General features: G+C 37.9%; 1 protein-coding gene across 1 annotated transcript; it reads right to left on the bottom strand.

Annotated features, from left to right (window-relative positions):
- Positions 1 to 23,931: 23,931 nt before the first annotated feature.
- On the bottom strand, positions 23,932 to 40,783 carry LOC114710246 (interferon-induced very large GTPase 1-like). The gene is made up of 2 exons (XM_028894345.2): positions 40,657 to 40,783; positions 23,932 to 31,676 (listed from the first exon to the last, which is right to left on the bottom strand). Exon 2 carries the CDS (start codon positions 31,672 to 31,674, stop codon positions 24,370 to 24,372), a length of 7,305 nt encoding a protein of 2,434 aa, XP_028750178.1. The 5' UTR covers positions 31,675 to 31,676; positions 40,657 to 40,783; the 3' UTR covers positions 23,932 to 24,369.
- Between the last annotated feature and the right edge of the window lie 31,306 nt (positions 40,784 to 72,089).

Genomic DNA, 72,089 nt, shown 5'->3' with positions numbered 1-72,089 from the left:
TATAAATACCGAAACAATACCAGATTCATGGACCAAAATCACAAAGCAAGAAGTACTTGCTGACTTGAAAAATAATATTTGCCACAAATAGAATACTAATACTGCCTCACAAATTTGACATTAACCAAGGGAACCCAATATCAATTAAGGTTTCATCTTCATACTTCTATCTTATAAGTGAAATAAGAAAAAAGTAAACCAGTTACTATTTCAAGATTTGAAGATTTTCTGGTAAAATGATTTCATTTCTCTCTGACTTGATATCTCCTGCTTTATACATAATGTACTAAATATGTTAGTGTTTTATTTTTTATTGTTGTTGTGTGGCTTATTTCATTTTATTTTGATGTTTTTGGATTTTGGTGGGGGTTTGTTTCTGTGAGAGAGAGAGAGAGAGAGAGAGAGAGAGAGAGGAGAGAGAGAGAGAGAGAAATATAACAAAATGGTATGGATAGGGAGATGGGAAGGACCTAGGAGGAGTAAGTGGGAAAAAGATGATCACACTATAAGGTATAAAAATGTTTTTCAAAAAAATTAAGACTATAAAAAATTAAAAACCTGATGTTGTATGTAGGTCTAAGAAATAATTATTCCTAGAATTATATTATGGTGCTCATGTGAAAAGGGGCTATGATATTTCACAATGATTGTCAATTTGACATATTCTAGAATATTTGACATATACTAGGAGACAAGCCTCCAAGTAAAATCATTAAAGTTGTTTTTAGATTAGATTAGACTATGCCATGAGAAATGACAGCAATTAGATTAATGGAGGTGGGAAGACCTCTAACAGGTAAGTCCCATTTCCGAGACTGCATAAAATGGATAAAGTTACTTAAGCACAGAGCATTCACAGCTCTCTGTTTGTTGATGAGCAATGTGGTAAAAACATCTGGCTCGAGTTTCTGACTCTGTAAATTCCCCAACTCTGAATTTGAACTGAGCTGGAACTCCACTTAGGTTGAATTTGTCAGGTATTTTGGCCCAGTAATTTGTAATGTTCTATAATCATATTGGGTACTTTTCTGTTCTTGAGATAAAATACCATAATAAAAAGCTATTTGCAAATGAAAAAGATTCTTTTGTCTGAGGTTTCAGAAGTATAAGAGTCTGTCACCGTGAGGAAGCGCAGCAACATGAAGTAGGAGCAAGAGGCTGAGAGATCACATCTCAACTGTACCCAGAAAACAGAGAGAACAAACTGTAATTCAACAGGCCTACAAACTCTCAGGCCTGACTCCAATGTTATACTTCCTACAGCAAAGCTACATAGGTTGAAAAGAAATGAGATATGTCCAAGAACATTCATATCTCCCCAAATTGTTTTTCTACCTGGGGACCAAATGTTCAAATATCTAAGCCTATGGGTCATTTCTCATTCAAATCACAATCTACTCCTGACTCTCAAACTCATGACCATATCATAGTCCCAAACCCATTTAGTCCAACACCAAAAATTCCCATAGTCTCAACACTGATCAAAAGTCTAAAATCAATTCTGAGACATAAGATTAACTCTGCTTCACTGAGACCACTTGAACAATAATAAAAAAATGTAAAAATTTAAGAAAAGAACGATATCTTCCCCCAAATAGTAGAGAATATACCTTCCCATTTTGAAATGGAAGGATGGAGATATAGTGAGGAAAGAGTAAAGCAAAGTAAAACATAAATCCATCAGGGAAAATGCCAAATTGTAGCTCTATGTCTGGTGTATGAGTGTCTAGTCTCCATGGACTTGAATGGCTTCAGCTCTCCATCTTTGCTCCCTACAACATAGAATTATCACTGATGCTTTTTCCACTGTCTGTATTCAGCTCCCCTTGGCAAATATCTCATGGCTCAGACAACACCAACATCTTGAGAACCTGTGGTGGATCTATTTTTATCTTTGTGAGGAAGCTTTACTATTCCTATAGTGACTGCAGCAGTTTGTACTCCAACCCACAAGTGAAGAAGTACTCCCTTTTCCTCAAATACTCACCAGCATTTCTTGTGACTGGTATTTTTGACATTAGACTTTCTGAATGTCTTTAAAGTAAATCCAACATGGTTCTACTTTGCATTTCCCTGATGGTTAAGGATATTGAGCATTTTAGACAATGTATTTATGGTCATTTGAATTTCTTCTTCCAGGGACCCATTCTGTAATGGGGTTGATTTTCTGATCTTTAGTTTCTTGGTACTTTCTATATTATTTTAGACAATAACCTTCTGTCAGATATAAAGCTGGTAAAGATCTTTTTCCCATTTGTCCTCTTTACCATCATGATGGTGTTCTTTGTATACAGAAGCTTTTTAATCTCATGTGGTCCCATTTGTCAATTTTGGTCTTAATGTCTGTGATATAAGAATCTTTGTTCAGAAAAACCTCTCTTGTGTGTGTGAATTGAAGTGTATTTTCTACTTTCTCCTCTGTTGAATTTAGAATATCTGGTTGTGTTGGTGAAATATTGTCCAGTTGGCACAAACTAGGGTCTTATGGGAGGAGGGAATTGTCACTATCAGATTACCCTGTGGATGTGTGACTATGGGTCATTTTCTTGAGTAATGATTGATATAGAAGGGTCCACCCCACTACTCTAAGTGCCTCTCCTGGACTAGTGATCCTAGGTTGTATAAGAAAACAAGCTGAGGAAGCCCAGATGAACAGTCTAGTAAGCAGTACTCTTCCATGGTTCTGCTTCAGTCCTTACCTCTAGGTTACTGCTTAATTTGCTAAGTAATGGCCTGTCCAGGCCTTTCTGACTTTTAGAAAATTACACATTGAGCATTTGTGTGTAATTCTGATAGGCCTGCCTTTACATGTTACTTAGCCTTTTTCTTTTTCAGCTTTTAATATTCTGTCTTTGTTCTGTATGTGTAGTGGGTAGCCATTCCAGCTTTATCTGGAAGTTCCAACTCCCATTGAGGCTTTGGTATCTGTCATGCCTACAAGGCAGAGCCGAGAGAGGACCCTGAAGAACCAAGATCTGAATGCGCTGGCTCTCTTTGTTCCTGAACCCTGGACGCTAGAGGCAGACCAAGCAGAGTTCTCCAGAGAACACCGCTGGACTGTGCTACAACTTTCCCAGACCCTGTTACCTATTCCTTTACTTGTAAGTTACCCCACAAAATAAACCTCCCTTTTAACTACGTGGAGTGGCCTTAATAATTTTACCAATATGTATGCTTAGTGGTTTGATTATTATGTATTGAGGGTTCAGTCTATTTGGTGTTCTGCAAGCTTCTTGTACCTTGATGTCCTTTTATAGGTTGGGAAATTTTTTCTAAGATTTTGTTGACTATATTTTCGGGCACTTGAACTGAGATTCTTCTTCTATTCTTGTTATTCTTAGGTTTGGTCTTTTCAAAGTGTCCCAGATTTCAAGGATGTTTTATGTTAGAAATTTTTTATATTTAACATTTTCTTTTATCAATGAGTCTATTTTCTCTATCACATCTTCAATGTCTGAGGTTCTCTTTTCTGTGTCCTTTATTTTATTATGGTGCTTGCTTCTGTAGTTCCTGTTCTCTTATCCAGATTTTTCAGTTCCAGAATTTCCTCAGTTTGTGTTTTCTTTATTGTTTCAATTTCCATTTTCAAGTCTTGAACCATTTCCTTCACCTGTTTGTTTTCTTTTGGTTTACTTGGCATTCTTTAAGGGATTTATTGATTTCCTCCATTTTTTCTTTTGTTTGTCTTTTCCTCAATTTCTTTAAGGAATTTTTTCATTTCCTCTTTAAGGTTCTCCATCATATTCATAAAGATATTTTTAAGGCCATTTTCTTTTACTTCAGCTACATTAGAATATTCAGGAAAGGGGTGTAGTCTGGGATTGTTGGGCAGACTTCAAGGAGTGTTAGAGGGTGGTGTTCTACCTTGGTCCCTAGGACCATCCTGGTCTCCGGTTGAGCTACCAGAGCTGTGGGCTGGGGTATGGAGCCCAGGGGTCAAAGTGCTGTCGGGGAATGTCAGGCAGACTTTGAGGATTGTTAGCAGATGGTGTATGGTATCTTACTGGGGCCCTTAGATCCAGTATGGTCTCCAATAAAGCCCAAGTCTTACTGAAACATCATGTTCAGAAGGCAGAAGGACAAACAAGCAAAAGGGAATTGAAATCATTCTTCTGTATTAGCATTAACCCTATCAATTGAAATATGGATTGACTAGCATGCTGGTTAGTTAATTGTTAACTTGACACAACTTAGAATTCTATGAGAAGGGTCTTTATGAGAAACTTTCTAAATCATGCTGGCCAGTAGGCATGTCTATATGTCATTACCTTGCTTTTTAACTTATGTACACTTAATGCACTGTAGGTAATACCGTAAGTTGAGCTTGCCCCTGAACCATATATGATTGAAGAAAGCTAGCAAAGCGATATTTATGCAGTATAGGTGCATTTGTTTCTCTGTGCTCTTAATTTGGTATGACTAGCTCTCACAAGCTCCTGCCTCTGTGAATTCTCTACACTGATAGAATTTTTAGCTAAGTAAACTCTTGTTTCTTTAAATTATTTTTGTCAGTGTACTCTGTCACAGCAACATAACTGAAACTAGAAGAGCTATGGTGTAAAAAACAATCAAGGGGAAGAAAATAAAGAAAAAGCATGAAGGGTATTGGGGTAAATAAATAATATCCTACAAAGCTAGCAATTTCTAGGTATGGGATCAATAATCACAAAACTGGATTTTGATTAAAATTTTTTAACCTTCAGACATCATATCTAACCTTCTAACCCTATCTTGATATGACAAATAAATGAAATGTTTCTTGTCAAAATATCCCAATAATAATAATATGCATATGAAATATGTAGCTTCTTTTAATAGCCTCTAGAATTGATATCCAAAAAAAGAAAATACCTACACAGTTTAACTCTCTATTGAGAATCAGATACTCAATTCCTAACCTGTCTCATCATTCTTATTTTTGTACATAATAATGAAAATAAGACTTGCTTTTTTGGTACTCCTTATTTGTCTCATCTCTCAGTTCTTGCTCTGATAGTGGTAAGTGCCAAGAATCACTGGGTAGATATCTCTTTATAAGTCTTCTCCTACATGACATGTCCCAAGCTACCATCACTAGCAATACATGTTGGTGTGAAGCAGCTTTCCAAAGAATCCCACATTAATAATATTCATTATAATGGCAAATGGCAAATGAATTCCAACATGAGTACTGGAAAGAGAAAACCCATAAACAATATCAGATGCAGTATCAATTATAGCAACCCAAAAATTCATATGGGGCAAAATCTAAAGAATATCTGGTAATAGTGAAGAGAAACAAGAATAAAGAAAAATTCAAGAGATCATTTCAAAATTTGCATTTAGTGGAAAGCAGGTGTGGTGGTTTGAATAGGTAAGGCCCTCATAGACTCATGTGTGCTTGGCCCATAGGGAGTGGCACTATTAGGAGATGTGGCCTTGTTGGAGTAGGTGTGACTTTGCTGAAAGAAGTACATTAATGTAGGGGTGGGTTTTGAAGTCTCATATGTTCAACTTACACTTAGTATTGTACATAATCTCCTTCTCCTGCCTGCAGATCAAGATGTAGAACTCTCAGCTCCTTCTCCAGCATCAGGTCTACCTACATGCCACCATACTCTTCACCATGATGATAATGGACTAAATCTCTGAAACTATAAGCTATCCCACCTAAGGTTTTTCCTTTATAAAGATGCTTTGGTAATGGTGTCTTTTCACAGTGATAAATCCCTAAGAAAGCAGGTAATAATAGCAATCATTAGCCAAGTATGACACCAAGATGCAATATCACAGGAATTACAGGACAAAGAAAAACATGAAAATGTATGTAATTGAATAATATAATCTCATCTTGTAGCTATAAGGTTTCTCAGGTTCTACCTGCCCCCCCATGGTCCAGACAAATCTCTCTCACCCGTGGTCATAGCAACTTGAACGCAAGTAAGCACACAGAGGCATTTATTTACAAACTGTATGACCTATGGCAGACCTCTTGCTAGCTAGCTCTTATATCTTAAATTAAACCATTTCTATTAATCTATGTTTTGCCACATGTTCCATGGCTTACTGGTCTGTTGGCATGTAGTTCCATGGGCAGCAGGCTGCCATCTCCCTCTCCTCTTCTTTCTTTTTCTCCATATATCTGCTTAGATTTCCAGCCTACCTGTAAGCTGCATTGTCATAGACCAATGAAGCTTTATTTATCAACTAATTGGAACAACACATATTCACAGCATACAGAAATGCATCCCACAGCATTTCCCCTTTTCTATTTAATCAAAAAGGAAGATTTTAATTTTAACATAGTAAAATTACATATAATGTAATAGCTATTAAGTAAGAACTACAGTTACAATATCTAGTCTATTTGTATTTGGTAAAATTAAAGAAAATATTTTACCATCTGTCATCTATTTGTGAGTCTAAAGTTTCATGTCTAATTTATCTTTTATCATAACCAAGGAAAATTATAATTATAACTATCTAGTGTTTAACTACATCAAAGACCCCAGGAGGATATAATATTACCTAAGTAAACTGGTGCTTTGTAAGTAACTTCCAAAAATCTAGAATGACAGAGACAGCTGGCTACCTAGACAGTCACCCAAAGTTCCTTTGCAATATTGGGGCATCCATCTTCAGACTATAGACCTAGAGTTTCTCAGTTGCTTCTCCCTGTGTCCTACAGAATATATGACAGTCTTCTCTGTGAAGCAGAATGTGAAGGACCATCTTGCCTTGTTTTGACAAAATTTAGTGGTCATTTTTTCATGGGTCCTGCATGTTCAGTTGATATAACATTTTGTCAGCAGTCCAAGCAAGAACAATTTCTTGCCCAAATGGCTAAATTTGCCACAAAAAAAAAACTCCATTTGGAGTTTCTTTGATGTCCATCATCTTCTCTGAAGTAGATTGGTGCTGCCAGGAGCAGACTAATGTAAAATATGTAAGATTAATAGTTGTTATTTAATTAATGTAGATTTAATAATCTATCCTTTTATCATTTCTATATCATACATTTCTATATAATATCCCCATTTGTTCTTTTTGAAAGGGATTGACCATGACCAATAACAATTTGTAACCAACTCCCTAAACAAAGACAGACAACCATTATTCATTTTGGGGGAATGTGGACATAGTGTTCTAGACAATTTCCTGCTAATTAGAGGTGCTGTTAATCTTATTGGGACCCTGATAAAATTTAAGATTATGCACTAATACAAGCACAGATTGTGCATTGTGCATAAGTCAGCCAAAGATAATTTCTTGTTATGTATTTGAGCAGGTAAAATATACATTACATGTCTTCTTGCAGTTCTTTTAGGTTTATGTTTTTATGTTTGTTGTAAGGAATTTAGGGGGGTCTTCCTCAATCAAATTTGATCATCTTTAATTTTGAATGAATGCGTAGGCTCTAATTTTTTGTAGAAACAAAAACATTACCCCTCTCCCAAAGTAGCATACCTTTTGACTTCAGTTTTGGAGTCAAGATACTTTTAAAATATATAGATTGGTTTAATCCAGCAACTTTTATAATCAAATGTTTCATAGCAGTCAAAAATTTAAATACAACACAATAATATACATAATTTAGACTTTCTGTGCATTTTCCATCCTCACATGGCTCATTTTCTTTGTATTCTTCACTCCCCTTTCTAAGGACTTTATTTAATTATTTCAAAACTATATATTTTTTTTATGACTGTCCATAACTTCTCTTTACTCTCCCAAGTCTATGTATATTTTTACACATATTGTAAACCATTTAGAACTTTTTTCCATCTGAATCTGTCTATTGTATATCTGTAATTATTTTTTGACCAGGAGAGATTTTTAAACTGCTAAGCTGTGTAGCAAGGACAAAAGCAGCAGCCTTGGCCACTGCTGGCTCTGCCCCTCTTGGCTTTTTAATATGCCAAAGGTATGTTTCCGTTAGCTCTGGGACCCATGCTCACCATCAACACTAGGAAACAGTGGGTCTATGCCTCCATCAAGGAGAGTGTGGTATTTTATCAGAGCAATGGAGACATAACTAAGATAACTAATATAGAAGCTGGTACCAGAGGTGGGAAATTGCTAGGACTGGACTGACCTTGCTGTATTTTGAAGGAATGTGGAAGGATTTGGGACTTTGAACTATGAGGCGGTTGACCACTGTAATTGGAGCTTAACAGGCTATCATACCAGGAGCTTGAAAGATAATACTACTGAGTGCAATGAGGACTATGGAGGCAAAACTCAAGAAATTTCACAAGGAAACAATATTAGCAATTGCGCTAGAGACAATTCTTGTGATATGGTGGCCACTTTCTTACCTTGTACTAAGGCTCTCCCTAAGGCCAAAGTGAAAAGTATTGGAGTAATTCCATTGGCAGAAGAAAAGTTCAAGAAGGCCTAATACTGACTTTATCATGTGGTTATTAGTAATCACTATTATGCAGGCAGGTCTACAATGAAAGAGTAAGAGGGGCAAAAGGAAATATGAAATATACAACTTGAAGTAAAAAAGGAGCATCAGGAAACAATTTTGAAGCATAGGTTTCTGCTGACAGAGATGAGAAATTAATGTATTGCCTGATACAAAATGGAATAAAAGTAGTGGTGACCTCAGGGCAAGACACCACCCACCTAAGCTTCCATCTTCGGGAAGGAATGGGCCTCAGAACATTTTCTGTTGATAAACAGCAGTAGCACATCAAGGGTTCTACAAATGTGGTTGAAGGGTGCAATAGTTCACACCAAGTTGGTAGTCAAACCTGGTGATATTGTCCTCATTGGCTGAGGCTCTAGGATTGATCATTCATGATAAAGGAGTAAATGGATTGTAGTGTAATTCTGTGTGGTACAGGAGAGCTACTGAGGCCAGGGTTGTAGCAGGGGAGGATGATCATGGAGGCCCTGAGAGGTCGTCGTGTAGAACTGTGAAAGTAAGGACTAGACTGTGCATGAGAACTGAAGATTTTGGCAAGAACCATAAGATATTTGCCAAATAGAGCTGTGATAGGGAGTGGAAGCATCCCAAAGGAGAGAAGTATGTTATAGTCAGCAAAACTTGACAGGGAGCTGGCTAAGCCCTTTGACAGCAGATATGAAGCTGTGGGATTTGGAAGTGGACTGATGGATTTAGTTCTTACCTTCCTCCAGTATTTTCTTGCTATGTCCCCATTTCTTTCCTTTGGAATGATAATGTTTACCCTGCACCACTGAATGTTAGAATCTTATAATTTGCTTTTTGATTTTATAAGGAGTTACAATTCATAATTTGTCTTTAGTCTAAGAAGAGACTTTGGAATTTGAGCTTTTAGACAATGTTGAAAATGAAGCACTGTGAGGAATATTGAAGTTGGACAAAATGCACTTTTATTATGATACAGGAATGGGTTTATGCATGTCTGGGAGTGGAATGTGGTGGTTTGAATGAGAATGAACTCCATAGACTCACATATTTGAGTGCTTGGTCCCCACTCAATGGTAGAACACCTTAGGAAAGATTAGGAGGTATAGCCTTGTTGGAGGAGGTGTATCATTGAGATGGGCTTTGAGGATTTGAAATACTCCAGCAGTTGCTAGTACCCCCTCTATAGTATGGTTGTGTCTCAAGATGTGAGATTTCAGTTATTGCTCCAGTGTCATGGATACCTGACTATTACCATGCTCCCTGCCATTATGGTCATAGACTCTAATCCTCAGACATCATGAAATCCAAATTTAAAGCATCTTTTATAAATTGTCTTGGTCATGATATTTTATCACATATATAGAAAAGATTCTAAATAATATCCCAGGGCAAGATGAAAAGTTAAAAGTGAGTGACAAGCATGAATAAAGTATAAATGTATTTAAAGGATAGGAGACCAAATCAGTATTATATATGTTGAGATGTATTTAGGGAGATAGGAATGGAAACAGTCAACATAGGTTTCATAGAAATATATACATAAAAGGTAATCAGCAGATGGAATCACTCTCATTTATAAAATAAAAAATAAGCTGTCACCTAGTTATGTATTAAACTTTCACTCATTAATTTACTGTTTTTATTGTTGAATAATTGAAGGGGAAGATGCCAAAAAAATCAGTCTATTGCATTGAAACTCATAACAATAGACAGAAAGACAATCTATATTTAGTAAACAAAAATACGACAAAGATGGCAAAGAAACATACAAATTAGACAATGAGATAAGGAAATGAGAAATCTTGGAGATTTGCCTCTTTAGAACACTTACACATTGGATCATGTGCAGAAATTTCTTACACTTTAGACACAGACTAAAAAAGTATTTGGTCTTCACAGAGCCATGACAACAGCAGAGTGCACCACTAATGAGCCTCAGCCTAGAAAGAGGCAAGATCTCCAGGAGACACTGACAGAAGTGGGGTTGTCTGTTGACTACTGGCTGCCTAAGCTTCAGGAAGACCTGGGTGTGACCTGTGCTCAGGCTTTACAATACTTAGAAGAAAAAGAGCTCCAGAAGCAGAAGTCCCAGACACAACACACATGGAAGAAAAAGACTCTGGAGAAACTGCTTGAGCTCTCACGGACAAATAGTGTTGCAGAGTTCTAGGAGATTCTAGGGGAGATGATAAAAAACAAAACAAAACAAAACAACAACAACAAGAAAAACAAAACAAAACAGGCAAAACTGAGGGCCTTGCAGTCAGAAAGGAAGAATAGACAGGAAGAGGCAGTGAGAAGGAAAGAAGCAGAGTTGAGGCAAGCAATGGAGATCCCTGAAGAGTGCTGGTCAGGGCCTGAGGTGCTCCTGAAATATGTCACTGAAACAATGGAGAGACATCTCAAGAACATGGAGCAGGAACTTCCCTACATTGGAAACCTCCCTGATAGAGACCTGGTGAGATGGGCAACTGGAAGACTGGCCCTGCAGGGAATTTATAAGACAAGCAAGCAAAAGGGCCTGGTAGCGAGGAGAGAAAAGCTACTCAGGGTCCCCAAAGAATTCTTCCTCTTTGGACCTGAGCAAGGAAAAAGGATGGAAGCAAAAGAATTCACATCTTCTCTAGCAAAATCCCTGTTCACCAAAAGTGCAGAGAAACTGGGATTTGGAGCAATGATATCAGCCAAGAAGATATGATGGTAATTTAGTTTAGAAGGCAGTAGAGATCCAACCAAACATTCAAAAACTATGGTCACACAACAGTCATATTCAGAGCATTCTTATTTCTGTTCTGCCAAGGACAGCTATGTGCCCCTAACCTCCTTCCACTTTTGATCTGCTCAGCTCTAGCTCCCCATCATTGCTCTCAAAGTACTGAAAATCTCTAATCTTAAACACAGAGATGGACCAAAAAAAAATCCCTCATTCTGAGGAACAGGACAGAAAACTTCTTGAACAGATTTGGCTCTAGTGTTAATCAAGGCCCTCTGTACCTTGGGGAGTCTACTACTATAAGGCTATTTCAGAGGGTTTAAAAAGTGACCAGCTGGATTGTGGTAACAAACCAGACAGGAGAAGCCTTAGATAATTGCATATGTGGGACCTACAGTGGCTTTAGAGTTGAATTTGGGGTGAGAATGACAACATCAGACTCACATTTAGTAAGATTCTGCAAAAATGCAACTAATCAACAGCTCCAAACCAAAGCCCAATTTTCTGTGGCCAAGAAAGGTGCACCACCAGAAGCAAATAGAATTTTCAGTGGATAACTGGCTTTCTCACCAGCAACAAAACCTGGTCTGTCATTGACCGAAAATGTCCACTGGTACCCATTTGGGACATCATCCTATCAAATCACAGAAGCAATTTTCACCACTCCTTTCTGGTGGCAAATTGTCTGTCAGACACCTATTCTGCTCTGATGGCCTCACTGCCCACATCCAGGCTGAAGAGGAGTTGTTGAATTCTGAAAAGGAAGAAGAATTTTTTTCTAGGAGATGTGGAATCCTGTGTGATCTCTAACTCTGAAGAGAAGTTTCAGAAGCTGATGGGATTGATGCAAACATTGACTCAGAAAACAAAAAGTTATGGCTTTTTTTTTTAAATTGGCCTAATAATTGCCTCACAGATTGGCAGCTGCACAATTTTTTTCATAAACATTGTTAACTCTTGCAAAACCCACCAATTTAAAAACTTTTTTTTTTTTTTTTTTTTTTTTTTTTTTTTTTTTTTTTTTTTGTTTTTTCGAACAGGTTTCTCTGTGTGCTTTGCGCCTTTTTCCTGAGCTCACTTGTAGCCAGCTGCCTCGAACTCACAAATCCGCCTGCCTCTGCCTCCCAAGTGCTGGGATTAAAGCCGTGCGCCACCACGCCCGGCTAATTTAAAAACTTTTTATTAAAACTCGGTTTTGAAGCCTTTTAGAACCTCATGTCTATAAAGTCAAAAACTTTCTTCAGGTGATGTCCATCATGCAGTGGATCTATCAGACAGAGTCAGAGAAACAGTGAGTTAAAATCACTGAATTTTCTAAATTCCTTAAAAAATTAAAAGAAATTAATACATCTATCATAGAAACAAATGCCAAAGTCCCCACAAACAATGGAAGAAGCTCAAACAACATCCACATGTGACATCAGCACAGCTCTCATATTTTTCTTGTGTTACCTCAGAGAAGCAGAGGAGCCAGACAAGCAGCTGCTATTATTCTCCATTCCAGCTAGTGCAGGATATCAGCCAGAAAGCAATGTTTTTCATCTTCTCCTGGGATTGCCTGAGTTAAATTTCCTCCTGGATGAAATATAAACCATACAACACAGATATCAGGAACTCAAAACTATTTGCACTGAGAGGACACAGGCATTCTTGGTGCTCAAAGCTCTGAAAACCATGATTTGAATCACAGCGACTTTTCCTGGAGAGAAAACACAATACTTGGCATTAACAAGTCAGAATATGGAACAATCATTGTCTATAAAACTTGCACATGTCCTCACAAAATTTGGCATAGCTCATGAATGGGAGACTCTAGAGCATAAGTTGAGATTACTCATTGATAGGAACTATAAAGATCTTTTCTTTGCAGATGGATGAAGTGAAAAACAATTGCAAAGTCTCTGCCCTGAAAAGAAAGAAACTTATCCAGCAAAATAATAAAAACAACAAAAAGGAAATGATAGAAAAAGACCTTTCCTAGACTTACTTCAGTACCTAGGTCTAGAACATCACTACCCAAAAATGATGAACAGAGTTGACTTCCATGTAATCTATAAGACTTCTGTATACAATACACAGCCAAGATCTGAGCAGGAACTTCCATTCTATTTCCTACAAAAGCTACTGATGCTAGATTGTGGGTTGAACTACCCAGGATTCAATAATGCTGAAAATGCAGAAACCCAAGATTCTGTAGGTCCCTCCAACCAAGAAAATGGTACTCTTGACCTATATGAAGAATTGATTGACTACAAAGATGAACCTACTGATTCTTCAGCCACTGAGTCAGGCCCCACACTCACCCAATGGACATTCTGATGGGCATCTTTCACTGTTCAGATGATCTTGCCATACAACATATTTTATCCAAACTTTCCATTGGCAATTTGAACTCTCCTGTGGAGAACTAAATCCCAATACTTCTCAGATTGGATTTTCTCTCTGGTATCTCAGACAAATTAGGAAACGTTGTCAAGAGGCAAATGACTCAACACAGCTCAAGAGTATAGTCACAAGAATCATCAGATGTGCTGTTTTTCTATCACCATGTGTCCTTCATTAGAGTCAGAAACTGCCTCTCTGATTCTAAATCTCAGATCATGACCTCTTTCCTCAGTATACATAAACATGTTGTGTTTTTTCATTGGGACTACAGGAGAAGCAGCAAATACTGTCTCCTGATGGAGGGAGTTTTGGACATCTACTGGTTTTGTCCTGGGAGCCAAGGTGAGGTCATAGTTGACAAGTGAGTGGCCTTTACCAATTTTCATGGGAATGCCATGGGACATATAGAACAACTCGGCTTCCTGCAGGATGTCTCTTCTCTCATTGTGATCTTCATGTCAGCTTCTGATGACAACAAAGAAAACAAAAAAAAAAATGTGTCTGTGACTTATAACAAGCATAAAGACCTTTGACCTGCTTACTTGATGACAAAGAAAAAACCACAGCTAGTAATACTGGTAAGAAGGATAGGAAATGGCATTAAAAAAAAAAAGAAATCAGGTGGAATTAACAGAAGAACTCATGACTAACACCAAACACTTACTAGAACTCTATATCACTATTCTCAGTTTAGAGGACTTTTCACAGATGGCTTGAAAACAAGGGTTTCTGGTTGATGAAGACCAGACAGAATTGAAGGAAGCCAAAGAAAAGGGGTAGGCTATAACAGAGCTCCTAAAACAATAGAAACTATCTGAGATAAAAGAAAACTTGCTGTTCATTCAGGGACAACTATGGTATCCTTAGTGTAAGAGAGACAAAGAACTCTACCATCTGTAAGCAAAAGAGCATTGGAGCATTGAACAACACAAGAGTGAGATTGAGACAGAAAAACAAAAAATACAATGGCAGTAGTTTAAAAAGGCTTTGACTCTCAATTATTTAATGTGATATAGCCTACAAATTATCAAAGAAGACTTAGAAATTCCTTAACCTCTATTTCTTACACTGGTTGAGTGTGGTTTTGGAAAATCTAGCTAAAAGGCATTTGGAGAATTCAGATGATAAGCAACAATATTTGTGGTCAGTGGTACAGATGGAAAAGCATTAGTCACAAAAGATAAACTCCCTGATGCTCTGGTAGAAGCAGATAGGAGTCATGTTCATAGGGACTCTTCACTGCCCTTTTGGAATTGGCCAGATCTTTGAAATCCTGGAAGGTACTTCCTCTACTAAAGATAGCCTTTGGCTCTGCCTCCCTCAAATTACTGCAGATATGATGATGACTGCTGTTCCCACTGAGCTGATGAGTGGGGATTCTTCATGTGTGCCTCTAAAGTCTGTGGCAGCTATTTTTGACAAGATCTCAGAGAAACTTGGAGAAAAGACTGTTCTCTTTATCTTTGCCATGCAGAGCTTAGGAAAGTTCACCCTGCTGAATGTGCTAATTGGGCTGTAGTTCAAAGTCAGTATTGCCAGGTGTACCAAGTGGGCCTACATAGAAGTAGATAAGACATTCATAGAAGAACTTGGCTTTTACTCCCTGTGGGTTGTAGGTACAGAAGGACTTTAAGCTATAGAATTCCACAACAAATTCCAGAATTGGGACAATGAGTTCGCAACATTCATCATTGGCCTTGGAAACATGACTCTGATCAATATTTTAGGGGAAAATTTAGCAAAGATAATGGATATCCTACAAGTTGTTGTCCAGGCCTTTCTGAAAATCAAACAAGTGAAGTTTTCCCCCAGTTCTCTGTTCATCAGAATGCAGGAGAAGTTAACAACAAAAGATCAAGGTATACAAGGATGAAAAATAGTTTCTGAGTTGGAAGAGTGATCAAACATAACCCACTTCAGTGATGTAATTAAATTTGGTGTCAATCATCATCTCTACTACTTTGTTCACCTCTGGGATAGTATTCCCTCAATGGCCTCTCCCAATTAGCATTATAGACACAATGCCCAGGAACTGAAGAATGGGAATCTGAGACTTCCCAGAAGGAATCCAGGGGAAGGATCATGAAGATCTCTAGATGTAAAGTTTCAAGTTCAGGACTCAAGGAATGCCCTAGTCAATGAGAATTTCATTTTCAATTTCAGGAACACTAAGGAAGTCTTAGCCCTGAGCAACTTGGAACTCATGTATAACCACTGGCCCTGTGAGCTGAGAAATCATGTTCTGGAATTATAGAACTAACTGCACAATAAGATTTAAAATAGGAAAATTCTGACACTCACAACCAATGTACTAGAGGGTCCACATAACAAGAAATATGAAACCATCAAGCAATAATTTGACAAATAAATGAAGAAAACCCAGATAATAAAACATTGGTTCAATGGAAAGAAATTTCAAACATAAGCTACTAATCTCTAAAGACATACTTATTTCAGACACAAGAAGGAAAGGCAATTCAGTTATCAAACCTTAAAAAAAAAGCCAAGAAGGACTAATAACCAAAATTCACAATATGAAAATGAGCTGTTTCAGGGGGATGGGGAGGAGGGGGGAAGAACAAGGGAATCCGTGGCTGATATGTAAAATTAAATTTAATAAATAAATCTAAAAAATGAAAAAAAAAGATAATGAGCTGTTAGAGAGGTGCCAAGAGTTGGCTGTATGCAGGAAGGGTAAATAATTAAGTGATGAATAGTTGCATGAGAAATTTGATCAACTTTGGACAAATTAGATCTACAATGTGTTTTCAACTGTCCCTAATGTCACAGACCCTAACATTGATTTGGAACTGAAAATATCCTTCTGGAGTATTTCGAGAAAGAAGAAAAGTGTGGAAAGACTAAAAAGGAACTCTGGAGACAGCTGATTGGCTTGATCTGTTTGGGAGGCATCTAGGCAGTAGTACCAGGTCCTGGGCTCATTGCATGAGTTAGCTGTTTGAAACCTGGGACTTATGCAGGGACGCTTGACTCAATCTGGGAGGAGGGGACTGGACCTGCCTAGACTGAGTCTATCAGGTCGATCTCAGTCCTTGGAGGAGGCCTTGCTCTGGAGGAGGTGGGAATGGAGGGTGGGCTGGGGGAAGGGGAGGGGGGCAGGAAGGGGGAGAACAAGGGAATCTGTGGCTGTTATGTAGAACTGAATAGTATTGTAAAATAAAATAAAATAATAAAAAAATGAAAATAAAGTAACTCTGGAGAGAAGTTTGAAATCAGTTATGCCAAACATGTTCAAATGAAAAAAACAACATGGTATAATTCCAAAGAGTTTAGAAACCTGTCATAAAGAGTCCATTAATAAAACTACTAATAACATTGATTTAAGATTTAACAAAACAGTTAAAATCATTTGGAAGTGAAAACATGATTACAGTCAGAATGGTTTTCATGAAATACTGAGGATAATAGAAAAAGAACTGAAATCTGTACCCCCTGAGGAAGATTACTATTTACTAGAGACTGCTACACTGTCTTACCACTAAGCTTATTCCAAAGAGCGTCTAAGGGTTTCAAGGAAATGCACGAGACATTCAAGAATTCAAATGATCCTATGAACTACCTGGAGAGGAAGAAAGGTGATTTCTTCATGAGTTTTAAAATTTGTTGCCAAGGCGCCACCTCCATCACATCCTTTGTTGACTTCCTGTGGCTCAAGCTCACTCCTGCTATCTCTACTACCATATGGTGGTAAATGGGTCCTAAAGTAGCTGGGAACATGAGATCCACCTGCCTTGTATTCAAAGGAAAAGGGCTAACCTGGAGAAACACGTTCTCATTTCTCTGGCAGAAGAAATCTTTTACTAGCATTACATTTATCAGCCAGAATCCTTCTTCAGGGTTTACAGTGGAAACTACATTAGAAGATACTGTTCAGAATATGAAGGTGAAAAAAAAATCACATTTAAAAAAGTAAATTTAGTTGATATCAAGATTGCCATTCTTGCTGCCATTCATAAGTCCATAGAAGCTAATGTTGAAAGCAACATTGTAGCTGGCTGGTTGAATTATTTCTGTGATAACCTATGGAACAACTTGAACTTTCCAAGAAGAGACCTTTCAATGATGAGCTTTGAGCACCAGGAGATAAAGAATACAGAATTTCTCAAAGAAGCCATGAGTGTAGCTTTGGATCCTGCAGTGAGGAAAGTGGAAGACTGCTCAAAGAAGCCCATAGATGAAATGGTTCCTGACATTGAGAAAATTCATCTCTGTGGCTGCTGGAAACAGTGTCCTTTTTGTAGAGCAACTTGTGCAAACATCATTCCCCAACATGAAGGAGACCAGAGTGTGCCATTCCACCATTGTCAGGCTATACTTGAAGGTAAAAAGTATAACAAGACTACTTTGACATTGACTGCTCTAGCAGTTCAATATGAAGTGATAATTTATTTGTTTTAAGTGATGACAAGGAATTCCCATACTAGAAAAATCTAGAAGCAGTAGGTGATTATGCCCTGTGGAGCATCACCCCACACTCATCTGCTAACTGCTTTTTTTTTTCCGCTTGTGTAACTTCCTCATGCAGACACCCAAGAATTGTTTTGGGTTGCCTTGGTCACTTAAATTTCTTGCTTGAGTAGATGCTGAGGTCTTCTTAAGGTTTTTGCCTTTAAAAATTCTTATCTCACCCCTTCTCTCACAGCAATATGGAGTTTGGATTAGAGATGGTCATCATGCTAGTAGCTAATCAATAAACCTTTTAATTAAAATTGGATTGAATCTAAGGTCTTTTGCCAGGGATCATAAACACCATAATGGCTGAAAAGATTGTAAGAGCCAGAGGTGATATATGACAACAAGGAAACAGTGTATAGCAAACATAACAGGATGGATGTACATATGAACTCACAGAGAATGTGGCAGCACACACAAGATGTATAGAGGTTGCAGCCTAATAAGGTCCCAGCAATGAAAGGGGAAACTCTACACAAGGTCCCACCCATAACTAAGACACTATCTGCAAGTAACATATACTGACAAAGGAAATATCAGTTTCCTGGAATACCAAGAGTTCCACTGGATATATTATCCACAATGCAAGACAGGCCCAATGCCTAGGAGTATTTGGCTAACACAAAACAATTTCAATTATATTTTTCTAGAATTTTTGTCTCATTTTGATTTGTTTGGCTATTTTATTGTCTTATTTGTTTTTTGCTTGTTTATTTTGAGTCTCATTTTTTGTGAGATTTTGTTGGGGGGTGTGTTGTCCTGTGTTTCTCATTTTACAGTAAGTTGCTTGTGTGTGTGTGTGTGTGTGTGTGTGTGTGTGTGTGTGTGTGTGTGTTTGAAAGAGAGAGAGGAAAAACCAACAAAGTTGTGTGATTAGGGAGATGGCAAGTTCCTGGAAGGAACTGTGGAAGGGGAAATCATGATAAAAAATATACTATATAATTTTTTCAAAAAAGTAAAATAAAAGGAACATAAAAGTTGAAATCAGTCCATTTTCCTTCTCTGGTATTCTTGTTTCTATTAAATTTAACTTTACTTTCATTTTCCAAGCTTAAAAGAATTGACCATGCCTTGATACATTGAAGTTAAATAATTTCTCCCAAGTCTCTATAATTCAGCTTCCATCTAGGTTTAGCATTAGGATGAGGGTATAAAGATGTTAGGTCTCCAAAATAGAGGCTCCAAAATGGCAGTGGTGATGGCAAGATTTTAGGGTGATGACCCAGGTTTCACTAGAGCCCAGTCTTGCTTGGAGAAACAGAAATGTGAAGTATTTCTCAGAAAGCTCTCCCTCACATGCAAATAGTAGCCTATAATGTATATGTGTACATAAGTAAACAGGTGTAAGTGTAGGTAAAGTCAAAAGAAAGGATTTTTTGAAAGGCACTTAGATTAACCCAGGAAATAACCTGAAAAACTGACATATGAGATAAAATGAAATTAAAATGCTTTTACCTTGCAAGAAAATAAACACCAGAATATAAGACAACCCATAAATGGGAGAAAAATCCTTGTCAAAAATACTTCAGATAGTTGATTCATAATGAGAATGTATTAAAAAATTACAAAATTAAATGCCTCAGACTCCAAATTTTCAAGTATTAAATGAAATAATGAGCCTAAGATATAGACCTCAAATGAAGAAATAAAATTGTCAGTTAAACCTAAAATCAATTTTTTGATATTTATGTATGTATCTAATGTGTTTCAATCAAATCTACTCCACCATTTTCTCCTCTCCAATTCTTCAACCCCTACTACCTTTTCCTATCACCTTCATGTATTGCCTTATTTTTTTCTTTTAAATACAAACTGAGTCCATTTTTCCTGCCTCTAAATACAATGATGTGGGAGCTTGGGTACCCTCTCAGAGCCCACATACCTGATTCAAAAGAGCGACTCTTCCCCAGCAGCCACCAACTGCTAATAGCTTCTCACAAGGAGATAGGACTTCCTGAGCCCCTTCCCATCCACACTGAGAGTTTTGATAGCTTAATTTTGTCCAGGGTTGGCACATGTAGCCCCAACCACTTTGACTTCATGTGTGCAACTTCACTGTTGTAGCCAATAAGTACTGTGTCTCTGCAGACAACTCCTTCTCTGGCTCTTACAATATCTCTGTCCCCTCTTCCACAATGTTCCTGACCCTTGTGGGCAGGAGATGAAATATAGATGCACCATTTAGAGGTCAGCACTCCTCATTTTTTCATTCACTGCATGTTGACTGGTTCTGGATCTCTAAATCTGCATCAACTAGAACCTTCTCTGCTGATGGTTGAGAGATGCATTAATATTAGTATAAAGATAAGAGGTCAGGGATCAGCTTACTACTGTGTCAATTCTGTAGACCAAACACTGTCGAAATCTAACTTAGGGAAGAAACAGTTTATTTGGCTTACAATTGCAGACCACAGTGCATCACTAAGTGAACTAAGGATTTTTTTTTTTTTTTGCCCAATTACCAATACCAGAGTATAGGTTCCATATTGTGGAGTGGGTGTTAAATCCAATCAGAAAGTGGTTGGTTAGTGTCAAAACATTAGTGTTGCCATTGAACAGTGAGAACAGTGAGCATATATGGCCAAGCTAGTTTTTATTATAGCTGACAGAGTTCATAGCGGGGTAAGGTTGTTTTATATTTCTCCCTCTATATCAGGCACAGCACCTTCTAGTACTGTGAAAGCTAGCCACTAGGGATGCTGCTGATAGACCAGTTCCAGCTTGATTTCTGATGTAATTATGACTTGAGTATCTGGTGCCTTCACCAATAGGGTCTTATCATGAAGTTCTTGAGGGTAATCAGGAGTAATGGCAATGCCTTTTAATGTTTAGGAGGTTTCATATGGCCTCACTGACAAACAGCTTGAAAAAAAAGCTCATACCTGGCACTGGGCTTTATAATTGAACTTATGGTGTTTGGGGAAGCACTGTCTCCCTTATAGTGTAACACCATTTAAACTGATTTATAGGTGTATATCTACGCATTTTAGGGTGCTTCTACAATAGGTAGTTTCTATAAGGCATTTTAAAGGGGTGTTAGTAATTTTATTCCTTCTCATATTCCCTTCCCTACCTTGATTTCTTATTCCTCTATACCATTTACCCCTTCATACTACCTGTTTTCTTTCTTACCTCCCTTCAAAGCTCACCCTCCTAGCTCCTTACTACTGTTGTATCTTCTATGGGTACTTCAATGTAATCATACTCATTTGAAGATTCAAAGCTAGCATCCACATAGGACATGGAACATGGGGCATTAGTTATGCTACAGAGCTGTAGAAATAAAAACAACATGGCATCACCATAAAAACAGACACGTGGGGGCGATGGCGCATGCTTAATCAGCATCGGAGCAGAGCAGGCGGATCTCTGTGAGTTCGACAGTGCTACAAGTAGCTCAGAAAGCGCAAAAACAGAAAACCTTTCGAAAAAAAAAAAAAAAAAAAAAAAAAAAAAAACAGACACATTGATCAATGCAATAAACTGAGAGTGCAGATATAAGCCCACTCTCCTACAGCCTCCTGATTCTTGACAAAGAGGCCAAAAATAAACACTGGAGACAAGATTACATCTTAAATAAATGGTTCTATGCAGAAGAAGGAAGTTAGATCATTATCTCACCCCTACACAAAATTCAATCCTACATGGATCAAGGACCTCAGCATCAATTCTATGTCCTACTTTGCTTCTATTACTGTGATAAAACACTAAATGAAACCAACTTGAAGAAGAACTAAATTATTTGTCTTCTGATTTCTGTTCACAATCTATCACTGGGCAAATTAAGCAGGGACCTAGAGGCAGGAACTGAAGCAGAACCATGGAGCCTGGCTGCATATTGGCTTGTTCTTCTTCAACACTTGCTAAGCTTGTGTTATTATGCATCCTAGGGTCACCAGTCCAGGAGTGACAATGATAACCATAGCATTGGCACATCTATATGAATCACTATTCAAGAAACGGCCCCATAGACACACACCCACAGGCCAATCTGATAGAGGTAATCCTCAAATTGAGATTCTTTCCTACCATAAGACCGTAGTTTGTGTCTAGTGGACAATATTTAACCAGCACAACCTGATATTCTAAATCTAATACAGGAGAAAGTAGGAAATACACTTCAATTTATCACCACAAGAGAGGACTTTGTGAACAAGAACTCTGGTATCACAGACATTAAGATGAAAATTGACAAATAGAACCACATGAGACTAAAAAGCTTTTGTATAGCAAAGAATACCATCATCACAGTGAAGAGGAAGAATGGAAAAAAAGTATTTACCAGATTTAAATCTGACAGAGAGTTACTGTCTAGAATATATAAAGCACAAAAACTAAACACAAAGAAAACAATCCCAATAAAAATGGGGCATGGAATAAACAGAGAGTTCTCAGAAAAAGAAATACAAATGACCAAGAAATGTATTCTTTAAAATGTTCAATATCCTTAACCACCAGGAAAATGCAAAGTAAAACTACTTTGGACTTCACTATAAAATAGCCAGAATGGCCAATGTCAAAAATACAAATCACAACACATGCTGGTGAGGAATTTGGGAAAGAAGAACACTTTTCCATTGAGAGTGGGAGTGCGAACTGTTGCACTCTATAGCTGCAAACTATAGGAATCAATGTGAATCTTCCTCAAAATGATAGAAACAAATATACCACATTTCCTCGAGATGTTGGAGATGTCTGAGGCACTAGGCATCTGCCAAGGGAGCTGCATACACAGAATGGAAGGAACAGTAAGTGAGAACTGGATGTTACAGGCAGCAAAGCTAGAGGTCTGGAGTCAAGAACCTCCTTTGTGTCTGAAGCCTCATACACCAGAAACAGAGCTACAGGATTTGGTATTTTCCCTGATAGATTTCTGTCTTGCTTTGCTCTACTCTTTCCTCACTATACTTCCCTACCTCCCATTTTGAAATGGGAACTTACATTCTGTGTCACTGTCGGAGATATATAGTCCTTTTATAAATTTTTATTTTTTATCATTATTCACTGGGTCAAAGTTAAGAGTTTGTCTAAAGTCTCAGAATTTACTTATACTTTGGAGTTTTAATCAATGTTGAGACCTTTAGATAGTATGGAAATTTTTCGTGTTGGACTAAATGGGTTTTATGTTATGATATAGCCATGAGACTCGGGTGGTCTGAGTTAGAAAACTGTGTTGAATTAGAAATGGTCCATAGGCTTATGTATTTGAACATTTGATTGGTAGTTGGTGCCACTATTTAGAGGAGGTATGAAAATTCTAAGACATACCTCATTCCTTAGCCTATGTAGCTCTGCTCTAAGAAGTATAACATTAGAGCCAGGCTTGATAGTTTATAGCTCCATCTTCTTACAATTCACACTCTCTGTTTCCTGTGTACAACTGAGATGTCATCTCTCAGCTCCTTACTCCTGCTTCTAGTTGCTGTGCTTCTAGAGATGAAACCCTAGACTTCTGGAACCTTTGCCAAAACAATCTTTTTCTTATGCAAATAGCTTTTGTCCCAAGGTATTTTTTATTCCAAGAGCAGAAAATAACCTCATATAATATGGTAGTATCACATATTACTGGGACAAAATCAACTTAAGCAGAGTTCCAGCTCATGGATTAAGTTCAGAGTGGGGGAAATTATAGACACTGGAACTTGAGCCAGATGATCTCACCACATTGTTGGTCAACGAACAGAGAGCAATGTATGATCAGTGCTCAGGTAACTTTCTCCTTTTTGCACAGCTCAGGAAGAGGTACTTCCCAGTTAGGAAAGGTTTTCCCACCTCCATTAATCTAATCTTTATCATCTCTCCCAGGCATAGACTAATGTAATCTAAAATTACCTTTCACTGATAATCTGGAGTTAGGTCTCTTAGGTGATTCCAGATAATGTCAAACTGACAATCATTGTTGAACATTAGCCTTGATTACCTGATCACCATAATGTAATTCCATGAATGATTCCTTCTCAGACCTACATGCAACACCAGGTTTTTAATATTTCATAGTCTTTATTTTATGGAAAATCTTGTTTATATACTATATTTTGATATTGTTTCTCCACCTTCCCCAACTCTTTGCATGTTCTCCCCATCTGTCTAACCACACAATTTTTATTTTTCTCTCTTTCAAATAAGCACACACATAAACAATAAAAATAAGAAATACATGAGAACCACAACACTCCCAACTCCAAGAATAAAAATCAAAGTAAACAAGCAAAAAATTAACATATTTAGTACATTATGTATAAAGTAGAAGATATCAAGTCCCAGAGAAATGAAGTCATTTTAGTCAAAAATCTTCAAATCTTGAAATAATAACTGATTTATTTTTTAGTAATTTATAAGGTAGAAGCATGAATATGTATTAGAAATTGATATTAGACTCCCTTAGATAATGTGAAATTAATATGTCAGTACCAGTATTCTATTTGTGGCAAATATTATTTTTCAAGTCATCAAGTACTTCTTGCTTTGTGATTTTGGTCCATGAATCTGGAATTGTTCCTATATTTGTAAATTCTTTTCCATATTTCTCTTCTAGCTCTGATCTGAAGTGACAGACAAACCATTTCCAATATGGCTGGGTAGATGAGTCTGGGGTGATGCTCCACGTGGCAAAGTTACCTCCTGCTTCTCGATATTTCTTGTATGGGAATTTCTGGAGGTCATTTAAAATAAATGAACGATCACTTGCTACTGAACTAGTACAGCAGTCAATAACAAAGTGGTCTGTTTTATATCTATGCCATCCATTGACAGCCTGAGGACGGTGGAACGGGACACTATGGTCTCCTTCATGTTGGGAAATGGTGTTGGTACAAATTGCTTTACAAAAAGGACACTGTTTCCAGCAGCCACAGAGATGTTCAGAGAGAAGTTTCTCAATGTCAGGAACAATTTCAGCTATGTTCTTATGTGAACAGTTCTCTTTTACTTTTCTTATTGCAGTATCCAAAGCTGTACTCATAGCTTCTTTGAGAAACTCAGTATCCTTTATCTCCTGGTGCTCAATGCTTATCAGGTCTCTTCTTGGAAAGATCAAGTTGCTCCCTAGGTGATCACAGAACAAATCCAACCAGGCAGAAGCAGTACTGCCTTTATCTTTAGCAACAGCTGTGGACTTATGAATGGCTGTGAAGATGGCATTCTTGATGTCACCTAAACTTATTTTTAAAAAGGTCATTACTTTTTCACTTCCTTTTTCAAAACAATATCTTCTAATGTGGTCACTAATGTAATCCCTGAAAAAGGATTCTGGATGATGAATGTATTGCCAATACTTATCAAAATTTTCTTCTTCAGCTAGAGAGTAGAGAATATGCTTCTCCAGGTTAGCCCTGTTTCCATTGAATGCAGGGCAGGTAGCTCTCATATCCCCAGCTATTTTAGGACCCATTTTATCCCATATGGTGTCAGAGATAGCAGGAGTGAGCTTTAGCCACAGGAAGTCAACAAAGGATGTGATGGAGGTGGCACCTTGGCAGGAGATCTTAAAACTCGTGAAGAAATCATCTTTCTTTTTCTCAAGGTAGTTCACAGGATCATTTGCACTCTTGAATGCCTTGTGCATTTCCTTGAAACTCTTAGATGCTCTTTGGAATAAGCATAAGGAAAAGTCAATGGTGTAGTCTCTGGTAAATGTATAGTCTTCCTCAAGGGGTACAGATTTCAGTTCATTTTCTATTATCCTCAGGATCTCATGAAAATCATTCTGACTGTAATCACGCTTTTGAATCCAAATGTTCTTTAATGTTTCATTGACTCTTAAATTAATGTTAATAGTAGTCTTCTTAATGGACTCTTTATGGCAGGTTTCTAAACTCTTTGGAAATATAATACATTTTTTTTTCATTTGGACATGTTTAGAATAATTGATTTCAAACATCTCTCCAGACTTTACTTTTAGTCTTTCAACAATGCTTTTCTCTTTCTTGAAATACTCCAGAAGAATATTTTCAGAATCCAAATCAATATTAGGCTCTTTGACAGGAGGTGCAGTCACAGACACATTGTCAATCCAATTTGTCCAAAGTTGATCAAATTTCTCATGCAACTCTTTATCACTTAATTCTTTACCCTTCACACTTAAAGCCAACTTTCGGCTCCTCTCTAATAATTCCTTTTCATATTGTGACTTTTGGTTATCTAGTCTTTCTTGGCTTTGTTTAAGACTTATGAGTTCATTGCCTTTCCATCTGATGTCTGAAATAAGAACATCTTTAAGCATTAGTAGCTTTTGTTCAAAATTTGCTTTCCATTGAACCAATGTCTCACTATCTGGGTCTTCTTCAAAATATTTGTTAAAGTCTTGTTGGATGGTTTCACATTTGTTGTTAACTGGAGCTTCCAGTTCATTGGTTGTGAGTGTCAAGATTTTCCCATTCTGAATCAGATTGTTCAGCTGATTCTGTAAATCCAGCACGTAACTCCTCAGCTCCCAGGTCCACTTGTTATACATGGTTTCCAATTTATTCATGGCTATGACTTCTTTGGTGTTTCTGAAACTGAAAATGAAGTTCTCACTGACAAGGGCTTTCCACAAATCTTGTACTCGGAATTTTACGTCTGAGATCTTCATGATCTTTCCCCTGGATTCCTCCTGGGCAATCCTAAAAATTCCAGTCTTCAACTCCTGGACATTGTGGCTATATTGAGGATTAGGGGGAGCCATTGGGGGATTGCCATCCCAGAGGTGAGCAAAGTAGTAGACATGACTACTAGCATCAAATTTAATTACATCACTGAAGCGAGTTATGTTGGAGCACTCCTCCTGTTCAGCAGCTAATGCTGTCATTTCATCCAGTCTCTGCTCCAGTCTCCTTCGTCCTTCCATAGTTTGGTCTTTTGCTGTAACTTCTCCTACATTCTGATGAACAAAGAGGCAACTGGGAGAGATTTTTACTTGTTTCATTCTCAGAAAGGCCTGGACGACTATTTGAAGGATGTCCTGCATCTCTGATGGATTTTCCCCAAAAATATTGATCAGAGTCAAGTTTCCAAGACCAATGACAAATGTTGCCAACTCGTTGTCCCGATTCTGGGATTTGTTGTTGATCTCTGGAGCTCGAAGGCCTTCTGTGTCTACTGCTAGCATATAATCAAAGCCAAGTTCTTTTGTGAATTTCTCATCTACCTTCAGAAGCTGCATATAGGCCCCCCTGGTGCACCGACCAACACTGACTGAGAACTGTAGCCCAAACAGGGCATTCAGCAGCGTGGACTTCCCTGAGCTCTGTAATCCCAGGATAGAGAGAACAAACAGCCTTTTGTCTCCAAGTTTTTCTGAGATCTTGTCAAAAATTGCTGCCACCCATTTTAGGGGTACATAAGAAGCATCCCCATCCATGAGCTCAATGGGAACACCAGCTACCATCAGGTCTGCAGCAATCTCAGGGAAAGAGAGAAAACTTTTATCTATAGAGGAAGAAGTTTCTTCCAGAGCTTCGTAGATCTGGCCAACTTCTCGGAGAAGGTGCTCAATTCCAAAAGTACAGTCATGAATCTCTGTGGAGATGGCTTCTATCTGATTCTGCAGGACTGTCAAGGAGTTGCTTTTATATTTCTTATGTTTTTCTGTTTGTACCATTGACCACAAAGACCTTTGTTTCTGCTGTAATTTTTCCAAATGTCCTTTGGTTAAGTTGTGTAAAAAAAAACTCAACCAGTGCAAGACGTAATGTTTAGATGGAGCTTCTTTGTGTTCTTGAAGGATTTTAAGGAAAGAACGCATTACATCATTGAGAGGAAGCGCTTTTTCTAATTGTTGATATCGTATTTTTTGTTTCTGAGTATCTATGTCACTTTTATGTTGTTCAATGCTCCGATTTCCCTTTTCTCTCAGATGATAGAGTTCTTTATCTTTCTTACACCAAGTATGCCAGAGTTGTCCCTGAAGAGGTAGTAAGTTTCCCTTTATCTTTGATAATGTCTGTTTTGCTAGTAGGGCCATTATAATCTCAGCCTTTTCTTTAGCTTCCTTGCAGTCTTTCTGGTCTTCATCAATCAGGAATCCTTGTCTTCGAGCCATCTGTGAACAGTCTTCTAAACTGAGTGAAGCATCAGAGAGTTCTAGCAAATGTTTGATGGCATTTGTGAGTTCCTCAGTTAATTCTGCCTCATTTCTATTCCTGATGCCAATTCTTACTCTTCTACCAGAATTATTGCCCAACACATTTTTTTTATCATCTAACAAGCAGATCAGAGGTGTTGATGACTGACACAAGTGTCTGACAAGATTTTGGTTTTCTTTATTGTCATCAGAAGCTGACATGAGGATCACCATGAGAGAAGAGACATCCTGCAGGAAGCTGAGTTGTTGTCTATGTTCCTTGGCATCTCCATGAAGATTGGTAAAAGTAACACACTTGTCAAATCTGTCCTCACCTTGGCCCCCAGGACAGAACCAGCAGATCTCTACCACTCCCTCCATCAGGAGACAGTGTTTGCTGCTTCCTCTGCAGTGTCTGTGAAAAAACACATCATGTTTCCGTTTACTGAGGAGAGAGTTCATGATCTGAGATTTGGAAGCAGAGAGGCCATTTCCAACTCTAATGAAGGACACAATTGGGGTAGAGACACAGCACATCTGCTGATTCCTGTGACTGTAGCTCTTGTCCTGTGGTGATTTACTTGACTCTTGCCAACTTCTCCTAATTTGTCTGAGAGACCAGAGAGAGAATTCCATCTGAGAAGTGTTGGGATTTGGCACCACAAGGGGGAGTGCAAATTGACAAATGGAAAGTTTGGACAAAATATACTGCCTGGCAAGATCATCTGCACAGTGAAAAATGGCCATCTGAATGTCCATTGGGTGAATGTGGGGCTGGGACATTTTGGCAGATGACTTCACAACATCTTCACTCTCTTCAAATAACTCTTCATATGGATCAAAAACATCATTATCCATATTACAGGAACTTCTAGAGACCTGGTATTCTGTTTTTCCATCATCTTTGAATATCAGTTGTCTCAACCTGCAATCCAGCATCAGTAGCTTTTGCAGGAAATAGAAAGGAAGTTCCTGTTCAGAGCTTGGCTGGAACTTGTGTACAGAGTTCTTGTAGATCTGGTGGAAGTTAGCTCTGCTCATCTTTTTTGGATAGTGATGATCTAGGCCTAGACGTTGGAGTAAGTGTATGAAAGATTCTTTGTCCATCACTCCCTTTTTATTGTTTTCAATACTTAGTTGTTTATAAGACCCTTTAATTTCATTACGGAGATTTTGCAATTTTTTTTTCACTCTGTCCATCTGCAAAGAAGCAGTGGTGGCTTCACAGTCCCCATGAATGAGTAATCTCAAATCATTTTCGAGTTTTTCCCAGTCATGATGTGCTCCATGTTTCATGAGGATGTTTGCAACTTCTTCAGACAACAATTGTCCTACATGTTGTCTTACTAATGCCAAACGTTGTCTTTTCTCACCTGTAGAAACATCTGTGGTTCCAATAGTGGCTCTCAGAGCTCGGAGGACCAGGAATGCCTGGGCTTTGTAACTACAAATATTTTTAAGTTCTTGGTATTTATGTTGGACAGTTTGTATTTCCTTCATGAAGAAGTTTATCTCAGTGCAACCCAGGAGAGGCTGAAAAACATTGCTTTCCAGCTGATAGCCTGTACCAGCTGCAATGGAGAGTAGTAGCAGCTGCATGTCTGGCTGCTCTGCTTCTTTGAGGAAATTCAAGAAGGAGCTCAGAGCTGTGGTGATGTTACATGTAGCCTTTCTTTGAGCTGCTTCCACTGTTTGCCAGGATTTATTTTTCATATTTACTCCTACTAGAGTTTTTTTAATTTCCTTTAAGGCCTTAAGGAATTCAGAAAACGAGGTGATTTTGACTTTTTCTTCCTCTGACTCTGACTGGTAGACTGACTCCATGGTAGATGATGCCCATGGAAAGTTCGTCACTTTGTACACACGAGGTTCTACAAGTCTACACAGCTGAGCATTAATAAACTGAGTTACATAAGTGGCTGCTTCTTTGAGAAAGTTGATTGTGCTAAGTAGAAAATTCTGCAGTTGCCAATCTGTGGAAAACATATAAGCCCAAATGTCATAACTTTTAATTTTTTGACTCAATGCTGTCATGAAATCTATTAGTCTCTTAAGTTTTCCCTCATAATCAGAAACCTCTTGGAAATTCATATTTGTTTGAAAAAGTGTAATTTCTTGCCCAATATTGTAGAGATATTCTTCATCCTGGATTTGAGCAGCAAGGCCAGCCAGTGCAATGTAGCTGTCTTTCAGGCATTTAGCCACTTGAAAGGCCTCCTTAAAATCATTTCTGTGGCTGCTGAGGATGATGTCCCAAATAGGAACCAACTGAAGTCCCTGGTCAATGACAGACCAGGTTTTGTTGCTGGCAAGAAGGCCAGTTGTCCACTGGACAATTCCATTTGCTTCTGCTGGTCCACCTATCTGGGCCACAGACAACTGGACTTTGATTTGGAGCTGTTGATTAGTTGCATTCTTGCAGGATCTTACATAATGTGAGTGTGATGCTGTTGTCCTTTCAACAACTTCAATCCCAAAGCCACTAGAACTCCCTCTTATGTAACTATCCAAAGCTGCTGCTGTCTGCTGTTTCACATGATCCAGCTGGTCACTTTTGAAACCCTCTGAAATGGCCTTCCAGCAGTAGATTCCCCCAAGGTGCAGAGGACCTTGATTAGCATGAGAGCCAAATCTGTTGAAGAATTTTTCAGTCCTGTTCCTCACTACAAGGGATTTGCCTGGTCCATCAGTATGTTCCAGCTGTTCTTCAATGATTTTCAGTTCCTTGAGAGCAGCAGTGGAGAGCTGAAGCTGATCAGCTCGAAAGTGGCAGGAGGCTAGAGGCACATAGCTGAACTTGGCTGAACAGAAATAAGAATGTTCTGAATTTGTTTGGTGGGTATCTTTAGATTCTGAGTGGTTGCTTTGATCTCTACCACCTTCTAGACTAAATCCCAAGTGTCCATCCTTGGCTGATATCATTGCTCCAAATCCCAGCTTCTCCACAGTTTTGGTGAACATGGATTCTGCTTGAGATGATGTGAATTCTTTTGCTTCCATCCTTTTTCCTTGCTCAGGTCCAAAGAGGAAGAATTCCTTGGGAACTCTCAGTAGTTCTTCTCTTCTTGCTACCAGGTCCTTCTGGTGGCAGGTCTTAAAAATTCCTTGCAGTGCCAGTCCTCCAGATGCCCATCTTACCAGGTCTCTATCAGAAAGGTTTCCCCTGTTGATCAGTTTCTGCTCCAAATCCTTTAGTTGTCTCTCCATTGTTTCGGTGACATCTTTCAGGGGTACCTCAGGCCCTGGCCAGCACTCTTCTGGGATCTCCATTGCTTGTCTCAGCTCTGCTTCTTTCCTCCTCACTGCCTCTTCCTGTCTGTTCTTCCCTTCTGACTGCCAGGCCCTCAGTTCCTGCAGTGCCTGTCCTGCCTGCCTCTGCCTGTTCTTTATCATCTCCCCTGGAGTCTCCTGGAACTCTGCAACACTATTTGGCCATGAAAGCTCAAGCAGTTTCTTCAGAGCCTTTTTCTCCCATGAGTGTTGTGTCTGGGACTTCAGCTTCTGGAGGTCTCTTTCTTCTAAGTATTGTAAGGCCTGGGTACAGGTCACACCCAGGTCTTGCTGAAGTTTAGGCAGCCAGTAGTCAACAGACAACCCCACTTCTGTCAGCATCTCCTGGAGATCTTGCTGTCTTCTCCCTCTGGGCTGAGATTTATCAGGAAAATTCTCTTCTGTGTTCATGGCTGTGTGAAGAACAGGCACTTTGTTAGTCTATGTCCTATCTTTTGATAGTGTTAGTTTCTTGGCTAATATAATGAGTGTCCCAAGTCTATAAGTCTGCAGGAACTTCTCATTTTTGCCTTTAACTGTGAAGTTTGTATTTTCATTAGTATCTCTGTCACATTTTCAACATTTGTACTAAATATGGCTCATGTATCTAATTGTCATTGTGAGATGCAGTGTAATAGACTGTATTATAGCACTTCCTCCTCCATAAACTCTAGGGTATGACAAGAATCAAATCAATGATTCAAATGCAAAAATATGTTAGTTGATTTTCATTTCTAAAACTAGACTTTTTCCTCAGTTCTTTAGCTTTTCTGTATTAGTTTCTGTGAAACTTATATCTACTTGTTCCATTCCTAATTTTTGTCAGTTCATCTTAAATCATTCAATATTGATTTTGTCTCCCATGCTTCTAAAAGCACCTCTACCTTAGTTAATGCTTGTTTATTTGTGATTCTCATTTTGCTCTTTGATATATTATCTTTCTACTAATTGTACAGCTTCCATTGCACGGGTGCCAGACATATTTGTATAGATATATTCTATCCACTATTTTATCCAATTCATTTTTTCAGTGTACACACACACACACACACACACACACACACACACACACACACACACACACACACCCTCAGGCCATTTAACCATAAGACAAATGAGGTTGTACATGCTTCAATTGCACATGTTACTTATGCTTCTAATTTTCTATAATTTCTGTCCTATTCAGAGGCACCTTCATATTTATCTGTGTTCTACTTAATGTAAATTTAGTACCCCATGGCTTAAAAATGACTTCTCTAATCTCCCTTTAATATTGTTTTCTTTTCAGCACTGTGAGGTCTTTCTTACATTTTGCCTTCATATGCATTTATTGGCTATAACAGGCATTATATCTGTTGTTTCTTCCTTCTCTACTCTTTAAGATTCATTTTGAAATCAATTATAATTCATTATTATTAGGGTGTCTATGTCATACCTTGTAAAACTGCTTTACCCATATATTGCCCCTATAAGTACTGCCAGTGTTGAGGCATTTGGAAATATTAAGGAGAGAAAGACCAGACAGAGAGTCTTCTACCAGTGTTTCCCAGTTCTCATGTCCATGAGAAAATAACTCAGACATGGAACAAACACTGAGTACCAAGCAAAGGAGGATTTGTTCTCAAAGTTACATAGTGGAGAGTGACTGGAAGTTTCTTAAGTAGGAGTTAAATTGTACAGGCTTTTCATTGTGTGCTTCTTATCAACTACAGAGGATAGTGAATTAGGTTACTACATATTTGATTATATGTTATTTTGCGTAGGGTGATATAACAAAACCATTCAATTTATTTGTCATATCAAAATGTAGATAAGAATGTTAGACATGTTTTTGGTTTAGTTTCCTTATAAGACCCATGTGATTATTAATCTCATGCCTAGTGATTGTATTCTTTAAGTTCTAATTTTCTCTCTTACTCCTCTCTGCTCACCAATAACCTTATCTCAAAAGTTGAGATTAACATCATTATCAAATGATGAGTTCAACTGCTTTTTGCCTTTTTGTCCTTCTGCCTGTGTGTAATGAAGACACAAGAAGGCTCATTCTAGGTGCCTGTGCACTGATCTTACATTTCCTAGTATCCAGAACTATAAGCCCTAAATTCTGTTTATTGTAAATTTTTATTCTCGGCTAGTCTGTTATAGAACTGAGTGAAGAAGACAGAAACTGATGAGCGGAGCATAAGTGTTATGCTAAACACCTGGGGAGCTGAAGTGTTATGATAAACACCTGATGAGGTGGAAGCAGCATGACAAATAAGTATTGGAGAGAATTTGGAAGAACAGAGGGGATCAAGCCTACATTACAACAATTAGAGTGCTGTGGGCAGTTTTGGTGAGGACCCTGACTAAGAGAAGAACTATCTATAACTTTTGGAAGATGAATTGACTTGTCATGGTTCACATATTCGTAGATATATATGTGCTGTATGCAGCCTTGTGAAATCTCAGGTTGAAATGAAGAATGAGGGTTTGGAAGCCAGAAGTAAGGTCAATCTTATGATGCGGCATTAGTGTCACTCAATTGACAATATAGAAGAACAGGACAAAGATCATACAAAAAGGATTATATATAGTCAGCAATGAGCTCAGCATTGGAGCACATGCTTAACATGGAAGAGGGTCCAGGTTAAATTCCCATAAAAAACAAAAAATGAAAAAAAATATGAGATTATCTGAATTTACCTATATGGTTTCTATTTATCAATGATGAGTAAACTTTCAAAAACAGAAACACTTGGCTTAATTTACATCAGTGAATTATGTGAAGTATGTAAGAAATTATGATACCAAATTTAAAATAATTTTTTCTAAAAATAAAAACATATCATAACTCCTAATTGATTTTCTCAGGCCATCATTACCTGACTTCCAAATCCTGACTGGGACATTAAATAAACAAATATCTCTTTTCTCTTGGAAGCAATTATTATATGAAATTCAACAGTAAATAATAGAATTTTCACCATGGCCAACTGGGATTTATCTAGATGTGGCAAATTGGCTTAACAGGTAAAAACAATGAACACACATCATATCAGTACACTAAAGAAGAAAAATCACATGATTATATCCATCAGACAAAAAGGCATTATTTTAATCAGTTACAACACTCACTCATGATTTTAAAATCTCAGCATACAGGAAAAGAGGGAAAATGTTTCAATTTCGTAAAAAGCATATGCAAAAAAAACAGAGCTCATATTATATTTAATATTGAGAAACCAGCTGCTTTTGTGTTAAGATCAGGAACAAAGCAAGGATCCAACTTCTCATCACTCTTATTCAATAGCCAACCTAGAGTACTAGATAATAAACAAGGTAAGAAAAGCAAATACAATGTGTATACAGGAAAGTAATAACTAAAAAATAAACTACCTTTATTCACAGATAATATGACTTAATATGTAGGAAATCCTGAATAGTGAACAATAAAACCTACCTTTAACTAACCTGAATCTAAAATAATCTCCTATTATAAGGTTAAAATTTTAAAAAAAAATTGTTCTTTGTATATCAACAAAGAATAAGTTAGTGGTATTTCAAATTAAAAACACATTACTATTTACATGAATACCAACAAAAACACTTAAATGTAAACATAACAAAATATGTGCAGTCTAATTTAAAGAAGACTAAAATTCTGATAGATCAAAGAGTATGTAAATTAATGAAACCATACTCCTTAATTTATGCTCTTAAAATTCCAATTGCCCTATGGTTCCCTAGATGAAAAGAATCAACAGAATGTACAAACAACTAAATAATAAAACTAGATTTATTACTTTGTGGTGATATTTTATTTACACTCTAACAAATGAAGCTTGCCTAAAAATCAGAGGGCAGAACCAGCCGCTAGCTAATCATAGCGGCCAGGCAGTGGTGGCACACACATCTTTGCTGTGGATGATTGATGGATAAATAAAACACTGATTGGCCAGTAGCCAGGCAGGAAGTATAGGTGAGACTAGCAGAGAGGAGAATTGAGAGAACAGGGAGGCAGAGAGGAGGAGACGCCAGCCTGCCCTGTAAAGGCAGCAGGTAAAGCCACGGAACACGTGGTGACATATAGGTTAACAGAAATGGGCTGAGTATAAGAGTAAGAGCTAGACAATGGTAGGCCTGAGCTAATGGCCGAGCAGTTTAAATAATATAAGTGTCTGTGTGTTTATTTTGTAAGTGGGCTACAGGACTGCCGGGGCTTGGCACGATCCGAAGAGAAAAACTCTAGCTGCACATCTTTTTTTTATTTTCTTTATTAAGAAATTTTCTACTCACTCTACATACCACCCACAGAAAACAGATCCTCCCTCCTCCCATCTCCCAGCCTTCCCTCCCAAGCCATCCCACACCCCCACATCCCCCAAATCAAGTTCTCCCATGGGGAGTCAGCAGAGCCCAGCACACTGAGCCTAGGCAGATCCAAGCCCCTTCCCACTGTACTAAGGCTGCACAAGGCGCCATGCGACAGGCACCAGATTCCCAAAAGCCTGCACATGCACCAGGGATGGATCCCATCCCCCTGCCTGGGTTTCCCCTAACAGTTCGAGCCAAACAACCAACTTCCATGTCCAGAGGGCCTAGTCCAGTCCCGTGGGGGCTTCACAGCCACTAGTCTACAGTTCATGGGCCTCCAATAGTGTAGCCGGACATCTCTGCACTTCTTCCCTTCATGATCTCAACGTTCCCTGCCTGCAGAATCCCTCCTCTCTCTCATCAATTGGATTCCCAGAGCACAGCCTGGCGCCTGGCCGTGGATCTCTGCATCTGTCTCCATCAGTCACTGGACAAAGGCTCTATGGTGATAGTTAGGGTGTTCGCTACACTGGTCACCAGAGCAGACCAGTCTAGGAACCCTCTGGACCATTGCCAGCAGTCCAAGGTGGTGTCATCCTTGTGGATTCCTGAGAGCCTCCCCAGCACCTTGCCTTTTCCTTTTTCCCATGATTTATCATGGTATCTCCCTCCCTGCCCTCCCACTTTGTCCCTGTTCCAGCTTGACCCTCCCATTTCCCTATGTTCTCATTCCCCATCCTCACCCTCTGCTACCACCATCCCACACCCAGTCTGCTCATGCAGATCTCATTCACTTCTCCTTTGCTGGGTCATCCATGTGTTCCTCCTAGGGTCTTTCCCTGTTAGCTAGCCTCTACTCAGAAGTAAAAAACAATAATATCAAGAAATTTGCAGTCAAATGGATGGAACTAGAAAATATCATCCTGAGTGAGGTAACCCAGACTCAGAAGGACAAACATAGTAAGTACTCACTCATAAGTGTACCAAATGTGAAGGAAGGGATGGCCAGATGGCACACATATCTTTAATCCCAGCACTTGGGAGGAGAAAGCAGGAAGACAAGAAGTTCAAGGCCACCACCCTGGGCTACATGAGATTGAATCTGTCTAAAAGAAAAGCGGAGCCAGGTAGTGGTCATGGCTCACACCTTTAATGCCAGCACTAGGGAGGTGGAGGCAGGAATATAGGAAAAGTGGAGATAGGATCTCAGCCATTCAGTCTGAGGATTTGTAGAGATAGGAGCTTACCCTCTTTTGACCTGAGGATTTGGTTGTAAAAAGAAGTCTCTCTAGTAGCTTGTTCCTTTGTCTCTCTGATCTTCCAGTATGTACCCTGATATCTCTTTTTATTATTAGATCAAATAGGATTCATGCAACATTACATTGGCTCATGTGGTATGAATAGGGTAGCTGGACAATGCTCAACTACATGCTACAGAGGCTGAGAACTATTTCCCAATCCAGGAAGGATGCCTTTGCACTCTCAAACTAACGCTGAAATCCTTGGAGAGTTGCTGGAATTGAGTCCATGTTGAATATCTGAAGAGCTGGACTCTAACGTCAGCAGGTGGCAACAGCTATAGAAGCAATCACTGTTAAAAGTAAGACTTGACACCTGGTAAGTTGCCTTTGTCCCACTTCATTGGAGCAGTCTACCCCAAATGATAATCTCATCCTTATTCAGAGCAGGTGCTTCCTCATTATTCACTGCCTGACATGTCAACCCTATCTGAAAAAGTCTTCATAGCCATACAGATGCATTGCACAAGTTCTAGGTATCTTCTACTTAGTTATGTTGTCTCTTCAGATCAACTATCACACTAGCTCTTTATAGCTTGATCATTATAGATTCACTATAATCTTAACAAAACTCCCACCAAATTACTTTCTGAATAATAAACTAAAATTTATATAAAAGAACAAAAGGTTCAGAACAACCAGTATACAATATTAAAGGAGAAAAATACAATACTGACATCTTAATGCTTAATAAAAAGATACATCAGCCGGGCAGTGGTGGTGCACGCCTTTAATCCCAGCACTCGGGAGGCATAGCCAGGCAGATCTCTGTGAGTTTGAGGCCAGCCTGGTCTACAGAGTGTGATCCAGAACAGGCACCAAAACTACACACAGAAACCCTATCTCGGAAAAAAAAAAGAAAGAAAAGAAAAGATACATCAATCAATGGCACATTGCATTGATGGAGACTTTCAAAAAATCAATGGAAAACAATAGGATCCAAATGTATAAGATGTAAATAGAAATAAGTAACCTTAGACAAAGGAGCAAACACATTGTCACAGAGGAAGATAGTTTTTTTCAGCATATGGCCCTGGAAATGTCCATATCCATATCCATATGTATTTAAAAACTCTTGATGTATACCTACTTCTTTAAGCAATGAACTCAAAGAAGAACATGGGATCAAAAAAGTCACAGATGGGCCAGGCGGTGATGGTGCACACCTTTAATCCCAGCACTTGGGAGGCAGAGCCAGGCGGATCTCTGTGAGTTCGAGGCCAGTCTGGGCTGCCAAGTGAGTTCCAGGAAAGGTGCAAAGCTACCCAGAGAAACCCTGTCTCGAAAAACCAAAAAAAGTCACAGATGACATCTATACATCTACTACTAAATCTAATACATCTATACTCCTTAGGTACTCTTAATATCTATAAACCTAAGAAAGTGGTATTTTAAAGTATTTCATAAATTACTAAAATGGTTTAAGTACAACCTTAGATGATATCTTATCCCCTGAAACAAGATTTTAAAGAACTAATAAACATCTAAAATACTTTATTTAAGGCATAGTTCATTTAGAAAAATACTCCTTAATTCATAAATTAATTTTCATTAACCTATCAACTTAAGGCTACATAAATCTCAATATTCTAAGCATGTTCATAAAAATTAATAAGTTAAATTTTATTTTTAAAATAGTCAAGGATAATAAACCCCCAAAACAATAAAATGCTTTATGTTAATCAAACATATTTGATATGCATATAAATCCTTTGATTAAATTAATTGGCATGGATTTATTTTACAAAAATAATCCCTATGTACAAATAATAAATTTAAATTTTTCATCAAGGTTGTGATACATACAAAAATGATAAATACACAAAAATGTTTATTCTACTTTTCCTTTTTTATAATTGAAATTTTAGAAGAGACAACCCCACATCAGTAACATTGATAATGTAGGTAAGCTTACTTCATACACTTCTTTTAAAAAGTTATTCATTTAATGATGCTATTATATTATATAATATATTACATCTTAACAATAATTGTGTTGTTAACATGTAAAAACTATTTGCTACATTCCTGTGCTCTCCCCTCTTAAAAGAAACTAAGCAAAACAGCTTTCTCTGCAAGTTTCCTTTCTTGGCTAATTTAGGACCATAAAGACAAAAGGATAAAAAGAAAAACAGTTTCCAGGATTGCTAACAGGTTTTGCTTGAGTTTCAAATACAGCTTCCCGTGCATCCACTTGAAATACAGATATCTTGTTAAGAAGCAAGAGTTTTCTAAATTCTGTCTGCTCAAATATATGTAGCACTCTAAGGAATATCAAGTAAAAAGAAAGATATAAAGTGTTATGAATGCAAAGCAATTTTGGGTAATAAGATTATTTTAGATGATAGATGATTTGATTTTTATATTTTATTTTAAGGTAAAAATTAGTTCTAAATTCAAAATAAAAGGAGGCAGAATAAAACTGAAAGTTAGCATGTATCATAAAGTGGTTTATAAAAGTTAAAACTTAAAAATAGTACATTGAGTCAGTGAGAAGGCTCAGTGGATAAAGGCATGTAAGGGCATGAGTTTGACCCACAGAACTCACATGCCAGGAGAAATTGACTTTCACCAAGTTATTCACTGAACTTCCACATGTATGCTGTGGCACACATATCCCCAATACACACACACACTTAAGTAAATATGAAAGTATTATTGATTTATAAATGCTTGCTTAAAGAGAAAGGATTTTTATGTTTTATCAGAATAACTGTATGGTTTCTAATAAAGAAACTAAGTCTGAAAAGAATAAAGAATTGTTTAAAATTAATGTTAATTTTATCTATCTTAATGTTATACAAATAACTTTATTCATTCTCCAATACTGTTGTAATAGACAAGTCTTGGTGTTCAATAATCATAGCTAGAAGCCCAAATCAATGAGGATATAGAGACCAAAAGGTAAATCAATATATTGGCTCTTGCTCCCAGGTCAACAAATTACAATGTAGCAAGACAGGAGGCACCTCTAAGAGTGTCTTATAGCCTCTGTAAATCAGCTGACTTCCTGATCATAGAGGACAAGGAGAGATATCTCCATATTGGGGAAATTATTTTGGCCACTCCACGTAGTTAAAAGGATATTTATTTAATGGCGTAACTCACAAATTAAGTAATAGGTCGCAGGGTCTGGGGAAGGTGTATTGCAGTCCAGTGGTGTTCTCTGGAGGTCTGCTCAGTCAACCTCCACCGTTCAGCATCGCGGCACAGAGAGAGCACACAGAGAGCGCGCTGGCCCATCCAGCTCTCGGGTCTCCCAGCGCCTCCCTTGGCCCCACCTTTTGGCATGACAGTTGCCAGAGTCTCAGTGGGGGTTGGAACATCCAGATCCAAGCTGGAATGGCTACCCACTACATCTCCATGATTGGACTGTAACCAGTGCACGCTACACATGATAAGGACCATCACAGAAAAAAATTTTTCAGTGCTTTCAGGGAAAGCCATGTTTAATGTACCCTGATACATCCCAACAAACGACACAACTTGTAAAGAGAAATTAAAAGAGCCAACAAAAGAAGGCTGAGGGGAGGCAGATTTTTAGCTCCCAGCTTTCTCAGTACAGCACTGTTTAAAGATTCAATTTCTGTTTTGTTGTTAATTCTTGGAAGTGTCATAGACCAAAGTCTGATTTTGCTATGAGCCTTAGGTTTTGGGAACATGGCAATGTTAAATTCCTGTCTGAGGCTTTAGCATGTCACAATCCCTGTGTGTCTCTAATTTTCATCATTACTCATTCTACACTAGTTTCTGTGTCTATTGTACTTATCTGTCTACCCAATGCCCCCTTTTCACTTACTTGTCTCCTGAAAGCCCAGTACCTGTCTTCAGGTTGTCACTCCAGAGAGAAGTGAGAGGAGATCATGCCCCTTGCTCAAGGCTGCCAGGCTGCTGACTATCAGCTGAGGCTCAGATAGGGCTCTATGAGGGCTGGGGCTGAATTCTCCCTAAGGACCAGGCACCTCCCTTTTCCTTCCTGTTCACTGAGGTTTTGTTCCTTTCTGCTTCTGTTTTCACTTTCATCATGAGAATCAGGGTCCCTTGTGTAAATTCTTGTAATAGAAAAACCTAATAATGGTCTGAGGAAGAAATTTAAGGAAAGATTTATTGGAGTTTTAGAGAAAAAAAACAAGGCATCCCAGGTGTCAATCTTAGTAACTACCAAGAGGAAGAGGTGGGTAAGAGGAAGAGAGTCATATTTTCAGAATCAGAGCTTAAGAAAATTAAAAAAAAAAAAAAAAAAAAAGCAGGCAGCCTCAGCAATGATGTTAACAGGCTTGTAGTTACATCCTGTGCCCCAACAAGCCAGGTTCTGCCACCCATCCTTGGTAAGCCAAAAGAGCCAAATTAACAGCAAAAAGCAGGAAAAGGTTTCATTCAATGTGGGCACATAGGGAAGAAGCATAAAGAGATTCAGAGATATTTCAACCTCCCTTATGTTTGCCCCTATGATTGTCTTTGTGGTCTTTAACGGAAGTAAGTTTTCAAAAAATAAAAAATAAAAAAAGAGATACATAATTAAGCAGTCTGGCCAAGGTAGGGCCCTGTGCCCACCACTGTCTCGGCTCTGGTTTCTCCTGTAAGGTTACCTGCAAGGCAAGCCACTGGGCACAATTTAAACTGTTAAGACCTACCCTAGGCAAGGCCAACAGCCTTTGGTTGGCAGCCCACATCAAAAGACATGGGAGAAGGAAAGTTTGGCTTTCCGCTGCCTGCCTTCGTTCTTGCTGGAAGTTTGTCTGTGCTATTACTCTCACTGTACCATTACTTTCCTGATATTAGAACCAGCTTCTTCAATTTTCTAACACAAACTGAACGCCAGCAAGCCTCCAGGCCCCAAGCACCATATTGGGTCTGTTGAGACATTCATTCTTATGGACTGACATACTTACTCAGCCTTTCTGGTCTGAGATAGCCATTATTGGATGAGCCTGACTGTATCATGTAAACCACCCTTTAATATGTATTCATTCTATTGGTTCTGTTCCTCTACAGAATCCTGACTAAATATAAACTTGACAACTTATACATCTTTCTCTGAAAGACAGCCTCCGATTCTGCCTGCAAGTTCTTTGTCAGGAGCACACCATGCCAGAAACAGACAAACACATTTGTATCTTTCCATAGTATCAGAATTTATTAAATAACAGAAATTTATAAGGTTCCCCAGTTTCAGTAACTGCAATTTTCCAGATAACCCCACCTATTTTGGTAATCTGATAGTGGCAAAATACAGGTTATTTTGTCTTAATTTTAACTACTAAATATTAACTCTCATATCACACATCACACAGCACATAATAAATGTTCTTTCATGTATGCAGTTTACATAATGAGGTTATGTTAAAGAGGTTATAGTAGTGTTCAAGAGGTTTGAGAAATGGACTGAGAAATACAAGTAGAGTCTGTATTGATAAGATAAGGAACTCAAAATTAGCCACGGGGAAGTAGACATGGTCCAGAGCCAAGCTTCTGGGTGGAAGTCTAGCTGCAAGGGGATAGGAGCAGGAAATGGTGTGTTCAGGTCCATCAGGTGAGCATGTCTCTGGGCCACACCAACAGCAGGGAGTCAAGCCACCAAGCTCAATACCCAGGGAGAGTCAGAAATTCTCTGCCTGTTGGTCTCTGGTGCACATAGCAGTTGTTAGATGACAGATTGGCTTGGAGCCGCTGCCATTACACTGGGTTTCTGTTCTTTATGGTGAAGGAGGTGTACCTTTTTCTTTGTTTGGCAAGTTTTGGGCCTGTTTTCCGCAATAAGAATTTAATACAAATATGTGCCCATGTTACAGTAAAGAAGGACATCTACTCATCGGTGAAAACATGTCAGTGTTGGCTCATTTAACCACTGGCGATAGTTAATCACCTGGCCAATGGACCCTTCCCTCATCCCAGGAAAAGTGGAGCCCCCTTAAGTCATGCTAGAGATAAGTAGAATAATTCTCCCTTAATGAGACAATGTTCTTTTCCTTTCCAGAATTCCTGCCTCTAGTGCAGTAGCTTACAGAGCCAAGACTATACAGTTTCCTAAGTCTGTCCCTTTTACTGAATTACTCAGAAAAGTGTAAATCTCCCTTTGCTTCTTTCTGTCTTTTTTGCAACCATGCTTTCCCTGACACTTTTAATTTACCACATTTTCTAAAGCTGTCCTTCAAGCCGTATGACTGCTTATCCACCACGTGGCTGACCTCCATGCAGCATAATTATATGGTTCCAAGCTTTTTATCTCTGCTCCATGATTTACAGCTTGCCTGCCCTGAGGTTTCTCTTTTCAATTCAAATAAAATTGTAATTGAGCCTCCTTTTGAGTTCATTTTTAAATTATTCTATTAATGAGACAAAGAATCCCAAGAGGGTACCCCAACTTCACTGTTAATAGCTACAGTTTCAGTTCACCCTGATAAATCTACAGGGTGACGCCCTTCCCACTCTCAGAAACAGTCACTTCTCAGTCTGTGTTCTGTGGGTGGTGCTCGTTGAATGAGAAAAAAAAATGTAGATATGAGGGAGAAAACAGACAGAGGCATCTGGAAGTGTCCAGACTGAACTGGGCCATAGTTAGGGGTGGGAAAGAAAGGAAGAGAAGAGAGAGGGAACAAGGAGAGCATCTGTGAACCTAGAGAACAAGAGGCAGAAAGACTGCGTGTCCAAAATGGCTGAGGTTATTCAGGGAGGGGAAGCTGGGGAAGGAGAACAGAAGCCCAGATCAGGGGTTGGAGAGGTTCAGGATGGGGGCAGGGACTGAGAAGAACTGAGAAAAGCCAGACTCAGCAAGAGTTAGTTGTGATCCTGGGGGTTGCTGTGAGAACCTGGCAGCCATGTCTGCTTTGATATGTTAAACAGGCACCCCAGGTAGTCATTTGTTCTGAGTTTGAAACCTTATACTAGTGATAAGGTATTGTTTACCTGTCCTTCCAGTAGTGCAAGTGCCTTCCATTATCAAAATGGAATCCAAAGTTGCTTGTAAAATGGACTCTTTCAGGACAAGGCACAGCATGAAAAACCCATGCTGTAGTTCATTCATTTGCATATATATGCAAAGATATATACATATGTATGCCTTTTTCTATTTACTGTTCCCATATAATTCCAGTGAACAAGTGAACCTTGAATGAATAAAGGTTCTCTTCCCATGTTGTTTCCCTTTCTGAATGATTTATCCTTTTGCTTTCTGCCAAGTCTTGCTTAGTCCTTCTGTGCTTTAGTAGTTACTTGCTGTGATCCAAGAAGAGTTAGGATCTGTCTTATACACCTGAGATTTCAGAGAGTGAGACAACACTCTCTGGGGACCACAGTATTGTGCACTATGAAGTAGAGAAAGACTTCTTTCCACAGTACAGCTCTGCTGTTGTAAAACAAACAAACAAACCCAACTAAACTAACAACAAAACAAATGCTCTTACCTCAATGTATTATGTGGCTAAACATGAGTGACCATGGCCCAGGGATGACTCAGTTTGTTTCAAATAGTATGTTCCAATACAGTAGCAGTTCAATGAAGTTTTTCATAGTCACAGAACAATGAAAATCATGAATCAATTCACTCTTCAACACAGTGGCAGAAACATGAGTGAGGCAGGCTACTACATCAAAGAGAAGAAATCTCTGCTTAGGGGCTCAGATCCTATCTGTCGACATTTTTATAACCTTTGAGTTGGTAGAATCTAGATGTTTGCTTGCAGTTTCTGAAATATTTATCTCATAGTTACAAGATGGTTAAGTCAAATACAGAAGTGGACACAAATGACTATTTAGGGGCTAAGATAGCCAAGATAACTTAATATATAGCATTCCAACTCTCCAAAGTAATTGGAGTTCTAATCAGTTAGTCTTGGAGAACACTTAATATAGGTTCAGCCTTCTACCACCCTGCCTTCCACTGGAAACTTCAGTTAACATTTCCTCTTATCGTTTAAGCCACCGTGACCTGCAACTGAACAGAGACATTCAGTTTCATTTCTCAGTTAAAGCCTATTTCTTAGAAATGTTTATTTATAACCACAAGTGAATGTAGTGTTGTTGTTCAGCTTGATGTCTGTTGATTAACCAACTTTGGTTTTTTGTTTTTTGGAAAGCTATTTTTTCCATGCTTTCCTGTTCCTTTCATTTTTTTTTCTTTTGCTATCACTTCCCAAATTTATACTCCATTTGAAACTTTGAAGTAAAAAGACTTGGTAGCACAGTCCATTGTCTGTTATATTTAGAGCATTGTGGAAGTTTACCCAGTCTTCAACACTGTTGTTCGTGGATACTGGCATGTTATGTGTAGTACAGCCAGCATGAAAGGAAAAAGTACTTTCCTTCATCTATCCCAGGGTGGGCTGGGTCCCAAAGACCACTTTAGATGACAGCTGTGCAAATAGACAGACCAAATGCTGGTAAGAAGCAAAGAGCCATAGCCTCTGGTGACAGCCAAGTACCTTCCTTGTGTTAATTCCACTGGTTGAAAATAAGACCACTACCATAATTTAAAGCCAGATTTGAAGCCAGCTTTAATTAATTACCAGCCAGGTGGATGGGCTCTGGCCAGGTCCATACCCAGTTTCCCAGGAAATGGCCCCAAATCAAGTTTTGCAGTGACATAAATATTTCCCATCAACTCTAATCACAGGCAAGCATATATCCTGATGTACACCAGCTTACATCCAATCAGGAGCAAGCATACATCCTGGCGTATTTCCTGCCTGTGAACCTGCAGCCCACATGTGATCAAGCATATCAAGTACAGATGGGTCAAACAAGCTTGTTTAGGGGAGTGAAAATACGTGACTTGTTATCTCCCGTAAACAATAGCCTTCAGCATTTCAGGAACTATCTGTTCTGGGGCTAGAAGATCAGATAAATTTTTGTTCCTATGGATCTCTTAAGCATAGTAATTGAAGCTTAAGATGTAACTTTGGCTCTCACACTTGCTCCCTGTTAACCTACACACTTTCCCTAGAATGGTGGTTATTTGTCCTATAGGCAAATATCTGAATTCATCTCATAAAGTAGGTATGATGGTAAAAATATTCTCACATTCAAATCAAAGGTCTTCAACCATACACTTTACAGGAATGTATTTTTAAAAATATTATTCTCCTATGAATTACTTGAGGTTTCATGGAGTATTTCAACCTCTTAAATGTTGCAGTTTCTTAGAATTTCCTCCCGATCCAACTATATTCTAAACTGGAGAGCAATTAAGTTACTTATAAACTCATAGTCCATTCCCAGTCCTAATCATTCAGATAAATGCTAATTTCCCATCTAACTACCTTGGAAAAAATGTCTCCAGCTTCCCCTAAATTCGTCTTCCAAATCACACTCCTGATAGTTTTCTTTTTGGAAGATGTCATTCTGTCCTCAGCTCTGGGTTTCTTAACCATCTGTAGACTTCTTCCATTTGCTACCCCACACTTTTGATCCTCTTTTCTGATGAAAAGAGAAAATGAACTTTAGTTCTGTATACGTCCTCATCCAGGAGTGAATTTGGCAAGGTCAGTCTAAGGCTGGAGCCATTGCCTCCTCAGAGGAGTCAAGGTGGCAGTTCTAGATAAGACTATATTGAATAAGTATGGACAATTTTGTCTTAGTCCTTATTTTAGTGGAATTTCTTTGAGTTTCTCTCTATTTAAATTGATGTTGGCTGTAGGCTTGTTTTAAGCTAAATTTATTATGTTGAGGTAAGTCCCTTTTACCCCTAATCTCTCCAGCACTTTTATCATGAAGGGGTTTTAGATTTTGTCAAAGGCATTTTCTGCATCTAATGAAATGATGATGTGGTTTTTGCCTTTCAGGTTGTTTATATGGTGGATTAATTTTCTAATTCATGTATATTGAACCATCCCTACATTTCTGAAATGGAACCTATTTGATCATGGTGGATGATCTTTTTGATGTGTTCTTATATTTGAGTTGCAGATATTTGATTGAGTACTTTTACATCTATGCCCATAAGGGAAATTGGTCTGCAATCCTTTCTTTGTTGGGTATTTATGTGGTTTGGGGATCAGGGTATAACTGTGGCCTCATAAAATTAATTGAGCAATGTTTCTTATGTTTTATTTTGTGGCATAATCTGAGGAGTATTGGCATTAACTCTTAGTTGAAAGTCTGTTAGAATTTTGCACTAAAACCATCTGGCTCTGCGCTTTTTTTTTTTAAAATGACTGCTTCTATTTCATTATAGCATATAGATCTATTTAAACTGCTTATCTGATCTTTGTTTACCTTTGGTAAGTGCCGGAGTCCAGCTCCAGATGAGGGCAGGATCTGAAGATGGGTGGATGCAAGAGCAGCGACTAAGGAATCAGATATGGGATACTTCTTAGTTTCATTTTAGGATAGATGGACAGAGAGATAGTATTTGGGAGTCATCCCTAGTGAGACAGGTCCCAGCAGAGGATGTAAAGAGTCAGCAGAGAAAGGAAGTGAGCCAGGCCATGGTGGTCTGAAGAATCTTGCAGGTTGACTGACTAGCAGCCAGAGTGCTTCTTTATTTATACAGAACTTAATAAGCAGGGATACATTCATGATATTCCAAAACATAGATCATATCACTTTTGTTTTTGGACATGTGTTTCACTTCCTTTTGCTCACCTTTTAGTCACCACTGATAAATTATGACATAACAGAGTTATCATATCCAATCATTTTCCCTCAAGTCTTGACATCATTAATAGACTTAATAGAGTTATCTTGCTCATTAACCCCATAACTTAATTTTTAAGAATCTAGAAGCCTATGACAGCCTGTTCTCAGGCTGGTAGCTTTGGTGCCTTCAAGGACACTAGAGTCTGAGATGAGACTGGAGGATTTGACTAGGAGGATGGAGGAAAAAGTGAAGACCTGCAGTCAGCCTGCTTGCTTCCCTGGAAGATGTCCAAAACACCTCTTATATATATGTTATTACAGTAAAGAAAAATAGGGACAATTTATATTCTATATTGTTGCAGGAATCTTAAAAGTTCTTATTAATAAAATCAAACCCGAGGCCAGTTATTGGGGTAAACACGAAAATCAGAGTGCCAGAACAAGCCACAGCTATCTCACCTCGCCGGATCCTCAGCTGGTCTTGTCTCCTCAGACTGGAGGCCTCTGAGTCCTCATCCGGAATGGGTCTCAGCTGAACTGTGTTGCTCCAAAGCCTGAATGCTTAACCAGCCAAATGCTTAACCAGCCAAAAGCTTAACCAGCCAAAAGCTTCTAGTTTCTGGTCCTCACGCCTTATATATCTTTCTGCCTTCTACCACCACTCCCTGGGATTAAAGGCTTCCTTTCTGGGATTAAAGGCGTGTGTCACCATGCTTGGCTATTTCCAATGTGGCCTTGAACTCACAGAGATCCAGAGGGATTTCTATCTCTGGAATGCTAGGATTAAAGGTGTGAGTGCCACCACTTTCTAGCCTTTGTATCTAGTGGCTGTCTGTTCTCTGACCCCAGATATTTTTATTAGAGTACACAATATTTTGGTGAACACAATACCACCACACTATATTGTAAGAACACACTTGTACTTCATTTTGTAGGGAGGAATTACCACATTCACTTGGTAATCAATCAGTTCAGCAGATCCAAAATGGCTAGAGGTTTTTGATTTTGTTCTTGTTGTTTATTCGTCCTTTGCTTGAGTGGGTTTTTTTTTTTCTACATTAAACTTCTAATTAGATGTTATGGTCACGAGTATGCAAATCAGTGGCCTTGGCATATGAAAAACCTGGATCTCTGCACACAGATCCAACAATGAAGAAAAAACAAAACTGCAGCAACAAGGTTGATTACCTGGCCAGAGGGACAAGACTAAACTAGGGTTGATTTATCATTGTCTTTGTTCTGGTTCTCTGTGGAATATGTTAGAAGGCTCAGGGAAGGCATATTTCCCTCTGAATTGGCAAAGTCCAGTCTTTATGAAAATAAAATCTAATAATATGACAATGCCACAGTCATATTTTTGTTATTAGCATATTATTGATTTTTCTTTTCATGTCTATTGTACTGTTCACCCATTCACCACCTTCTTTTTCATTTACTTGTCATCTTGAGGATGAGCTCCTGCTTTCAAGTTGTTGCTCCAGAAACAAGTGCATGGAGATCCTGCAACTTCTTCCAGGCTACTTAGCTGCTGACTGCTGACTGTCAGCTATAACTTATATATCATTTTCTGTATGTAGGCAGGGACTAAATTTACAGTCAGAGCAAGATACCTCCCAGTTGTACTTGCTGTTACTGGAAGTTTTGCTTTTTCCACATTAAATACTTAGTTGTGTCACTTGGAAACACAGGGAAACTTTTCTAAGTTATTAGTCTTGCTGATAAAATAATTTAAATGTAGGAAATGAGGTCAATCTTATTGGGATTTGAGAAAAGCAAAAAAAAAAAAAACGCCATCAACAGAGCAGATTGAGATCTTAGCATCTAGTGGGAGGAGGGGGTGGAAGAGAGAAAGTCAGACTCTTGGGAGTCAGAGGTCATTATATAATCTGGCAGGCTCTAAAATGAGTGTCATTATATAATCTGGCAGGCTCTAAAATGAGTGTCTAAATAACTAAATGTCTATGCTGTGTGCTTACATGTCTTACTAGAGAGAATGAGACTTTGCAGAGTGCCAGCAAAAGCACCTTTAGGATTACAGATGGCACAGACACAGAGCTAGGCCAGGTGTGATGACACATCCTTGCAATCTCATTACTCAGAAGGCAGGTGGATTTGCAACTTTTAACATAATCTGGCCTAGAAAGTGAGTTTGAGATCAACCAGAGTTAAAGAGTAAAACTCTGGCTTGAAAAGATACAGAAGGAAGGATTCAGAAATAGGAATGGGGAATGTTTCTATGGGAAAGTGGGGTTTCCTTGAGAGGAATGGAGGACTCCTTTTCTCTGATGGGCTTTAATTCAGGAATTACAATGCTGTATACTCATGGATACACAAAGCCAGATAGACTTCCAGAATCTTGTCTTAAGAATTTGAAGAGTTAGTTTCATGGACAATGGGAGGGTGAGTTTAAAACCAATGCTTTTAATGGGTTTTGTTGCTGTTGTTTTGTTTTGCTTTGTTGATGGGAGCTTAGGAGAAAAATCCAGTCCCTGAAATGGGATATCAGCAAGGGTCTCCACTTTGAAATTAGTAAGGTTTTATTGGATGGAGTCATGGCTGGGGTTCAACTGGCTGGACCAATATGTTCCTTCACAAGGTTTCCAGGTGCCTCTCAGTTTTGATTTCCCAAGATAAGGTGTCAACTACGTTGAAGAGAGAAGGGGAGATTATGCCTGCCTTCTGGCATTCCTGGCCTTTGGCTAGAGCACAGCTGAAGACATTTTGTCTTTAACATTTCTAGCATCTCTGGCCTCTAACAAGTACAGAACCAAGAGCATTTCAGATTTTGACCAAGAAAAACTACTCACTTTCAGGGTTCTTACACTACAATTGCACTGTCAGTTTTTAATCTCCTATTCTCATAAATGTTGATCTTTCTTAATTAGGATTCAAAAGTAGGCAGGCTTAACAGTGAGGAAGTATAAGCAATTCCATAAATGAAGGACTTTTGGGATTTATAAATAAAGATATTAAGATTATATTATATTAATATAAGGATTATATTATTCTTCTTTCTACTTGAGGAGTATCACATCTGTTGATGTTTCTGGAACACATGGCTTTTTGGAGAAGGATTTTCTTGCCTAAATCATTGACAAGTCCATTTGGATTAACTCCTAAAATAAGGGACATCAATAGGTTTTTGTGACCTAAAAATGATTTAGATAGTTTATAATGTTATGTCTCTACCCAGGGACAGAGTTATAATTCAAATTCCATTCTTGGACATGTATGTATGTATGTATGTATGTATATATATATATGTAAAATCTCATATATGCATATATGTAAAATTTCTTGCAATATACATATTGTTACTAGACCAAACTTTTCTTCTTATTAAAAACTCTATCCTATACAGAAAGGGAAATAGCAGCTAGAAGAGCCCACTGCATCTAATTATGTTACCAACAGACAATTTAAAAATGTTGTAAATGAGCAGATTTGTGCTATTCCACCCTCCTTTCTCTCTTTCCTCTCCTTCCCTCCTTCCTTCCCTTGCTCCTTCCTGCCTCACTTCTGTATTTCCTAGACTCACAACAATTCTTGTGTCTTAATTTCCAATCTGTGTTTGTGTGTTTTTACAGGAATGAGCCACCACACGTTACATTGTAAGTATATATATTTAACATAATTAACTAACAAAGTAACTGGTTTCCATATGGGATGGATTTTCACACATACTACATTTTGGTTGATTCTCATTATCTTTGTCTACTTGTTCACATTGCCCCCCTTCCCCCTTTTTACCTCATGTGTTTCTCCTCCAATTTCTTCTACTTTGGTCCTCAATCACCTCTTTAATAGCCTCTGATTTTTTTTTTTTCGATACAGGGTTTCTCTGCGTAGCATTGCACCTTTCTTGGAACTCACTTGGTAGCCCAGGTTGACCTTGAACTCACAGAGATCCACTTGGTTCTGCCTCCCAAGTGCAGGGATTAAAGGCGTGTGCCACCACCGCCTGGCTGATTTTTTGTTTTGTCTTGTTTTATTTCATTTATTTGTTATTTATTTATTTATTTATTTATTTATTTATTTATTTATTTATGTATTTATGTATTTATTTATTTATTTATTTGTGTGTGTGTGTGTGTGTGTGTGTGTGTGTATGTGTGTGTGTGTGTGTGTGTGTGTAGCCTCATGGGTCCAGTTCTAGCTTCCTGGTCTTTCATCGTGTTACACCAAGCCAGTTGTTTGTTATCTCAAAGGTCTGTTGCTTTAAGCTTATTTCTTCTGCTATTGGTGTCTATCAGATGAAAATGTACTTTTAAGTAAACTCCTTATTTTTAGTAGTTACTATGGCCTTAAAGTACTTATTTAAAATATTATTACATTAGATATATGTCAATGATACACAAAATTGCCTTGTATACTGTTTTATGAAATACAATTGACATAAATATAAAATTACAAATGGATCTTAAGAATTAAGAATACTTAGCCAGATAGTTAAGTACAAATTTTACTGTGACATAGTGAAACAAATTAATATCAGTTCATAAAACCAAACCCTATTTTGATTTAGAAGATTTTAAACAAATGTCTTTGCTATCAGAATTTTAAGGTATCGTTTCCCCCCATATTTTCCCCCTTATTACCCAAAGAGTTTTTCTCTTGAACATCTACACTTCACTTAGAACACAATGAGGTAATAATCTTAAAAAAAAAAAAAAGGGTTTTGTTTCTTTCTTTGTAAAACAGACATCATAGGTGAAAATTCTTAGGGCCATCAATGAGAAAAGGGAGCAAGGAGTGGTGTCTGGGTTTGAAGGGGCATTCTGACTACTGTATCACTTGTAACATGATCTCCTTCAAGAAAGATATCAGAAGCCTCAATGTTCAGGAAATAAAAAGACAAAAACCAAAAACTGATGTGCTCAACACACACACACACACACACACACACACACACACACACACACACACTTGTGACACCTTAACTTGAAAAGAGAGCAGAGAATTTAAGTGTTCTGACACAGTGTCTTACCAATAACATTTATCTTCTCCAACATCTGGGACTGTAGATATGTCCTAGACAGCAAGAATTTTAATAGTAGTCACAGATAAGTTTGAATCACAGGTCATGTTACTAGCAAGGGTGATAAAAGTTATCATTTCAAACATATTTCTGGGGCATACTTTTGATTAGTTATTCAGAGAAACAGAAAATTCACATATCTCAGCCATTGGAAAGACTTTGAAAAGCCATCCATCCTTTCATACACATGGACATAACACAAAGATCGACAGACAGACACACAAACATAAATAGTAGTTGTAAATAGTTGTTTTTCAATTGATATTTCCTTTTCTGCTTTGAAAGACCTTTACACAGGTAGAAGAGATGGGTCTGATACCTGCCTAGGAATACTTACATATATTTGCTGGTTTTCAGGAATCCTCTGTGTAAGATGATGGACGTTATTTACAGTGCATTGCCTCTCCCCATCATTCTAGAGCCCGTGTCACTCATGGTTCTTCCCCCAGAAGTCCAATCTCCCTCCCTTTTCTATTCCACACAAAGTTGAGTCAGCTTTCCCCTCTCCGAGACTGCCGCATGGTCATGCACTTTAATAAATGTGTATGAACTTTCCCGTTTGTCTGAGTATGACCAGTCAATTTCATAGAGAATAAAAGATCAGACACTGAGAGGACAGAGTAAAATTTACAACCTCCCTATACTGTCTCTATCCTTAATATGAGAAGGACAACCTTACTCTTTACATGCAGACAAGTATCAGATAAAATGTGTTTGTGGTAGTATTATCTAACTGAATAACTGTCATGGGGATAAAATGAGGTTTTTGTTTTTGTTTTTTTAGTTAATCTTAGTGTTTGGCCTGTATAAATTTTCAAAAATGAATTCCCTTCTCAGCAGCATAGAAAGGAATTTGAAGATCAAACCTGTCAAACAATAGGAGAAATCAGAAACAACCACTGTGACAATAGGTTTGAACCTCTGAAGGTTTTCTTACAACAGCTTCTGTCTTCAGATTTAGGACTTCATATAATGACATTTTCCAAATATATTTCTTTGGCATGCAGAGCAATTTGATATGAAGGGAGAAGATCTCCCTAGAATCCCCCTCATCTATTTTAGGACTACACTGTTGCTGGAGAGCTTTTCTCCAGGTCCCACCAAGCCCCGCAGTCCCACAACCCACGTATAAAATAATCACTCAGACACTTATATTACTTATAAACTGTATGGCCATGGCAGGCTTCTTGCTAACTGTTCTTATATCTTAAATTAACCCATTTCTATAAATCTATACCTTGCCACATGGCTCGTGGCTTACTGGCATCTTTACATGCTGCTTGTCCTGGCATTCACTGGCAGTGTCTCTCCCTCCTTCTTCCTGTTCCCCCAATTCTACTCTCTCCTTGTCCCGCCTATACTTCCTATCTGGTCACTGGCCAATCAGTGTTTTATTTATATAGAGCGATATCCACAATACCACACCACAAAAGGGAACATAATTGCCTTCTATCTCTACCATGCATTTCCATTATCTATGTAAGGAAAAAGACTGAGAGGGTAACTTTCCTTACTAGGACCTGTCTTTTGAACTCATTCAGATTGCAAAGACACTATTCTTGAAACCATTCATTCACCTGAAAATAATTTGGGAACTCTAAATATTGTCTCTATTCCTCAACTTCTTCATATTCAAAACTATGGTAATTTTACTTCTGTGTTTCCTTTCACGTTTTATTCATTTCATTTTGAATGCTAGGAAGTCTTAATTTTCTCCCATGCATTTTTTGCCAAATAATTCTGGTGAACTTTGAGAAAGCAAAGAACAACCTCCTTTTATCCTTACCTGGTTTCTTGATAAAGTTTTTACTTTTTTGCTCTGTGATCTCTTGAGTTAGGCCTCATGTGTTCTTTCTTGCTATACTATGAGATGAGAAATGACAGTATTTATTTGATGTACTTTGAGATTTCATCTCAGTGAGGCCACACTACCAATACAGAGTGATCTTAGTACATGTATGTTATTGACATGACTAAAGATTTCCTCCCACAGTAAAGCTCCTTTAATGCAAAAACAAGAAATCTATCACAAAATACCCAGATCAAAGGGAATGAGATAATTTATTGTAGAGCCAAATATAAGTGACCATATTACAAGTGACCAATGGCCCATTTCAACACAGAGCTTCGTAGTCACTTCGCTCAACAAGAACTGTTGTTGCTTTCCTTAGTTTTATGAGGTTTCTGTAATAAAGTAAAGAAAAACCATAAATCAGAGGGCACTTTCAAACATGTTGGTGGAAGAATTGAATGTGTTCCAGCACAGCAGAAAAATTTCTGGTATGGGCTTCAGCTACCATCTGATAAAATTCTTAGTCTTAGTTTGCTGGGGCTTTTGGCCTATTCAGGTTTGCCTTAACAGTCATATGCACAGAGGTGAGCAGCATTTGGCTATTTAGAGACTGTGATATCCCAAGATGATTTGGCCTTGGGATATCATCCCAACTATCTACAGTTGTTGGAATTCTAATTAGTCTTGTAGATTGTTTAATTTTTAGCATTAAACGTTGTTTAAAATACTTGCCTTTTCTTCTTTGAACTTCAGCTAACAGATCCCTCCATGACTCATACTTCAGTATTGCAAAGAGACATTCAGTTTCATTTCTCAGTCAAACCACAATTTTCAGAAGTGTTTTTGCTTTCTCTCTCTCTCTCTCTCTCTCTCTCTCTCTCTCTCTCTCTCTCTCTCTCTCTCTCCTCTCCTCCTCCTCCTCCTCCTCCTCCTCCTCTTCCTCCCCCCACCTCTCTTGGTGTCTGTCTCTCTTAAACCACAAGAAATTTGATTGCTCTCAGTCAGGAATCAGGAGTACATTTGTTGATTAATCACTATTTTTGTAAGCTATTTTTTCTAGGCATTTTGGTTTTTCACATTATTTTTGTTCTCACTTTCAAAATTTAAGACATATTGAAAAAAATCATACCATGCTGTTATTCATTAAAGCATACAAATTTAACAACATATTCTTTTTTGTCTATTATATGCAGAGCAATTTAAAAGCTTATTGATTCCGGAATGTTGTTTTTTATAGAGACTGCCATCTTTTGTAGTTTTATCAAGAACAGAAAAACCTCTTCCTTATAAACTTAATGCAAAAGAATTAACACACATATACTCATGATATTGCATAAACAACTGCCTTAATAAAATTTCTGTTTAGGAATTTTATGTATAAACTACCATGGGAAGGCAAAACACAGCAATAATCATGAAAAGAATGATTAATGTCCAACATTTCAAAGTATTTAAATCCACACAAAAATATGGTCTTTAATTATCTTAAGGCTCCAGTGCTTAAAGATTATTTCCTCTATGTCATTAATCTATATTAGATGAAAACGTACTTTAAGTACAGCATTCATTTTTGGATAATTTTGTTCCTCTAAAATACATGCTTTTATGTTATTTGATTAGATGTCTCTTAATAATGCCAAAAATGTTTTTGAATGCTGTTTCACAAAACATATTAATAAGCCCAAACATGTGATTTCAAGTGTATTTTAAGAATTAAAGAATATGTGAATTCAAAAGACAAAGTTGTATAATACTGTTCTTTACCAAATCATGCTTAAGACATAGTGAAACCAGTTGTGATCTGAAATAAATTATGATCACCAGTTTATGTAATCAGACTGTAAATTTGTTTTGTTGTATATCTTAAGCAAATTTTATTGCTACTATAATTTTAAATATCTTACAGCATTACATTATTTTTAAATATTAACTTTCTAATAATTTCTATTATTTGTTATTAAAGTAGTTTCTCTGAATGGGTAGAGTTCTGGAAACCACAGGGGAGAGACACAATGTTCTCTCCTGTCTGTGCAGCTGGCTCTTGGCTTTGCTTTACTAAAATGTGTTTCTTTGCTCATTTTCCCCTCTCAGCCCCAACTCTGCTTAATTCTTTTATATCTGCATTTCAATTAGTGTCTCTTGAGGTACCAATATTGAAAAATAATGATTTTGTTCCTAATATAGACAGCAGGGAAAGAAAAAACCCAAGAAGGAAGAAACAAACCTAGAATTGTAGCTGAAAAAATACTTTCAAGATGTTTGCACCCACACATATACCACGCCCATAGGAAAACATTTCAATATGTATGGCAAGGCTGTCAGATTAAACATGTCTATAGGATGAACTCAAACAAAAATGCAAAGATGACATCGTCACAGGTATAGTTACCAAGATGTGAAAATTGCAACGAAGATCTCACCCTCCTTTGCTTTTCCTTAAATCTCTGCGTCTCTAGTTCCTAACTTTGGTTTACATAATGCTTTTAATCTAAACCTTAAACATTTAAAATGGCCACTGAAATCTTGAGATTCAGATATTTAAATTCAGTACAATTCAAGTGGGAAAAATCCTGCCATTTCAAACCTGGTAAGCATGTTTTTGCCTGACTGACTGTGTACTCTATTATAATTTATACGAGCCACTTGCACATTAAGTGCACCTCTGCTGGTGACAGCAGCATTGTCCCCTATACTTACTTGTAAGTGATTTAAAACTATCTTATTTCTGCTAGTGCTGTGAACGTACACGGAATTGTTAGAGGCAGAGGCTACAATTATATCTACTATACTTAGTCAAGGTTTCTGAATTCCACATCAAAAGAAAAAGCAAATTTGTATCTATAAAGAACTTGTGTAACTGTGATCCTGATTATTAGAGGATTACTTATACGTTGTAGGTTTGTGCTTCCTCAATTTGTACTCTTTCTAAAAGCAAAACTTAGAGAACACTTGTCTACTGTCCTCTAAGCTAAAATTGTTAGTCATTTTAGTCCACTTCCAGGCTGATACTTTGTGCTCATAAATATAGAATAACTCACATTTGAAGAAATATAATAAAACATGCCATATACTAGGCTTCCATGAATTATAACTCTGCTGTTTCAAATGATTTGAGCATTGGATTTCAGGAAGTGTAACTGTGAACAAATACATTCTAATTAAGGAACAAAATCTGCCTTGTTTTTAGAGAATTTGTTTTATTTTTATGATGAAAAAGTGAAAACATAATAATAGCAAATTGAGATGGGTACTATTTATGTCCTTTATTATATTTTGCATCTGAATAAAATAAATTTATCATTGATAGGTAACATGCTGAAAATTCATCTATTCTTTGTGTAGGTGGGAATTTACATATAATTTTGGAGAGACAATGAGATTTTGGTTGATTTAAAACTTCATGATAAAATATACTGTGTTAAGTTTTTATTGCAATTTAAAAAAAGAAAATAATTGACAGTGTGAGAATATAGAATTGTTTGCCATTTATTCCACAAAGGACAGATATGAGATCTATTGCATGCTTGACTCATGTTTCAGTGTGCCATTTTTGTCTGAATGTGTAACCATCCTTGCAGGACTGAAAATAATTTAAAGAGACACTTGAACCTGTCCTTTGGATATCAGACTATTTAAACAATGGATCTTAAGACACTGAAATTTCTCTAGCCATCTCATGGTAGGAAAAGGCTGAGGACCTGAGGACAGACAGAGAAGGAACTAGTCCCCTGGAGAATGATTTACAAGAAGGATCTATACGTTGTCAAAAGACCTCATAGGAAGAACTGGGGTTGAGAGACTGGGATGAATTTGAGACCATATCTTGACAGGGCTGATTAGTCATGTCTGTCTGTTGTCTTTAACTTTACCGTCATCTTGAGACTCCAAATATGGACTTAAGAGAGTCACAGGATCTCTTAGTTCTCCTTCCCAGTGGGGCCACACTGAAAACGTTTTCTTTTCCGTTGTCCATTATCAATGTGCTCTTTAATTGACTGAAGAAATGAGTGCCTAACCTAGCTCTTTAGGTCTGGGTTAATCACTAATTCATTAAATCACATGTGGTTGGCTTTCCTATTGTTTTGATAACTGAAAGTTGCAGGGCACAGTCAAAGAAAGGAAAAGGGGTAATAGAATAAACAGTGTTTGACCTTTATCCTGCAATGTCAGCAAATGCTCAAATATAAACTTCCCTAAGCCCCTGAAAAGGGCCCCACATCTCTGATGAGTCAACCACATGGAACTGAGCATTACATTACACATTCTATAAGAATGAGGGTCTGGAGAGGGGGCTGTTTCTAGATCTTTCAGGAGAAGCATCACAGTCATCAAAAGACCTATTCTTCCAGGACATGGACTAAATTTATCCAGAGAAAAGGTTGAAAGAGCCAAGAGCACCTTGCAAGGACCTAAAAGTGATTTTCAAAAACTATCAACTGAAAAATCACAGGATGAATGAAAGAGTGGACTTTCAATTTACTGCTGGCCTTTGCTTTCACGGCTTCAATTAATAGCTTTTCTGTGAAGGGATTCCTTCACTGCCACACATTGCCGGACCTTAGCAGTTTTCTGGCCTTAGCAGCTTTCTGGCCTTAGCAGCTTTCTAGAACTTTGGAGAAAGTTTCTACAAGTATAATTCTTTCAGTTTGCCTTTCATTTATAAAGACAGTATATAGTGTCTTTATAAATGACAGTATATAAAGACATGTGTATAGTGCTGCCTCATTCTGCTCTCAGCCTGAGGTATGGTCTGTCCTGCTTCTATCATGCATGTAATAGCTTTTGTGAACCTTGAGAGCTGAACACAGGCAAACACATTCAAAGTTGATTCAGAGTTCAGGATCTCTTCTTTCAAATGAATTTGCATTTTCAAAAGTTGCAGCTTTGGATATGTAAGTTTTTGTCTTCAGGGCACATTCACATTCCAGTGCACAGTGGGAGAGTTCTTCTTAATAGCACTAATATAGCAATTCCAGTTGCTTTCTCTGCATATCTCCACAACTGCAAACTTGCTCACACCCTTTCCCTTGACAAACCACACACTTCCCCTCTCTTTCTGTTTCCTTCCCTTTACATCGTCCTAAGAGCAGTGATTAGTAACCATTTCACAGTTTAGGTGCCATGCAATCTTGAAATTCCCCCATTCTCATTCATTGCAACCTTTCTCAAATTATCAGGGCACAAAATGACACAGCCATATTATTCACCAGAATGTAGCATGAATGGCTTCTAGTCTATTGGTTTTTTTTTTCTTTTTTGTTATAGACTTTTTTTCCATACAATATATCCTGATCACAATATCTTCTCCCTCTACTACCCCCCAATTCCTCCCTATCTCACCTCCCATCCAGATCTATCCCCTTTCTGTCTTAGAAAACAATTGGGCATCTAAGGGGTAATAACAAAATAAAATAAAATAAAATATAATAAGATAAACAAACAAATTAGAACAGGAAAAAACAAACAGAAGGAAAAGGGCCCAAGAAAAGGCATGAGAAACAGATATAAACATAGGTACCTACTCATTCATACATTCAGGAATCCCATAAAAGCACAGAACAGGAAACCAAAATATGTACACAAAGGATCTGTAGGATAAATAAATAAACAAATATCTGTAACACAACAATATAAGACAAGAAACATTCAAAGACACTGTTGAGTTCATTTTTGCTGGCCATCTACTGCTGGGCATGCAGTCCACCCTTAAGAGTAGTTTGTTTTCCCAGTGGTACTCCCTTGGATAAAGCTAAATTTTCATTTGCAAGTGGTTATCAATTGGAGATAGCTTCTGGGTTAGGAATGGGGATATGTGTTCACTTCTCCTTTCAGCTTCAGACCCCATCTGGAGCAGACCCATGCTGTCCCTGTGCATGCTGCCTTAGTCTCTGTGCATTCCTATGTGCATTGATCCTGTTGATTTAGAAGGCCTTATTCCCTTGGAGTCCTCCATTACCTCTAGGTCTGACACTCTTTTGTACTCTTCTTCCATAGGGTTCACTGAGCTCCAAAGAAAGAAACCTGGTGAAGACATCCAGTTCAGGACTGTTTCAAGGTCTTTCACTCTCTGCATATGTTTGTTCCCATTTGTTGTAGGAGGAAGTATAGCAGGATCTTCAAAGTTCTTATTAATAAAATCAAACCCGAGGCCAGTTATTGAAGTCAATGCTGGTAGATCAGAGAGACAGAACAAGCCACAGCTATCTCACCTCGCCGGATCCTCAGCTGGTCTTGTCTCCTCAGACTGGAGGCCTCTGAGTCCTCATCCGGAATGGCTCTCAGCTGAATTGCTGCTAGAAGCCTGAATGCTTAACCAGCCGAATGCTTAACCAGCCAAAATGCTTCTAGTTTCTGGTCCTCACGCCTTATATATCTTTCTGCCTTCTACCACCACTCCCTGGGATTAAAGGCTTCCTTTCTGGGATTAAAGGCGTGTGTCACCATGCTTGGCTATTTCCAATGTGGCCTTGAACTCATAGAGATCCAGAGGGATTTCTATCTCTGGAATGCTAGGATTAAAGGTGTGAGTGCCACCATTTTCTAGCCTTTGTATCTAGTGGCTGTCTGTTCTCTGACCCCAGATAAATTTATTAGAGTACACAATATTTTGGGGAACACAATACCACCACAAGGAAGTGTCTCTGATGATGGCTGAGAAAGGCACTGATCTATGAGTACACCAGAATATCATTAGGACATATTTTGTTCCTACTTTCCTTCAGTAGAACAGTAATATTTGGTTTTCCCCTACATCTTTGAACTATCTAGTCTCAGATTCTTGGTCATCTAAGCAGTGTTGTGTAGGGGTTACACCTTGAGGAGTGGGCCTTAACTTAAAACAGATATTTGTTGGCTACTCTTGCAAGTTTTGTGCCACCATTGCACTAGCACGTCTTGCAGGCATGACACCACTCTATATTGAAGGGTTTGTAGCTTGATTGGTGTAGCTTCAGTTTTCCTGCCTTGCCCACAGTCAGGACAAATCCCTGTCACCCGCCAGTCCCACAGCCGCTCAGACCCAACCAAGTAAACACAGAGACTTATATTGCTTACAAACTGTCTGGCCGTGGCAGGCTTCTTGCTAACTGTTCTTATATCTTAAAGTAACCCATTTCTAGAAATCTATACCTTGCCACGTGGCTCATGGCTTACCAGCATCTTCACATGCTTCTTGTGCTGGCGGCATCTGGCAGTCAGTCCTTCTGCCTTCCTGTCCTTTTATTTCTCCTCTCTGTTAGTCCCGCCTATCCTTCCTGCCTAGCCACAGCCAATCAGGTTTTATTTATTGATCAATCAGAACAACTTGACATACAGACCATCCCCCAGCACAGCCAAGTGCAGACCATCTCAAACACCTGCACTCAGGCCCATGGTCCTAATCATCCTCTATGCAGACCTGCTGGGTAACGCCACAAAAAACCCAAGAAGGGCTCCCACAGGACATACAGAACATCCCACAGCAGATTGGTGTTTACCTTTCTCCTTTGGTGGCATGCAGAATACCTTCTTGTATCAAGAACACTAGTCTATAGGGGCAAAGGCTCTAGGATAGGCACCAGCTTGACCTTTCCATGTTCATTAACTTATGGAGGTGATTTTTTCATTGGTAGAGCCTTGCTGTCAGTTTGTGGAGAGCAACCTATAGCTTTGGCAATAACCTGGGTTGTTTAGGAATTTCCCTCAGACCCTGTTGGCTGACAACTCAATTAGCTGTAACACATTTCTGGCACCAGAAGCTTCAATTGGGGACCAAAGATATCCAGTTGAGGCTCTGTCTCCCCCATTATTTTGAGATTTCAATTAGGTTACCTTCATGTATATGGAAGATTCTTCTGCATTAGGTTTCTATACTACCCCTCAAATGACCTTTAATTTTAGCTATCTCTCCCTGTATTCCCTTCCTCGTCTCCCTCCCATTCCCTGCTTGGTCCTCCTGTTCCTGTCTCCCCTCCCAACCCCTCATTTGTCCACAACTATCTATTATATTTTCCCTTCAGAGGGCGATCTATCCTTCCCCCTGGTCCCTTACACTATACCAAACCTCTGTGGTTCTATAGATTGTAGTTTGCTTATCAATGGATCTCTAGTTTAATACTTGGTGGAATTAGTTTCCCCTTTGAACTCCAGGTGCCCAGGCTGCCCTGTCCACAGTTTCTGCTGTCAACCTGGTTTTCAAACTCCTGACGTTCTGTATCATTAAGCTTTGCATACAGCAGTTTAAACCTTCTCAGACCCCATGCTGATATTCTGCTGTCTACAACTCTCATCCAAGCCATCATAGCCTTTCCCCTCCTTTATTTTAATCACTCTAATGCATCTTTATGACTTTCCTTTCTGTTCCACCCCACTCCTTTCTCTCTATTCTCTGCACATTTTAACAGCGATCACTTGACATTGAAAGTAGAATATAGTTCTTCTGTCCAGATATATCTCGTTTCCCAGATTACTCTTAGTAAAAGCCTCTGTGCAATCCCCTACTTCGTTTTATGCCCATACATTTCTATCAATGTCTCCCCTGCTTCCCATGCCACAGACACAGTGTTTTCCTCACCTTCTTGTTGCCCTGGACACACTCCCATTGTCAGGGTCATTATTCTTGTGCCCTTTGTTTGATAAACTTTTCACTGCCACCTCTGTGTTACTCCCTCATTTTCGTTTGAACTCTCCTCATCTCTTTTCCTCCTAGACAGAAAATAAATCTGTTTGATGCAATAATACAAAGCAGTAATCTGCCATGCTTGCCACTCAGGCTCTCCTTTATATTCTTTCCTTTGTGACCATCTCCATCCAATCTATTGGTTATTGTTTTGAGTATTTATTGTATCTTACATCTAAAATGTTTCATGATGGGATTTTTTTCTATATTCCTCCCTTAAATGCTTTTATAGAAATTTTTTTGAATAATACCTGCAACAACTGTACTTGGAGGATTGCAGACTCAAGGTCTAATGTCCATTTTCAGGAAAGCACAGCAACAAATCATTTGTAGTCAAACATCCACAGAGAGGGATTCTTTCCAGACACTAACAGGAATATCTACTGAATGTAATGTCAAAGTGAAACACAGTAAATGAAGACTTTGTTTGCTGCTAGAACCCCAAAGTGTTAAGGAATGTTAATTTAATTTAATGTCTTAAATGTCTGTAATGAGCTTTTTTTCTGAACTTTTGGATGGATTGTTTTATTATTGAGTTGTAAAGGTTCTTTAATACCCTAGATACTCATACCTTCCAAAAATATGATTTGAAAATTTGAATATTTTCTGCATCTTTTTGTTTTCTTTTTTAATTTTTATTATTAAGAAATTTTCTATTTATTTTACATTCCAACCACAGATCTCCCCCTTCTCCCTCTTCCCAGTGGGAATAGGGGGTGGTTTGTGGGGGAAGGCTGTAGTGAGCTTATTAAATGAGTTTTCTAAAACAGGGTCCATTTCCATTCAATGTGGTGTTATCTATGTGCTAAAGAAAAGGATGTGGTGAAGATCTTTTCTGCAAAGATCGTGTGTGATGATAAAGTTAGGTGCTGTTGCCTCATGGGTACCCTGCAAAGGTATATTGTGTCCTTCAAAGGTGGAGACAAACTGCAACTGAGAGAAAATGGAAATAAAGACAAAATTGAATGTGTTATACAAATTTGTAAGAGCAAAAGTTTTAAAAGATGCTGACAGAATCAGTAACCTCAATAATGTTGAATATTCAGTATGTGCTCTAATAGATAGGACCAAAGTACTGAGGTAACAGTGACCATCACAAAATGCCCTTATATGTTCTTGTCACAGTAATCCAACACAAGGCACCCTTATATGTTCATGTCATAGTGATCTATCACAAGGTGTTCTTCTATGTTCTTGTTCTTTATAGATTTGGTACTATAGAAAGAATGTGTGGCTGTAAAATGGAGAAGCAGTGGAAATGATTAGTCCTTAATCAGTATAGGTAATATATTTTAATATTTTTTGGCCTTGCTTAAATTTATTTTGGTCGATATTAAGTGTCTTAACTGGGAGTGTATGAGAGTCCATTTCACCAAGGCAATTTTCAAGAACCTGAAACTTACTTTAGTTTTCATTTATTTTTGTTTCAGACCATCTATAGCAAACATAAGGTTTCTTTCCAGCAATGGGCATATGACAGTGGGAAATCTAAGTACAATGAAAGTAAGGCAAGCTCAATATTTGTAATTACTTTGTCAAGTTATAGGTACAGATTATTTAAATTTATTAAGATACGCAGGTATAAATATAATCTTTGAGTCCCAAGACTTCTTACATAGTAGCTTTCTTTGGTTAACTTTAGAGAGGAAAATAGACTCTATTTACCCTGGGGCTTGGTCTCTTATAATTTTATGTCTGTATAAAAGCTCAGATAGATGTCTATATTGAAGCTCCAAGGAGCAATGAGTTCTCCTTAGTGAGATTTAGAGATTGAGTCTCACTGTGTGGGTAAAGTGGAACTAGGATAAAAGGACCAAAATGCTTTACTCCATCTGTCCCAAAGGCCACTTAAACAGCATCTGGGTAGGTAACAATGTCAAATGCTGGTAAAAAGCATGGTGAAGTCTCCTCTAGTGACAGCCAAGTACCTTCCTTACTCACTGCCACAAAGATTAGTAGTTTCAACCCACAGTCCAATGTTGGTAACTTTTGTAGGAAACAGAATGGGAGGTCTATTCAGATCGTGGCTGGGTATTGTATCCAGAAGTCTCGAAGTCTTGAAGATGGAAGTCAGCTCTGCCCATCCTTTTTGGGCAGTGATGTTCTAGTCCTAGATGATGGTGTAAGCCTAGGATAGGTCCATTTTCTCTCACCTCCTTTGTGTTTCTATGGTCATCTGTAAGAAGCTTACACTAAAACCTCAAAGTAGCAGTATCAGACAATCCAGTTGTATACTCCTAGAAATATACCAAAAGGAATCTAAAACTGCATACCTTAAAGAAACCTATATGTGCATGTTCATCTCAGCATTATTCACAATAGCTAAATTATGGAAACAGCCAAAGTATCTAGTAGATAATATGTATGTATGTATGTGTGTGTGACAGGATTAAGTGTCATAATATCAAATTAAATAAGATATACTCAAAAATCAAATTTTGCTGGGTGGTGGTGGCACATGCCTTTAATCCCAGCACTCGGGAGGCAGAGTCAGGCAGAACTCTGTGAGTTTAAGGGCAGCCTGGGCTACAGAGTGAGTTCCAGGAAAGGCGCAAAGCTACACAGAGAAACCCTGTCTTGAAAAAAAAGTCAAATTTTGTCTCATTTGTGGATCCTAGATTTTATAAATTACTGAACTCATATATATATATACATATATATTTAATACATAAATGTATGTATGTGTATTTGACATAAAAGAAGCAAAGCTTGAGAATGAAAGAGGTGAGTGGTAGGTGGAGTGGGAAAAGGGAGATGATATTGAGAGTAAATATGGTGGCTATGGTTCATGATACACTTTAATAAAACTATCTTTATGAAATTCATTGCCATCAATAAAATATATGTCAGTGTAAAAACAATTTTAATTAAATGTATTAAATATAAAGCATAAAACTATAATCTTTTAAAGAAAACATAAGATAAAATCCTGATGAGTTTGTTAGAGAGCTAACACATTAGATACAACACCAGATGAAATAGAGCATATATGCATACATATATATTACAGTTTTCTCTAAACTGCCTCCAAAGGGCTACCTGCTAAGAAGCTTGGAATACATTGGTATTGGCACTTGGAGTTATAACTTTTAGGGTAAGGCCTAGCTGAAGGATATGGGTCACTTAGAAACAAACCCTTCAAAGGTATATTTTGTCTCCAGACCCCCACAGCTTTGGAATAGAAAATTCTTCTTTATTTTCCTCAAGGCATACTTTGAAGGAATCTATTTCCTTCCATTAAGGTTTTCTCCTGAGTTTGGGGCAAAGAAGCTAACAGTATACATATACCTTGCATCCCAGTAACATGTCTACAACTAATTCATACTAGTGGCTTTAGAGTGTCATAATTCTTATGTCTCTGCTTCCTTAATCATTTCTGTCAGATTCTATTGTACTTATCTGTGTATCTCATTTCCCACCTTCTTTTTTCTTTACTTGTCTCCTGAGAACATGCTCTGGTTACCAGGTGGTTGGGGAGATGCTCCTTCCTCAAGGCTGCTGGCTCCTGACCACCAGCTGCAGCTTAGACACAGCTCTTTACATGAGGGTACAGACTATTTACCCTTGGAGCTGGACATCTATTTGTCTTTTCTTTGTGGGGGAGGCTTTGTCTTAATTCTATTAATATCTTCAGTTGCTTCACTGGTGTGAAAAAAAAAAAAAACTTCCCTGAAAAGAAGCTGTACCCTGTCCTGAACCTTCTATAAAGGCTGATAACTGGCTAGAAGTTCAGTGATTGTGGAGAGGATGAACTATTGCAGGTCCAGGGCATGATTAAAATTTATTTTGCACTGTCTGTGGTTCCCTTAATAGTTATTCATTGCCTACTGCTCTGCTTGGTCTAATATCTGTGTGTCTGCTGGTGGAAACTTTGGAATATATTCACTTATTGGGTGACTAGCTTCCAGAAATCCAAAAGCTAAGAATGTTATCAGATAGTATTTGAGACCTACAATAGGTTTCCCTGCTCTGTTGTAACCTGCCTACTTCTGTACCCACCAATGTATTTAAGAAATACGTTGACTTGGGATTTTGTTTTTCTGTTACTATAAAAAATTAATGAAATTATTATCATATTGAAACACAGAATTTAAGGTAACCTAATGCCCATGTTCCAGGCAATAGACACTCATATTTGGCTCCAAACTAAACAATCTCTTATGCCCCTTGAGGTAACAGCTATGTCTTTTACAACATCTGAACAGGTGACCACCCCCACAAACAATCCAGTCATTACTGGGTGAGCCATTATGGGTCTCTTGTGCACAACTATCCAGTGTTGGCTCTTTAGGTGGATATTGGTGAGTTCTTTTTGTGGCTCAGACCTCTCCTGGTTAGCTGATGGTCAATGTGTTTATTCCTATCTGGTTTTAGGATCGTATTTGTTGGATACTTCTATTGGTTTGCTTTGAAAGAATTTTGTTTAAGGTCCATTTTGTTAGCTTTGAATGCCATTTTGGTTTCTGACTATTCAGTTTTAATTTGCTAGCACTCAGTTTTTTTTCCCTCTTGATACCATTACAATATCAAATCAAGAAAGGGGAAATGTGTAGAAAAAGGCATGTATTTTGCTTCTTAGACTGGTTTTATGTTTTCTAATTATGTGAATTCCAGTGTGAAGCATTTTTTATTTAAATGGAGACATTACTAAATATAACATTTCTTCATGCTTCCCTCAATAGAGAAGCATAATAATTCTAAATTGGTTTATTTTGTGGGCACAACTAGAAGTCATAGGCAATAGACTAAGATACTTGGACTAACATACCTGGATACTTTGCTTTTAATTAAAATTTTAAAACAACTAAAGAGCAGAAATGATAAAAATATATAATTTACAGAAATTAACAGGAGCTCTATAAATGTTATGTAAAAGGGTATTAAACAGTAAAAAATGAATTTAAAAATTACAGGTTATGTTAGAATGAAAGAATAACTTTGAGAAATCTGCTTTAAACCTCAGTTTCCTTGGCTTTCTCTGCCTTTGACTCTTATTTATCTCCTAATGAACAAACTCTATATAAAAGGAAAAGATTATTATGGCCTCTCTTAAAATAAAACCCAGGGGGAGAAGATATCACATACTACATTAAAATTTCCTATTTGTAACCACAAATCTTCTTAGCTTTGTTTAGTAAAAATAATATTTAACAAGATGAACCAGCTCTAAAAGCCCCAACCATTTACATTTTGTCACCTTTACCATTATTATAATTAAGGAGACAGAAATGGAGTGGGACAGAGTGAAAATATTTCATCAGTGGAGCCATGCTGGGGGAGCACATGAGGGGTCGACTAGCCCAGCATCTTTCTTTCAGGGTATTGATAAGAGTTTTTAATTGAAATAGATAAAAATTTAAAGGGTACGCATAGCTGAACAGTTCTGGTCAGGTTGTTATCTCCTTGATCCTTGTCTTAAATCTGGATCTACAAGATGGTGGAAGAAGTTTCTATTGTTTGAGAAATGGGCTGTTTGCAGAGAGAATAGTTCCTTCTCCAGGGTACAGATTTCTCTAATGGATAATCATCTCCTTCTGGGGAATAAGTCTGTCCAGATTTCCTTGAGTAATTAACATTTAACCTAACTTACAGGAGTACAGAGTTAGCTCCATAGGAAGATGGCAGGCACTAAATGAAGACAGACATGCCAGACTTTTGATCTTTGCCTTGTGGACACAGAGAGGCAAAGAATCTTTCAAACAAGAAACTTTCAAAGTTAAAATGACTTAAATCTTTAATAAATGGTTAACTTAAACAGATGTTTTGCTGTTTGATATTTAAGATATCAAACACATGTTTTCTGTCTCAGACACAGTATGGATTTTCATTTAAAATATGGTTATAAGCAAATCAGTGCTTTCTAATTTTTAAAAACTAATAACAACAACAGAGAAATGATCTATCAAATATGAAAAAAATATAAAACCTATAGATATAAAATATTATTTTTGATAAAGAAAGTTAAAGAAAAAGAAAATGTCTCCATATGAAAAAGGGTTTTGTATGGAGAGTTTTTCCTATGGTGGTTTAAATAGATAGACAAATTAGAAGATTAAAGTGTGCTTTTAAATGGTTGTGAGAGTGAAGACATGGCGAAAGACAGTATAGACATAACTGCATTACTTATAATTAAAGGCTATTAAATTTTTAAAGTCAATTCAATACACCAAGATGAAACTGATGTCTGATTTTCTTTTCACAATGTTTCCCTAGAAAGTGATCTGCTGGCAGTAGCAGTTACAAAAACAAACAAACAAACAAACAACAACAACAACAACAACAAAAAAGACCTAGAAAAGTAAGGATTTTTTTTTGTCCTTTTGCTAAATGAGATATTTAAAACCTGTGACCATAAGTTTTACAAATGCTGTGTGTATATTTTCCCAGTAGGGAATACATGCACTGGTTGGATAGTCACTATATTAGCAGTAGTAAAATTTCTATTTAAAAGAAATACTCCAGAAGTCCTCACCAGACTTCAGGCAGGTGAGATACCTGCCTCCGGGCTATGCCCCACCCCTGCCACAGACTGGATAGGATCCCACCAAGTCCTAACCTGCTCCCCAATTCCAAGCACCAGAACATGTTACCCAAGGCCAGCCTTTCCCTGCAACCCCAACAGACTACAGAGGCATTGGCACAAACCATACCAGCTGGAAAAACAGGCACAGGCAACAAGCCACACCAGTGGAAGAAAAGATGAATAAATGATGGTGTAAGAATACATTCAACAACTGAAAGAGCAATATGGCATCACCAGAACCTACAACAGCAAAACCTGAACATTGCGATACAGCAGAAACACAAGAAAGTGAACTCAAAAATTACTTTATGAAGATGATAGAGGCTCTTAAAGAGGAAATGAAAACTTCCCTTAAAGAAGTCAAGGAAAAGGCAAAAAAAAAAAATTGGTAGAAATCAATAAATCCCTTAAAGAAAGCCAAGAAAAGACAATCAAACAGGTGAAGTAAACATTTCAAGACTTGAAAACTGAATTACAAACAATAAAGAAACACAAACTGAGGGAATTCTGAAAATGGAAAAACTTGGGACATGAACAGGGACTATAGATGCAAGCAGCACCAGCAGAATATGAGAGATGGAAGAGAGAATCCCAGGCATTGAGGATATGATAGAGGAAATAGATTCATCAGTCAAAGAAAATGTTAAATACAATAAATTCCTAACACAAAACATCCAGAAAATCTGGGACACCATGAAAAGACCAAACTAAGAATAATAGGGATAAAAGAAGGAGAAGAATTCCAGCTCAAAGGCACAAAATCACAGAAGAAAACTTTCCCAACCTAAAGAAGGACATGCCTACAAAGATACAAGAAGCTTACAGAACACCAAATAGACTGGACTAAAAAAAAGTCCCTTGCACATAATAATCAAAACACTAAATATACAGAATAAAGAAAGAATTTTAAGAGCTGCAAAGGGGAAAAGGCCAAGTAACATAGAAAGGCAGACCTGTCAAAATTACACTCAACTTCTCAATGGAGACTCTAAAAGCAAGAAGGTCCTGGACCGATGTTTCACAGACACTAAGGGACCATGGGTGCCAGCCCAGACTACTGTACCCAGCAAAACTTTCAATCAACTTAGACAGAGAAAGCAAGATATTTCATGACAAAACCAGATTTAAACAATACCTATCCACAATCTACAACTACAGAAAGTAATAGAAGGTAAACTCCAACCCAAGGAACTCAGTTACATCCACAAAAACACAGGCAATAGATAATCTCACTACAGTAAAACCCAAAGAAGGGAAATATACACACTACTATCACCACCACCTAAACCAAAATATAGCAGGAATTAACAATCACTGGTCAATAACATCTCAATACCAATGGACTCAATTCTCCAATAAAAAGACATGTACTAACAGAATGGATATGAAAACAGGATACATCCTTCTGCTGCATAGTAGTAGAAACATACCTGAACTTCAAAGACAAACATTACCTCAGAGTAAAGGGTTGGGAAAAGATTCTCCAATCAAATGGACCTAAGAAGCAAGCTAGCTAACAAAACAAACTTCAAACTAAAATTAATCAAAAGAGATGGAGAAGGATATTTCATTTTCATCAAAGGAAAAATCCATCAAGATGAAGTCTCAATTCTGAACACCTGTGCCCTAAATATAAGGATACCCACATTACTAAAAGAAACATTACTGAAGCTTAAATCACACATCAAATCTCATACATTAAGAGTGGGAGATATTAACACCTCACTCTTAGCAATGGACGGGTCTTCCAGTCAGAAACTTCACACAGAAACATGGAAACTAACAGATATTATGACTGAAATGGACTTACTAGACATCTACAGGACATTTCACCCAAACACAAAAGAATACAACTTCTTCTCAGCAACTCATGGAACCTTCTCTAAAATTCACCACATACTCAGTCATAAAGCAAATATCAATAGATATAAAAAATAGAATAACCCCTTGTATCTTATCAGACCACCATGGGCTAAAGTTAGAGTTCAACAACAACACAAACTACAGAAGGCCTACTAACTAATGGAAACTGAACAACTCTCAACTGAACCACCTCTGGGTCAAGGAAGAAATAAGAGAGAAATCTTAAGGGGGAAATCTCACAGAAGTGACTTTACAGCACACCTGAAAGCTCTAGAACAAAAAGAAGCAAACTCAACCAGGAGGAGTAGACAGCAGGAAGTCCTCAAATTCAGAGCTGCAACCAATAAAATTGAAACAAAGAGAACAATACAAAGAGTCAGAGGAACAAAGAGTTGGTTCTTTGAGAAAAAAGAGAGAGAGAAGATAGACAAATCCTTATCCAAACTAACCAAAAGGCAGAGAGAGAACATCCAATTTAAAAAAATCAGAAATGAAAAGGGGGACATAACAAAAGATAGTGAGGAAATCTAGAGAATTATTAGATCATACCTTAAAAACCTGTAATCCACACAATTGGAAAACCTAACAGAAATGGACAATTTGTTGGATTGGTAGCACTTATCAAAATTAAATCAAGACCAGGTAAACAACTTAAATAGATCTATAACCCCTACCCCTGACCCCCCAAAATGCCCAGGGCCAGATGGTTTTAGTTCAGAATTCTACCAGAATTTCAAAGAAGAATGATTGCCAATACTCCTGAGTTTGTTCCATACAATAGAAAC

Source organism: Peromyscus leucopus, chromosome 1, assembly GCF_004664715.2.
Source record: "Peromyscus leucopus breed LL Stock chromosome 1, UCI_PerLeu_2.1, whole genome shotgun sequence".
NCBI lineage: Eukaryota > Metazoa > Chordata > Mammalia > Rodentia > Cricetidae > Peromyscus > Peromyscus leucopus.
This window is presented reverse-complemented; position numbering and strand designations above follow the sequence as displayed.

What these genes read in the sequence shown, in the direction of transcription:
- LOC114710246 (XM_028894345.2), bottom strand. Translation starts at nt 31,674, where the DNA reads ATGAACACAGAAGAGAATTTTCCTGATAAATCTCAGCCCAGAGGGAGA.